At 42.4% G+C, this 72089-nt stretch overlaps 1 protein-coding gene across 2 annotated transcripts; it reads left to right on the forward strand.

Annotated features, from left to right (window-relative positions):
- Positions 1-10546: 10546 nt before the first annotated feature.
- Positions 10547-54106, forward strand: NEDD9 (neural precursor cell expressed, developmentally down-regulated 9). Of its 2 annotated transcripts, XM_008146113.3 has the most exons (7): positions 10547-10701; positions 27818-28264; positions 44461-44562; positions 45044-45145; positions 46259-47506; positions 48813-48902; positions 51566-54106. In XM_008146113.3, the coding sequence occupies exons 1-7, from the start codon at positions 10690-10692 to the stop codon at positions 52073-52075; spliced, it is 2511 nt and encodes an 836-aa protein (XP_008144335.2). In that variant the 5' UTR covers positions 10547-10689; the 3' UTR covers positions 52076-54106. The 2 variants fall into 2 exon arrangements, with proteins under 2 accessions (XP_008144335.2, XP_028008229.2); XM_028152428.2 differs by lacking the exons at positions 44461-44562; positions 45044-45145.
- The last annotated feature ends 17983 nt before the right edge of the window (positions 54107-72089 follow it).

The following is a 72089-nucleotide window of genomic DNA, read 5'->3' on the forward strand; positions in this document are numbered from 1 at the left end:
CCCTGCACAGATCACACCCGCACAGGTCACAGCCTGCACAGGCCACTATGAGAGCGACACGGGGAGGGAGCCCTTCACAGTTCTGACAGCAATTAGACAGGACTCAGTTTACATCAGTTGAACTCTGTAATAATAACAACAACAAACAAAGCTTGTTTTTTATTTATTTTTTATTTCATTTTTTTTAGCTAGATTTTGACAGTTTTCATTCCACCACTTCACTTTTACAAAAGACCTATATTAGTACCTGTTTTCACTAACCTAAGGAAATATGCAGAAGTTTTCACTTTTATGAATTCAGGGAAAAGGCTCAAGTAGCATTCAGGGTGTGTTCTGCGTGAGCTGTTACAGCGGCAGTGAGCACCCTGAGCCAGGAGAGTGGTGATGCCCAGCTCCTGCCTGGGAACTGCACTTAGAGCTCCACACTGTCTGGGAACACTGGGCTTTCTCTCCATTTATTTTGTGCACCTGTTAGCAATCACTTCTTCACTGTATGCCGTTTCAGTTTCATAGGACCACTCTGCTTTCGGATAGTGGGGGAAACCGGTATCCGACGGATTGGGAATGGAAAACATTGTACTTTATGGTGGAGAACTTGAGATCACTGGCCTGGATGGTGATCGATGGAATGGATGGCAGGACCGGAGGCAAAGAGGTTTGAGTGCGAGACCAAACTGTCCACCTTTTGATCCTCGCATTTGAAAGAGAGAACACTTGGTCTGATGTTGGGAGAAGGAGAGGTGGCAAAGGGAAGGCCCTGAAGGACTAGAGAGTGTATTGATGGTCCATGCTCACTCACCCACATAATAATGCAGGAAAGTCTGGAGTTCTTTCATAATCATTGGGCAGCAAAGCCTGACCTGGATTGGCCTGAGGTGGGTGATGCATAGTCTTTACTTACCCCACTTGAAATGTACCCTACTGGTGCATCCAACAGCCAAAATATGAATGAGTTTGCAAATGAGATGCTGGCCTGGGTCCCACAGGGAGTTGTGTAGTATGTAGTGTGGATGCTAAATCTGTTTCTAAATTCTGAAATATTCTGAATTCCACAACTCATCTGGCCTCCAGGTTTTTGAACAAGGAACTGTGTATCTGTATTTAGGATGAGGAAGATGTGAATGTACTTGTAGAGAGCAGGATGTGAAAGATTAAGGGTGCAAATGAGAGAAGGGAGAGTTGGGTAGCTGAATCTCAGCATGGGCTTGAGAGGGAAGAATGAAAAACACATGGCTGTTGGGTAAGGAGGAAAGAGTTTTTCTGGCTGACCAGAGCTTCAGAGGAGATGGCTTTTGGAGATATAGAGCGATTCGGAGATGGCAAAATCGAAAGCTGGGGAACACGTGGCCCCTGTCTTCTTAGAGCAGGAAGGGCATAAGCCTTGTTGCTTCTCTCAACTCTCCACCCACCCGAAGACCCAAAGCTCCAAAGGCTAGTTAGAGCATGAGTCATGAGAACCACAGGCGATGAAGTTCAAGAAAACCCTTGCAACACGCCCTTGTCTACATCCTCTAGTCTGAAATCACAGGGTGCCAGGACTTAAGCAAATTAAGGGAACTTATACTTAACATCTGTAAGCCTCGGTGGTGTGAGTGAGTGGGCCTGCGAGTTTGGTGCACACTCATTAGCAGGGCTCCCCTTCGGCTTCCTTTATAAAGGAGGGAACCACTCTTTATTTCTCCGTTTCAGTGGGCAGAACGGAATGCGCTCTCCGCACTCCACACAGAAAGTCCAGGGTGGATGCTGGTGTATGCACCACCGCCCACTCCCCGGCCCACGCTGGAGAAGCATTCCTCCAGCAGACAAAATAAAAGGTTGCTGATAGCTGGAGCACTTTGTTTGCTTTCTAAAATGTATCAAACTCTGTACAAGCTTGGATTTAACAGTGTGGGTTGTGCTGTGTCCCCACAACACATTCCTTTCATCCTGCCGCCCCCACCCCCCACCCCAGGCCCTGCATTACTCAGATTCCTTTGACTCGCTCATCAGCGCCAGCTGGCGGCCGCCTGGGCTGGCCAGACGGTCCAGATGCCCTGGGACCGAGCCTGCTGGACATTCGCTGGCCTCAGCTGATGAGAGCTGTGAGGGACAGGAGGCAGCCTTTCTCGGAGAACTGGGTCAGCTAGCCTCTTTCAGGGCCCCAGGGGGAATAACATGACCAAAAAACAAAGAAATGGTTTACCCAGTGCCTCCAGGAAAGGGGTATTTTGCTGTGCTCCCCTATTCTTTCCCATCCTACCTCCACCCAGGAGGGATACCAGATGCAGGATGTGGAAGGTGATTTTCAGGGGCCAGTGTGTCTGCAGGATGCTAAAGCTCAGGAGTAGATGGGAAGCAGAGCAGACAGCCCCATCCAGGAACTTTGGACACACAGTTCTCTGCTTATTCCACTTAGACTGTAGCAAAAAGCAGAGAGTGGGAAGGGGGCTGCAAAGTTCTAACCCATTAGGTCATGCTGTCATGTCACAGCATACATTTGATCATAATAGGTATGTGAGGAGGAGTCAGGAAGACATTTCAAATTTAAGACCATATAAAGGAAGAACAAAAGTTAGCAAGAAGGAAACGTGCTGTCTTTGCCCCTTCTTACTTAATACATATTATATAGCACTTTTATTGTGTTGGGCAGTGTCTTTAGAAAGAGTAGAAGGCCATCCTCCATCCAGTCACAGAATCCTGTTTATTTGGTCTTAGCCGATCACGTTGACCTTTGTAAAAATCCAGTCTAAAGTTTCTACCAGCAGAAGAGATTTCTATGTCGGTTTCATATAACGAATTGTTTACTTGGACAAACCAAAGCACGCAATAGCAGAGCAGATTTGGGAGCACTACTAGTATTTCATGGCTAGAGAAAACGGGAGAGAGCCTTTGCCAGGCAGTCTGCACAATTTTATTATTAAACTCCTTTTGTTCCACTGAACTTCATTCCTTGGCCCAGCTGCATACATATAAATAGTAGAAATCTCAACCGTTGCACATTTATGAAGATAAATAAGCCTAAACCCTTTATCATGAGCTTCTAATTTTTCACATAATTTCACCTCTAAATTAACTCCCTCAAATACTGAATACTAAATGCTAAAACGGAGCCTCACAATCGCTTGTCATATTTCACGAGAGTTGAGGTGAGTTTACTTAGCGTATAATTTGATCTGTTACACTGTTTAGTTCTTTAGGGGGAAAGGTAGTGATTAAGTATTCCAAAGTTATAATAACACTATTTTATAGGTACTAGTATATGTACAACATCAAAAAGTTCACCGTTTTTCTAAAATCAAGTTAAGGTATTGCCCACAATCACCCCATTTACAGAGATCTACATGAGTGACACAGTATTACACAGTATTACATGTATTATTTCATGGTTAATCAAGGACTGAGAGGGGCCTAAAACACTCAATATTAGCACCTCACCCTTGCTTTGACTAAAAGCCACCTGAAAGAGTTGGGATGGAAGGCATGAAGCAGTGGGAAGCGGGGTGGGGGAAAGGAGGGTGGTAGGTTTTTTAAAGGGCAGTAACAATGACACACTATTGCCTGAGTGAAAAGGGTCAGTGAGACCTTGTAAAGTCTTCACAGTGTGGGAACCCACTACATCATGCAGGAAAGAGAAAGTCGGAGGAATCATTTCTAATCTCTGTTGGTTAGAGCCACACCCAACCCCAGGTGGCTCGCCATTGAGTGAGAATAAGAAATAAATCAGGGAGGAACCAAATCAGAATTAATTTGGAAATCATGAGTCAACAAGCCTTTTTAGTAAACACCCCCTGCAGCAACACACATTTTTAAACAATTCCTTTAACAACTCTTTCAGAAAGCAGAGTTTCTTCCTAGAACCCTGTTTCTCTGTTGCTAAAAACGGGGGGGCGGGGAGTGGGGTTGGGTGGCCTTCCTGAAGTCTCTTGTGCCAAAATGTTAGTGGAAGGAAAAAGCAATGAAAACTCCATTCCACAGTACAAAGAAGCAAGCACCAGAGACTGTTCTCGGAGCTTCTTTCTAATAATAGACTTTCATTCAGACCAAGATCGTGACCAGCTCAACAGATAAAAGGGAACTATTGCCTGGAGTGAAAAGTGTTGTTCTCCCTGCCTCTGAAAGTCACTTATGTTTCTCACGTTGACATCAGTGAAGGCTGGGCACATGGACAAGAAATAGGGCTTTGAGAAGACATAAGACGAAATTCAGTTACCTACATAGGTGCAGAGGGGTGTACAACTGAAGAAAAGCCAGAATCCATTTCTACAAGTTGCTTAAATCTCATTGTGGAGAAGGAATTCTCCCAGTGAAATAGTACAAGGCAATAACTAAGCACTAAATGATAAGCTACACACGTAAAATTGTACACAGAATTATAGGATTCCTTTTAACGTGTAGATTCCAAAACCTCACACCGGACCTACTAAATCCAACTGAATGGGGAGAAGTCTGAGCATTCAAGGCTGTTTTTTAAGGGAAGGTCAGATTTGGGAAGCACTGTGGTCATAGGTGATGAGAGACACAGAAGGTGGTTGGGAGAACATCAACAATGGAGAGATTTTCCTAGGAAATAATTGATGAAGACGATGGAGTTCAAAGTGGGGCCAAGATGTGATATAGCTAAGCAGACCGATGAAAGGAGGGCAGTCTAGGCCAGAAGGACTCCACACAGATAGGCTTCAAAGTGCCAGTGAGTAAGGGGGTGTGTGACTGTATGCACCCTGTTAGCTCTAGTCACCACTCAAGAACAATACCTGTTCCTCAGTTAGACTTAGTCCCACTAGGGTGAAGACGCTACCTTACTGAACTGACTTGGACAGCAAAGGCACCCAGGGGAAGCCTTGGGCAGTACAGCACACCACGCTCTCGGAAGCCAGAAAGCCTGGGCTCACACGCCGGACCTGCCATTCACCTGCCTGTGACTTTGTGCCGGTTGTAGAGCCTCTCCAAGGCTCAGTTCTGTGACATGTAAATCTTACCTCAGAGGGTTGTTGTATTAAATGAATATTTAAAAACTGATGTTTGTGAATATCTAGCACAGGACCTGGCACCGGGGAGAGTTTCAATCAAGATTGAATGAGCCAGGGCCCAGGTGGGTTGAAGGAGAAAACTCTCAAGGGCTTATCTTTGTTTGAGGAGGTTTATGGAGCCTTGTAGCATTAAGTAGTTGCTGCCTCATTTTATTTTTTGAAAGAACTTTGGTCTATGTAGACTTTTTACAAACCAGTATCAAGCCCAGCCAGTGTGGCCTAGTGGTTGAGCAACGACCTAAGAACCAGGAGATCATGGTTCAATGCCAGGTCAAGGCACATGCCCGGGTTGTGGGCTCAATCCCAGTAGGGGGTATGCAGGAGGCAGCTGATCAATGATTCTCTCTCATCATTAATGTTTCTATCTCTATTTCTCCCTTCCTCTCTGAAATCAATAAAAATAAATTTATAAAAAATAAAATAAATAAAAACCAGTATCAAACTAGAAATGGTAAAACATAGCCCTAGAATGGGTATTTCTAGATTGTTTCTCTATGGTTACGGCAGTCTGAACAAAAGGATGGATGTATCTTTCACTATTATAGAGAGTGAGTTGACAAACTTTTTCTGTAGAGGGCCAGATAATACTTCTTTTTTGTTTTGGCTTTGCAGTCTACCACCTCTGATGCAACTCACACAAGTCTGCCATTGCAGCTCAAAAGACAAAGGTAAATGAATAGATGCCTGTGTTGCAATGGAGCTTTATAAACACTGAAATTGGAATTTCACATAATTTTCGCATCTCATGAAATAGTGTTCTTCTGTTGATTTCCCCCCCAACCATTTAAAAATGTAAAATCTATTCTTTGCTCACAGGTCATATAACAACAGGCATCTGCAAACCATAGTTTCTAATCGACCCCTGTCCAAGAGGCAGAGCTGGCACGTGCCTCCAGTTGGTTCTGAAAAGGTGCATCTTCGCTCCACTTCTAATACATGAAAACTGCACTGCTGCCTTAAACACGAGTTCCTTTCCTGGGCTCCAAGCAGAACCTCCAGATAACACACTTTTCTTTGAAGTTACATTTATCCTCTTATTTATTCATTCAGCAATAATTTAAGCACCTATAAGGTATACGCCTGCACAGTGTTAAACAAGACAGCACCTGGTCCCTTTGGGGTTCACCTTAAAACTGGAGAAGCAAACATCAACAAATCATTATGGCCTGGCTGGGGTGGCTCAGTTGATTGAGTGTCATCCTGTGCACCAAAGAGTGACTGGTTCGATTCCTTGTCAGGGCACATACCTAGGTTTTGGGTTCAGTCCCCTGTTGGGGCACATGTGGGAGGCAACTGATCAAAGTTTCTCTCTCACATCTCTCTCTCTCTCTCTCTCTCTCTCTCTCTCTCTCTCTCTCTCTCTCTCCCCTTCCTCTCTCTAAAATCAGTAAAAACCTATTTTAAAAAATCATTATGATACAATGTGATAATAGGCCAGCTTCCGAGTACAATGCTGGCATAGTGAAGGGAAGGAGGAATTGGTTCTGAAAGGCGGAGGCGGACAGGGTGGGGGGCGTGAACAAGGAGACACAAAAGAGTCAGTGTCGGGGCCAGCTTGACAGCAGAGGAGTGAAGGGAGGACATCCTCAGCAGAGGCACCGTCTATGCAGTCAGGCCGCCACACGCATGTATTGGATTCAGTGAGTTGTCCCCCATCCCTTCCCCATGCGGCTAGAGTGTGGGATGTGGGTAGGGAGATAGTGGGAGATGAGTCCAGAAAGGGAGGGTGGTGGGCTCAGATTACAATGCACAGTGCAGTGTGCAGATTTTGTGTTTTAAGGCACTGAAGTGTCCCCTAGAGGTTTTTAAACATAGTAGTAATGTGATCGGCTCTGTAACTCTAGAAATTAAACAGGTAGCAGTGTGGGAGCAGGGAGAGATTTCAGGCAGGAAAATTACAAGGAATGACTGTACTAAAGCAAAGGAGATACAGAGGACTGCCAGAAAGCACTGATTGTGGTCCTGATGCAAGTGGGGGGCTGGTGTAAGGTGCCCACCCTCAGAGCAACGACTTTATCCTCCGTATGAGGGCTGAACTAGATGGCTTCTGAGGTCGCTTCCTGCCCTCACATGCTCTGACTCTGCCCTTCACTCTTAGAGAGCAGCCACACAGGTAGACCGAAGAATCTCTTCCCTCTAGCATCCTCTTCATTTTTTGCTGTATCCATGCTAGCGGCAGCTGGAAAATCATTTGGACAGCATTCAATGCCATTGCCCTTGCTCCTGCCTACACATGAGCGTTTTGGGAGACAGAGTCCTTGGCAGACAAGCAGGCAGGTGGCAAGGCTGATGGGCGGAGAGAGTGCTGGTGAGCACAGGTAGGGGCTGAGCCCATTTTAGCCCCCGGGAGTACTGGGGTGATTCTATAAACCAATCAACAGTACTGATATAGCACGGTTTAAACAGTATTTTTGCCCCCAAAATCTCAGGTAATCAATGGAGGAAATGTTGTTTCTCTATCCATTGAGAGAATTTGTATTTCCTCAAAGGATTTTGAAGAAAAAATTCTAGATGACGTTAATGAAGTAAAAACTACCTGCATGATACGAACTGTATGAAGACCGGAACACAGTATTTTAACTAATAGCCTGCAGTCCTTAAGTGTTTAAACAAAGGATAAAACAGAGAGAAACAGATCACAGCATTCCCGCTCACAAGGCTCCAGTGACTCACAAGGCTCCAGTCACACTCAGGAGAAAATTCGAACTGCCACCACCTATCTCTCTGAGCTTGCCCTCTCCGGGCCTCCCCTGAGTGCCCCCCTCGGGGCACCTGGACTGCTTGCTGTTCTCAAGCATACCAAGCTCTTTCTTCCTCAAGCCCTAACCAAGGGTCATGCTCTCTGTAGAATGTTCTTTTCCCTGGTCTTTGAGTGGATCCCTCATGTTATTCAGATTTCTGATGTAATATTACCTCCTTAGAGAGACTTACCTGATCATTCTCTCTAAAGTAAAACACCTCTTCCCCCCAATCCTGGGCTGTTTTTCTCTAGCAATTTTTCCTCCTTAGTTTTCCTTCATCTATTTCCCCAAAATAGTATTGTGGATTCATTTCATTATTGTCTTCCACTCCCACTAGACTGTAAGCTCCCTGCGGGTAAGAACCTGTCTGGGCTGCCGAGTACTCTCCCCACAGAGAACAGTACCTGGCACATGGCAGGCGCTCAGTTGGTATTTGTTAAATGAGAAAGCTGCCCTGTGAAAGGATGGAATTCACCCCCTTTTTCTGAATGCCAACCACACGTGTCTATAAGTCTAGTGGTAAGCATATTCTAATTAATAAACTAATTAAATATTTATATTACTTATATACTATATTTAACAATGTGATGTAATGTATTAATAAAATAATGTGTAATATTAAAAATATTATTAATAATGGTAAGGATCATAAACAACCATTTATTTAGGTCTTGCTATGTGCCAAGTACTATCAACTTCTATCCACATTATCTCATTTAATCCTCATGATGACCCTAGCAGGTAGATATTGTTCGTTTCTCAATATATACTTCAGGACACCAAAATCAGAAGTTAAGAAATTTGTTAATGTCCTAACACAACTTTATCTGCCTCCAATACCCTTGTGCTTTTCTTTATATAATTAAAATTCCAGTGACCCAAACCACCTTGAAATGAATTGCAGGTAGATTTTTAAGTGTCTTACTGAACAGGACAGAAACAGGAAAGTGGGAGGACCACTTGGTATGAATTAAGCTTTCCAACTAGAGAATCAGATGACAAAAGGCCCTAACAGATGCTTTGGGAAACTATTTGAAAGCAGTAAAATGGGGTGAGACACTACTCAATGGTACTCATCAAACAAAACAGAAGGAGGGTTCAACTTTACTGGTTAGGAAGCCAAAGGAATGTTATCTAGATCTTCTGGAGGCCGAGACTCATCTTACAGATGGGAAGGCCTTTGTCTAATCCAGGCAGACTCGGAAAACAGTTTCCTGCAAAATAACGACTCTCCCATGAGTCTGTGGGACTGTTCGGAAGATCCTCGCAGTGCCGTATGCTGCACGCTTAATTTGTGTTCAGAAAGACCTTGAAAAGTCACTCGGGCTCATTTTCACTCAAAGCTAAATGAGGGAAATGGAAGCCTAGTGGATGCCAGAACCAGTATGTCAACCTCATTATGACTGCCTGGGGGTCATGTCCAGGGAGTAGGTACCACATTACATTTTGAACTGAACTGTGAGCCCTGGATCTGGAAACCACTTTTGTGGAGCAGCTATTCTCCTGTGCTTTTTGCTTAGATCATAAAAGTAGTGTTAATCCATCGAGAATTTCAGAGGAGTAAGTGGGACAAATCAAACAGATTCTGGTCCAACTTGGCCAGGAAAAAAAATAAGGACTGCGTTTTCCATCCCAGGCGTGTACTCTGGTTGGTGTCCGTCCCACTCAGGGACAGCTGTTGTCTGCACTCAGCACGTCTGAATCCTGAGGCCCCCTGGAGAGGAATTGTCCCTCACCTCTCTGTCCTTCAGAAAAGTTGCCAAAGGTGACCATTTCTGTCTTTTCCTGGGTAATGGCTTTCTCTAACAGAAATCATGAAGCTGAACCAAATGTTCTGTGCTTCACTGGAGAGAGACTGGTCTTCTTAACCAGGCTCATCACACAGCATTTTTTTTTGTTGTCGTTCCCCAGATAATAAGCGTTGGTGGGTTAATGGGCCATCTTCAGGGGAGAGGTCAGAAGGAAAAACTGCAGTGTTAGAGCTGGAGCTAGAAATGCCAACCATCAAAGAACACAGTACTCAATAGACAGTGATGATCTATAGGGCGTGCACTGGCCAGCCCCATCGGAGGGGTCACATCTAGCCTTTATCCTCAGCAAAGTCAGAGACGGTCGCTGAATGGGGCTGACACTTAATTCTGTGAGGCCCTCATGAGAAGCTGGCCAGGGAAATCCTGGTGCCTGGGCAGGGAGTTCCTTTCACTGAGGGAGAATTGTATTCTGGCTCCTTGCAGACTGACGTCGCAAGTACTTTGAACACTGAAAAGAACAAAAAAAGCAAACAGCCACACAAAAAAGGAAGGGAGGGAGGAGAGAAGGAGAGCTAGAGAGATATCAGCAGGGGTAGTTAGTAAAAAGGGGCCCGGAGACAGAAAACCTTTTGTTCCCCAGAGTTCGTTTCATGTAGAGATTGTGAGGTGAATAGCTTTCAGATGAAATGGGTTTATGAAGGAGTTGCTAGGTCACAGGAAGCACGACTTTCAGACTGCTTTGCGAATTCGATTTCTTTAAAACTTAGGTTAATCTTCAGAACTTATCTCCTTTTCCCGTTTATTTTTGGGGGCGTTGGAGTAAAGTTGGGAACGGTTCCCCCACTTTGTTTTATTTCCACCCTTTCTTTTAATGTAAGAAGAAATGATCACATTACAAGTTCTTTGTCAGGAATTTTCCTAAGTGAAGAAGTGGGCGGGGCATCTCATTACCTTGGCCCACTAGCCAATGGTGGGGCGGTATGCAAATGCCATCCGTGACCGGCCCGCCTCAGTCAAAACAGTGAGCTCAGAGGCTTTGGAGCTCAGCTCTGCGCTGCGACTGACACACCGGCCCCGGCCCGGGACGGCTCACTTTCGTTTCGCACTGCACTCGATGGGGGCGCGGACTCGCCTGTGCTTCATGCAGTCTAACTAGTGTGTAGGAAAACGGCTCAATTCACCGCTGCCGAGATGAAGTATAAGGTAAGAGAGTGCAGTGCCTTTTACATAGGTTTTGTGTGTGTGTGTGTGTGTGTGTGTGTGTGTGTGTGTGTGTGTGTGTGTTTCCTACTGTGACAACTCTGCAGAGACCTCTGTGTGCCCGAGAGAGTTTTGAGATGGGTCTCAGTCACTGAGGTTGGCATACAAGCCAGCAGGCAGGAGCCAGTCTCAGATCCACTCCCGGAGTTCACCGTACACCCGAGTCCATCTCCTCTGAAAATGCTGGAGAATTGCTCTTAGAGCCGGTCTGTCGCGGCCGCAGGAGAGCAGAGGGTGTCTGACTTGAAGCGGAGCACAGCGCGTATTAGCTCAAGCCTCCCAGCTCCCCCAGGCCTGGCCTCCACTGTCTGGGGGAGCCCGGGAGATGCAATGAGAGAGGAGTCAGCACCGCTGAGTCTCAGTCTCCTGAAGCAGTTTTCAGCCTGCGTTTTAAAGCGTTTGGTCTGGGAAGCAGTTTGCCATGTGTACTCTTGGTGGGAGAGATTACAAGCCCCAGGTACGACTATAACAGCTACTGATGAAGAATTTCGACATCCTCAAATGATGTTGGTTATAAGAACAAATGGGCGTTTGACGTTTCTGGAAAACACTTTTATTGGCAGTTGAAGGGACTGAGGGTCTGAAGGCTGAGGCCGGTTTGTGGTCCCTGAAGTCTGCAGAGTGCCGTAACACTTTGGCAGCATTTCCCCCCATGCATTTACACCATTGTTTGTGTGTTTATTCTTGGCCAAAGGATTACAACTTGCTCAGCATGTCCCATTTTAAGTCGCCCCCCCCCGCCCCCCCCCGCCCCCCCATTTAGGAGGCAAGCAGCTCCCAGGGACACTGAACCAAAGCAGATTGCAATGAATAGGGTGTGAATGTTCCTTGGAGTATAAATATTTCTATTCTAGAATAGATACAACTCCTAGTGCTTAAAAAAAAAAAAGTGCTATTATTAAAATGAGCTCTGGCCAGGTGGCTGTGCTTTGGGATTGACAATTTGTATTACCTGTCTGACCTTCAGGACCGTGCTAGCTGGGAGCTACTTTGCTTTCTCTCTGAATTATGTAGCTTCGGGCCCATCCTTTTTTAATGTGACGTTGTAAATACTTGGATCTGGCTAACAGCCACTAGCTAACCTCAGTGATAAATCTTTTGTTCAAAAGTTATAAGTCTTATCCAAAGCTCTAAATCTAAGTGGTGAAAGCCTTTGCTCATAAAATCTGAGTTACAGGTCTTGAAATTTGGAGACACAGGTATCGGTTACCACTCTACTATCAGCTTTCCATTATCTGCTTCAATAGGAAAGGTTAGAGGAATGGATAATCTTAATATTTGACTTCAAGATACAGCCAGAACCAAACCCTTCCATCTGACAGGAAAGTTCTCTTAATGCCCTTCACCCCGTACAGCCACAGTTTCCTTATTCAGAGCAATGATAGGACTTAGACGGTGCTTAGCCAGCAGCGATCTGCCCCTCCTCTCCCTGTTGCTGAGCTTTAGTTCATAAAAATTGGCTTGCAGGGGAAAAAGATAAAATATGTTCATACATTTATTACTGGAAGGTATAAATGACTGCAATTAACCATGAGCGCTGCAATCTAGAAAGTGACAAAGTCTAAAGTCACTTTTATTTCGTGACCTCCTCATATTTTGTTTTACTCTGACGGAACGGAAAGAAAACATCATAGCAACAGATGATGTAAGTTATGATTGGCATTCATGGAGAAATCCTGCCTCTCGGCGGGGTCTTACTAGTGTTGAATACCCTGCCAAGTGATGTAAATACATGATTTTTATTGGGTTGTGGACACTTTCACCAGATAAAAATACTGACTTCTCCAGCTGACCAAATGACAGATTGACACCTTGCAGTGACTACAAAATGAGCCAATAGCTGAAGCAATCTACTTTCCCTTTCTTACCAGCCTGTTTTCTCTCTAGTTAATAAGGGACAACTTGAAGGAGAGAATTTTGTAATTTTAAGTAGGAGATGACACAAAGGTGGAGGAGTGATAAATAACATTTCTTAAGACACCGTGACAATACAGCATTGTCATCTTTAATTCTCCCAATAACTCTATGAGGTGGGTATGATTATACTCATTTTCAAATGTGAAATTATGGTATAGAGAGGCTAAGTAATTTATCCAAGGCCACACAGCTAAAAAAAGTGGTGGAGCTGAGATTTGAACCAAGTCTATCTGGTCCCAGAACTTGTGACTTGAAATCACTATTCGAGAAAAAGAACCATCTGTGACTTCTCTAAAGTATCCTCTGTGACTGCTGTTTTCTTCTCCCAGGAAATGTAAGACTATTTCATTGAAACTATTCCAGCAGGTTGGAGTCTTTGTTGGTGGTGGTGGGTTTGTTTTTGTTTTGTTTTGTTTTTTTTTTTAGGCAGTATCTCCTCAAAGCAAAGTGAAATGCATGTTTCATAGTTACTTGTTTAATTTGATCCACTTAGGTAGTAAAAAGCCAGGTAATTATTAGAGTGTAAATTCCTGGATCCAGAAATTATCTTTTAAAAACTGTGTTGTGCTCTACACTGTAAGTTTAGCACAGACTTAAAAATGGTCACTGGGAGATTTGTAATCCAGCCACTATAAAATTGTGTTAAACTAGATTATCTGGTTTGGCTACTTCAGGGATCCGTCTTAACTGGACAACAACCAAACCTGCAGTCATTTTGCACTTACACACAGCTCCAGTCAGCCAGCTGTGTGTTTACAATAATCTTGAAACTGTGGAATGTAAGCTATTACTTTGGTAAACATTTTTGGTTAGCACCTACCTAGTCTACTTTTATTTCATTATATGCTTTTTATTTGTTCTTAGGAAGACCGCAGTCACTCTCATATGTACTCAGTATCCCATTTATCTTAAAGGATTCAGTCTGAGGTTCTGTGATGATAAATTATGGGGGGAGGTGTTAGTTACTAAGCGTTTTCCACAAGCCCCTCTGAATATAGAGCATGTTCTGAAGTGGGGGGAAGGGGCTGTGGTTTGCTCAGGGAAGGCTTTCCTCCTGAGGGTCTGGAGGTGGAGGTGAGTGTGGCTGCTGGCCGCCAGGAGGTGATTGAAGGGCCGGTGCTCAGCTGTGTTTGAGCAGAGGCTGGAGACCAGCCCGTTTTGTGCAGGCCCAGGCCTGGTCAGTGCTCTCAGCAGGCACTGCCTGTACGATCTCCAATGGCTGAGCAGCTTTTGTGGCTTTGCCAAATTTGTGAACACTATGTGCCTCCATTAAAATTCCAAATAATTTATCTAATCTACCATTCAACAAATTCATTCTTAAATGTTTGGACTGAAGTTAGAGAAAAAAATAACTGAGGGTCTTCGATTTAGTCAATATGGTTATTTATGATTCCCAGTTCTTTCCTTGCTTTGACCTTTTGGTTTTCATTTCTTTATTCTCTTCTAGATGATTCATTGTACCCAATTCAAATTAGAACTTCCGTCCCATACACACACTTTTAAATCTTATGTGAAATCTATAAATTTAAAAGCACTAAAAAGTGCTTTGAAAAAAATCCTCACTTAATTATTTGTCTTATTTATTTATTGAGCAAACCATTTTTGGAGCTAAATGACTTACCTACACAGAGATGAAAGTCTTTGTAGAGCTGAAGATGTTCTGATAACACCAAATGTAGCAAGTGGCACAGTGTGGAACATACCAAGATGCCTTTAGCATCCTTTCCTTGCTGGGATATACATGGGTTGTCTTCTCAGAATTCATCAGTGGCTTCCTGTCTGCACCCCTCCCCCCCAAGACTTCTAAAAACAACTTCCTCTTTACTTTTCAGTCCCCTTTGCAAATGCCCTCCCTTTTTTGCCCTCATTGGCTCTCATTTTTTCATTCAATCATTCCTTATGCTTTCCTAATAGCTGACTTCTGTAGGGCTTGCCTTCCCAGTACATGCAGACGTGACATTCTCAAAGTACATCCTCTTTTGACTCTGCTTTGGGAAATCTTGGTCTCCTGCTGCTCCCTGATCATTTGCCCCTGTCTCCTTTCCGTCTATGTGACTTGGTTGGTCTGTCACTTCCCACAGGTCAAGTCTCCTCATCCATCCTCCTCTCTATGAAGCAATCAAAAGCCCAAACCTTTGTCTCCTTGACTGTCCTATAATCCCCACAATGGGCTTTTTCACCTCTGCCCTACCTTGTTAGCACTACCTAACTTATTAAACCCTTTCCATCAAATCACTATCTAAATGATACCTGTAACTCACATAGGTTACCCACTGGAGCTGTCTGTCCAGCTTTTTCTTTTCTTTTTTTTTTTTTTGGTATCCTAACTGGGTATCAAACCAGTGACCTTTCAGTGCACAGGACAGCGCTCAACCAACTGAGCCACACTGGCCAGCGTCAGCTTTTCCTTTTTTGACAATCAGTGTTATTTTATTTTAGTTTCAGGTGTAGGGGACTATCCAGCTTTAAGTAAGCCCCATTGAACACAAATAAAGAAATAAAGGGTGACCTTTGTTCGTATGTAGAGGCAGGTTGATAAGTCGCTGAATAAAAAGTATGATCTAGGACCTGTTGCCTTGAGGCAGCAGGGCCTTGGTCTTGTATATTCTTGTAGTAAAGACAAGATAGAGTGTGGGCTTTGGAGGAAGACGTTACTTCTTGTGATTTAATGCTCTGTACCCTTGGGCAAGTTAAGCTCTCTGAGCCTCGGTTTTCTTATCTGAAAATAGAGATATTAGCTGCCTCATTCTATTGTTCTAAGGCCTAAACAAGAGAATATATGAATATAAAATACTTACTATGACTCCTGGCGTGTAGTATGTAGACAATGCCAGTCGACTCCAGCTCTCCTCATACAGTAGATGTTCAATAGATGTTGAAAGAATAGTGTGGACTCAAGACTTGGTGATAGGATTATGTCAAATCCCAGTTACTAGGTTAAGATGGTTGAGTATTGTTGAGTATTCCATTGGCTTGGATGTGTAGTGTAGAAACACAAATGCCACACATAGAAAATTATCAGCACACTTATGCACCCTCTTAGTAATATATTAATGACTTGGTATCTTCACTGCTATTAATAACATTTGATCTTCCTGTAATTACAGGACCTTGATCATAGTACATACTCAACAAATATTGAATTACATAAAATACTTATACAAATAGCCACTAAAAAATGTCTTAAGGCTGTATGGCATAGTGGAAAGAACATGGGCTTAATTGCAAATACCACTTTGGTTACTTTCTAACAATAGACAGGCAAGCTACTTCAGCCTCTGTTTCCTCATTTATAAAAATGGGATTTATCTAATACATGTCTTATCAGATAGTTGTAAGGAAATAAGATATGAAAATCTTTTTCAGCTTTTAGCACATAGTAGGCATTTTAAAATAGTAGCTATTATGGTGCATTATAAGATATATATACAAGCATTCTATAGATAAAAATTTAAGAGGAAACATCACAAGAATTGTTTTCCCAAAACAAAAATATTAGTGAGGAAAAGAAAAAATCATCACTTTAAAAAAAATCAAAGGTGAAATGCAAAGGTGGTGAGTTGCTGGCTACAGAAATTCATGGTAAACTATATCCCTTATCCTATCACAGTCAACTAGTGTGAGTTTATGGAAAGTAAGAGGTCTTGGTTATCTATTTTTAGATCCCTTTTAGGGTTAGAAAGAAACCTGAACAAATTGGTTTCAAATGCCAGTCGCTGGGACCATAGCATTGCTGTGCAGTAACATATAGACTTAATTATCAAGCCTCCTTGCCAAGATAAACAAACAGGGCCACTGGGAAGAAATACTACATTTCCAACTTAAAATGCCAGAGAAGAGCTGCTGGTTTCCTAGGCAATGGATGATTGCAAAAACAATGAGCTTGGAAAGGGGACCCCTCCCCCCAAAAAACTGTTTATACTTTGTCAACAACACCCCCTCCATCTTATTTACTTTGAACATTCCAGCCATCTCCCTGCGGTAATTCGTACTGGTTAATGAGGACTCTGCACGCCAGGGGAACGTGACAGCTCCCTGCAAGTCTGTCTTCCCCGGGAATCTTCATTTCTAGATAAATGGCCTTGCTGGTGACCTTTTCCACCCTCCACTAGAACGTAGTTTTAGAGGGCAATTGATGCAGGTAGATTGAGGCCTGGACTTTAAGGAAGACAACAGGCACTCTAGAAAAGGTGAGTAGTGATGGCGTCTGGCAGTGGTTTTTCCTGGTTAAGGTAGGGGGTAGGGCAGCTGATTATGCAGATATTAAAATCACCAGAGGAATGTTTTCAGTATATGCCTGGGCCCCACCATAGGCTGCTAAACGCCACTTTATTCTTTAAAAAGAGCTAGTCCCTTCCCCCCTCCCACCTCCCCAACCATTAATGGTGCTAAATAGTGTTGAAGTAGGTGGCTCATGATTCTTAATTCAAACGCTGGGGCCACTGATTTAGGGGTGTCTTATTTCTTTGTAAATCTTGGTGTATATGCTGCAAATGAGAACTCCTCCTGATAGTTCTAATATGTCAAGGTCATCGTTATGTTACCAAAAAGGTTCCTTATGTGGAATGTTGATGTTTATGCTTACCAGAAATAAAGATTGAGCAACCATGAATATGTAGAAGTGCAAGCATTGCACAAAAACATTTGATAGCTCCTTTAGAATTTAATTCCTTTCTTTACTCTTCATGTGTGTGGGGGGAGGATTATTTGTGAAACTTAATAGAAAGTTGCAGCAACCAAAAGGCATATAAGGTTAAGATTTGAACCAGATCTTTCTATTTATTAAAGCAATATGTATTTAGGCCAGATGATGTGTCATTCATTTTCCCCCAATTTCTTTTAGTTATGTGGAAACCCTATGCTATCGCTTTTGTGAATTAGCCTTAATCTCATTGATTTGTGGTAGTCAGTTTGAAACTTAGTGTTTCACCCCATCCCATCCCCCAAGAAATGTGGCTGAATCCTGTAGGCTTTTCTGTCCCCAGACTCTGCACTACACTGAAAGAATGAGCTTGGATACCCCAGGCCCCCAGCTCCCAACCCCCAATATTCATAAGAAGCACGCTGGGAAGGCGGTAAAGTGGACTTCCAGACACTCCAGGCTTCTTGGCATTCAGAGTCTTTAGTATCTAACAGTACGTTAGTAATCTGTCAATGAGTTTTTTGGGGTGTGTGTGTGTGTGTGTGTTACTAATCTTTTGTGGTGTGACTTAGAGTTTGGCAGGAAATGAATTGATGGACCAGCAGGATTTCAGTACTACCACAACATTATTGGCATAGAATCATTTTGAGGTCCTCTTTCCCTTGAGTGCTCCCCTGGGATAGAACTTCCATGTTATTTTTTGATTCTCCAACCTTTTCACTCAGAGCTAAGTGTGATGAACACACCCCTTGAATGGGGGTCAGGAGAGACAACAATAGGAATACAATTAGCCCAACAGCATTCTTTCTCTTAATAACCCCATTCACAGTGAAGCTGCGATTGTACACAGTCTCAGAGAGGCCCACATGCCTTTGGAATATATCTCATTTCCTTGTGAAGATCATCTTGTCATTTAGAGAACGTGTCGGTTGACTGAATCAAAGACTCTTATCAGTACCTACCTTTTTTTCTCTCAAATCCTAAATTCAACCAAGGCAGACCTGTTAGCAAGATATGTACTTGCACACCTATCTTTTATTTGTAGTTTAAAATATATGTAATTGCTGTGGGTATGTATCCATGTCTCAAAACCCTAAAAATGGGACATATGGTCTGACAATGGGAAGGATATTTGACACTGGGACTGTCTTGGGAAGTTGAGGAACACATGGTCACTCTAGACCATCAACATGAGCTGCTCCGGCCATTAGTCACTGTCAAGAGCGTTATCTCTTCTCCCTTATGTTAGCCTCTTGACAGCTTCTTTTATCTAAGAAGCTTTTTTAAAAAGTGGATGCAAGCACATTTTTTTACATTTACTTGTAAGTGACAAGGTGGTCCTTTTCTTGTTTCTTGCAGAAATAGGCATCGTTGGAAATGATGGAAAGCCTGCTTTGCAACGTGGGCTTGTGCAGAGAGCACCTGAGAGCATTAAGCAGCAGGGGATTGTATTTCAGTTGTTCTGGTTTCAAACCTGGCGAGGTAGCTCTGAGCCTCATAGCCTGCAGCGTCTGCCCGAGCCTCCTGCTCCCTTATTAAGATCTTAATTACAGACGCAGCTTACTTCATTGCTGGAGGGAAAGAATTTAGTTTCTCTGAACTGTGTCTGTTTTTTGGTGTGGCAGGTGTAATCATGATGAGATCATTGCTGGTTTATTTTCTTTTCCTGGAGGAATTTTTTTTTTTTTGAGGAGGAGGAATACAGTTCTTAAGACAATTTCATGAGCTCATAATAGTGCAGTAATAACTGTGCTGTGATTTTATAGAGACCCTTTCTTATGAAGAAATCAGAGCGTTTTGCATATATAATTTCATGTCTCCTCCTAATATTATTATAAAGAACATGTTCATTATCCCCATTTTGAAGATGGGGAAACAGAGGCACAAAAGGCAGTGTGATTTTGTTGTCATTAGTCTTCCAATATGAGGACCACGACTTGGCTCTGTTAATTCAGTTTAGTGTCCATTCCTCGGTCCAGGGTTTCTCGTCATCGGCACCAGGGACATTTGGGGCTGGGTAAGTCTTTGTTGTGGGGGACTGTCCTGTGTCTTGCAGGGTGTTTGCCAGTGTCCCTGGCCTCTGCCCACTAGCTACCACACACACACACACACACACACACACACACACACACACCAAAAATGTCTCCTAACATTGCCAAATGTCACCTGGGAAGACAAAATCCCTTCTAGTTAAGAATCACTGGCCTAATCTCCCCGACTTTCCTCTGCTTAAAAATAGTTGCCTTACTGGTTTGATGTGATAGAAGCACAAAAATACAATCGTAGAACTGTTTGCCATAATCTTATCATGACCAAGGCTGAGCTTTATGTAACAGGACCTAACCAAAAGGAAACTTCCCCTTATATGCTTAGCACCAATTTGTTGAGCAAATACCACAAAATATTAAGAAGCAAGAGGTTTCCCTCAGGTCACATGTAAAACCATCAGGCCACAGGAAGACAGAGTTCAGAGAATTAAGTTTGCCATAGAGACAGTCTGATATATATATATAATTGTCCACATAATGCATTTAGAACTGGACCTTAAAGAAAGCTATTTTATTCCCATAAACTGGTGTTTATCTACATGTGGGAGCTTATCTGTATACCTAGCCATTGAACAATGCGTTTGGAGATTTTTCCTATTCCATTTGCTCCTATCATCTTTCTCTCTCTTGTAGTTGAGAAGCTGCAGTATCTAAAATTCTTTCTTGAAACACCTCTGCAGTTGCAATGGTGACAGCATATGATTGCAACACCCTCCTAGCCACGTGTGCTGATCCATGTTTTAAAACTCTGAGGACCTCACAAGTGGGATACTAGCAATCAGGCCCCAAACCTAGGTCAAGGGATATCTGAAAGAGTTCCAGTGAGCGTGGGCATCCAAGTTGCATCAGTTGGGTTCTGGCTGGGAGACAGGCAACAGTTGCCAGGATGTGTATGTATTTGTACTGGTATTGTATTTAGATATTGCTACTGTATCATATTATCTTATATAATAAAAGGCCAGGACCATAAGCGTAATGACCAGAACGACGGCTTGACCAGTTGCCATGAGGTGCATTGACCACCGCTCGGTCCCTCTCCTGCCCCGCCCCCCATCCCTGATCGCAGCATGGCAAACGGAGGGGTAGAGGGTGGCAGTGGGCGAGCATCCTGGAGTGTTGTGGGGTGGCAGGGCAGCGAGCATTGCAGAGCATTGCGGGGTGGGTTGTGGGGCGTCGAGGGGCAGCAGACAGCCCTGATCGCAGGCTAGGCCTAGGGATCCTACTCGCACACAATTTTGTGCACTGAGCCGCTAGTATTTAGATATAAATTAAGACCTTGGGGGCTGCATACCTTGGTGCAAATACTTTATTAGGTGTTATAACTTGTATGTTTTGACTTTTGAGAAATGATGTGAGTTTTGAAAATATACTCTACTATAATGGAATGGAGTCTCCTATTCCTTTATACAATTCTCATTTTGCTCCCCTAAGTACCTGGAGGTTGGAGGGATTTGTCTAGACAGGCAGATAGATGTGATCTGGTGCCAACACTGTCATGTTGGCTGAAATCCAGATGGTTGTTTTATTGTTAATAAAACCTATCTTTTGGGTGAGTGGGTGTCAGGCCTTCATCATTATATGGCGCCTGTCAGATTTATCTAGGGACAGAACCCTGAAAAGAGTTTGTGCCTGCCCCATGTTTTTGATCCTTTGCCAATAAGCTATGCTTAAATCTATCAAAACCAGGCAATCTGGGACAAATGCTTATAAATTCCAAGGCTTACTAGCAACAGAACTAAATTCTAAGATGGAAAAGGTTCTCAAGAAGCACATCCTGGTCCAGTGGAAAAAATCCTAGGTTAAGAGGGGACCCAGATGCTATTTCTGGCAGCTAATCTAATAGAAGACCCTCTGGGTTATAAAACAAGAAGATTGGGTTAAAATTATCTCTAAGATCCCTTCTTAGTCTGAAATTCTACTCTAGTTGGTGCTGGTCAAGTTGCGGGTAACTTCTGGTTCTAATACTCACAGAAACCTCAGTATCTGTCCACCTTCTTTAAGACACTCAGGAGTTGCTCAGATCAATCTCAAAGACCACAGCAGAGTGGGAAATTGAGCTCTTAAAGATATACACATTATTTATGATCATTAGACTTGTAATAAAAATGCTAATTTATTTTTCTCAAATACTTTCATTAATCAAATTCATCCTTCATGACTGACCAAGAAATAATAGAAGGGGACTGTGATGTCACACATATACACTCACACATGCATACCAACCTACCAGTCCATTTGTCATTGTTTTTATATGAAAGAGAGAATTTGCTCTGGGCTTTTGTTGGTTTCCTGATAAACAAATCTCAGCATATAAATGTTTCTGTCCTCTATCAACCTTAAATCAAGGGAGAATAGATGACATTAGTTCCAGGGCGGGAAAGGAAAGGAACCCAGCATTGGAAGAAACACTTTTTAAATCTCACATCTCTGCTGTCTATATCACGTTACCAAATCTGGCCAGACAGATATTTCTGAGATCTAAATATCTAAATTTACAAAGAACATCAGATCTTCTCACAAACTCTTAAGAAGCAGTGTCACTTGGGCATATGAACCACCAAAGTGATGCTGGGTTCTGAATGATCCCTCATTGAATAGAAATAGGTCAACATGGAAGAGATGTTAGCTTCCCAAACGTGGGAGCCTTAGGGGCCACCACACAGGGCGCACTCCGTCCGTGCATGTGGGGGCTGCTGCATGTGCAAGTGTTTTGGAGAGGCAACTGTCTGATGTCACATTCTTAAAGTATCTCCCACTCAAAAATGCACAAAGAGAATGCTATGGATACAGTTCACAAGGTGGAAAAGCTAAGAAAACTTAAGGACTTGTGGCAGAGTAAATGACATGAAGAATCAGAGAGGGTCCAAGGTACTCAGATAAACTTTGTATCCATCATAGCGATTTTAGAAGCACTTTCCAGAAAATAAAAATCATTGCCTGAAATGTGGTCTAGGTGCCAGAACTGTCTTTGGTGGCAGTATTGGATGCTCCTCACGTGATCAGCAGCACAAGGGACTCATGGGGCCAAAGAGAATTCTGCTGCTGCCTTTCTGTGACTAGTTCAGATCACATGACGAAAGTGTGTCAAATTGCAGTTGATAAATATTGCTGAGAAACCACTTGGATGTGCTGTGTATCACATCTTCTAACTCCTCAACTTGAAAGCTTTGTGTCTACTAATTAACAATCTCAAGAAAATTGGTAATTCGACATCCCAGATCATCCAATGAAAGAACCCAGGTGTAAACCAAATATTCCAAGAAGCGAAATCCAGACACTTGTAGATATCCATATGTTCTGATCACGGCTGTTTTCTTCTTTTGGGAAATCCTACTTCCCGATACCCTAAAGGTGATGGTGGGCGGAAGTAGTTTGATGACCCTCAGCCTGAAGCTGACTTTTGTCAGCAGGCACAAAAGCACACAAACCTTTCTCTTTCCCTGTGTCCTCAAACTAACCTTGATGCTCATCCTTCAGCCACTTCCTTTAGAACTGATTTCCTTGACGATGGCCATTTCCTTCTGTACTGTGTCTGTTTCTCACGATCTGGCCTGCACAAAGTGTGTGTGTGTGTGTGTGTGTGTGTGTGTGTGTGTGTGTGTGTGTGTGTTGCATGCCACGCCAGATCCCAAGGCTAAAGTTTAGGGGGTTGGGTACAGGAAAGTCATGTTGAGAATGTGGAAGCCCTGAGGCTGTGGCAGGAGCTCCTGTATGATAAATATAGAATAAAGTAAAAATAATAAGAGGAAGTTGGGCCATTGATGATGCTATCAGTGCTAGTGGGGTGACACACCAGTCATTGTGTCTAATTTCTCTTCAAAGAACAGCATGAATGGTCATGGAAATTATTAGTCACACCTCTCTGTATTTGGAATAGCAGATAATTTCCCTGGCAGTGGGAGTAATAAGCTTTCTTGACATTTCGATAGCAGTGGGGGGAAAAAGGCAGGGAAGAGTCAGGGATGATGTGGGAGTTACCATGTGACCTACAGCTCTCTGTACCCGCTGTTCTGGCTAGTTGTATAGTATTTTCTTCCCACTCCTTAGGCATAGCTTGGGAACCAGGAACAGCAGAAACCAAATGTTCTGGCAAAGTATGAATGTGCTCAGTCACCTGCTGCCAGATGTGGGTTGCTACATTTAAGGGAGAAAGGCTCTTATAGAAAACATTGTATTTAATCTGGCTGGGATGGTCAGTTCCTCTTGGCCTTCCTGTTTGTTCAGTGGTTGTGGACACTAGATTCAGGCTCCCCATCTACTTCACTATCCTGTTTTAATAGGGAGGGGCAGGCAATTTCCTGCTTGCTGTCTCCCACATTCTCTGGCTGTGAAGCTTGGTGACTTGGACACACCACTTACCTCTCTGTCCTATTAGTTTACCTTCCCATGTCCATCTGAAACTTTTGACCAAATATCATGCTGATTTCTCTAGAAAAGAATTTTACCCTCTCTGTAGAGAACCAAGAAATCCGAGTCCAGAATCAATTTCAATTTAGACATCTAATGAGTGTATATTTTGTTTCAGACACTGGGCTATAAAGTCCTGAAAATGCCAAAGCAATAAGACAGTCTCCCTGGACTTTAAGGAGCTCCCAATCCATTCCAGAAAACTGGGAAGAGACACGATTAGATAGGTTTTGTCAAGATAACTTCCACATGGTTATGTGGAAGATAGATTTGAGGTGGGAAGACCACCTCAAATGCAAGAAAATCATTGGGAAGCAATTGCCTTACTCCCCCCAAAAGTTGCTGAGGTCCTGAACTAGGAGTGGCAGTGAGAGGGGGGAAGAGGGTTCAAGCTGACTGGGTGTCAGGTTGTGAAGACACTCAGAAAACCTCTGAGACCACTATCCTGGCAGCTTCATGCATAATGTTACCTGAGACAGGTAAAGCAGGAGAAAGGGATTTTTGCACTTGTTAATTTTGAAATAAAGAACCCATTTGACAATTGGAAATGTGGGATTGGCATGCAGGACAAATATCTGGGCTGGAACTCTGGGTCTGAGTGCTATCTGTGTTTAGATACCACCACAATGGATGTAATTGCCTATAGGGAGCAAGACAAGTGCCAAGGAGACATCTCTTTGGAACATAATCACTTAAGAAATGAGCCAGTTTTTTGTTTTTGTTTTGTTTTTGTTTTGTTTTTTTAGTCTGTGAATGAAAAGGAAGATGAGTGGTCATGAGAACAAGAGAAGAAAGAGAAGTAGAAAGTGGTAACATAGAAGCCAGAATAGTTTCAAGAAATATTGGGATGGGGATCCGTGTGAGAGGCTGCTACAGTTAGGGTTCCCTCAAATAGGATTTATGACCCTAAAGGCCAATTAGAATCCTGATTAGAGCCACAATTTCTGTAGCATATATATTTGACTTGATTAAATACTGTCCTAATTCTGGAGCTGGAGACAGAAAGCCTGAATTCTTGTCCCAGCTCCATGACCTTCTTGCCAGGTGACTTTGGCAAATCATTAACTTCTTGAGCCTTATTTTTCTCATTTATAAAGTGACAGAGTTTGACTATAATTGTTTAAAGCTCCTTTGGCTTTCAAGTTCTGTGCCCAACTGTTTGGTGCTTTGCCAAAGCTCAAGCTGCACTGCTAACTGCCGGTCTCTGGAGGCTAACCATCCAACTAGATAGAGAATTATATAGCTCTCTTATCTCTCCTTGGTTTGTTTCTGTGTTGACCTTGCCTGCCATGGAGATAAATATGGGGGCGAGTGGGGGTGAGAAAGAGTAGATCTGCCTTTCCTGGGTTTTTCTAAGATACTCAGATAACCCTCTCTGACTCTGTGGTCTTAAGGACTCATACCTTTGCACTGAAGGAGAGAGTTCCCCCACCTTCGCCTAGGTAGCAGAATTAACTCTTAATTCACCTATTTACTAGTATATGCTCTTTTGAATGAGATGACTTGTGTTCCAGCCGAAGTTAATTTTGCTGTTATCATCTTACTGAACTCCTGCCCTAGCACACCAAGTATTTTCAAAAGCCAAGCCCTTATCCATGTTCCCTCCCTTTTTGAGGGGTCGTACTCTGCTACAATCTAATAATACTTATTCAGAATTTGCCCAGTAATATCATTAGTATTTATAGTAGTATTTTGCCTTAGCAGATCTCCTGAATGCAACAAGAGGTTTCATTATTGCTGCTTGTAGGCAGATACTCAACAAGAGGTTGCAATGCCTAGAACTCATTATTAATTCAAAGCATCATTGTTTTAAGAGATGGTTCTCCTAAATGTAACTGTGAGCAAGGGAATCCCATGGCAGGGCCAACTCTCGAAGCCTCAACTTACTTACTTATTCATGCTGATTAAGTCCGTAGTCTTCTGCCTTTATACTGTTTTCTGTTTCTTTTCTTTCTTTGCTTTGAAGCCAATATAATTGCACAGCTATCCACCCTCAGTTCCCATAGAACTGGTCCCTCCTCTTTATCACTTCTGATTTCATCTTGGGGCCTCCTTACCAGCCATTCCCAGTTGTTGAATGGGTCCTGGAAAAAGGAACAGAGCCTCAGGGTCAGCTCTCTCCCTGTTCTATAATTTCAGTACATTCTGGGGAAGTAATTTTCCTCAAATCATTTTGGTACAAACAACCAGAATCCTGTCTTCTGTAATCTATGACTTTTCTTTTAAACTACAGAACATCCAAAAGATGGAAGAAGAGAAACAGAAGAGATATTAAGATTAGGACACATTCTTAAATGGCTCCTCAAAGCAGAATAGAATGATGCACGATCCTGTCTTTATTATATGAACTTTTAATTGTTGAAAGGAACCCAAAGCTTCCTAGAATATAAATACTAAGTAAAGTGTTCACCTGGAACACAAACCCCTTAGTTTCCCTTTGGCTTCCCTCACTGCTCACCTGGGTACATTGACTTCCTGGAGCTCAAAACTTTCAGGAACAGACTTTAACCTTATCCTTAAAGAGCATCACTAGGCTTCCTGGTACTGACCACTATGGCCTTATATCCTTCCCTTAGGTTAAGTAGTTGTACAGACTAAGAGGAGTTTGGTGAACAGAGTAAAAGTAGGACCCCATCCCAACCACCGACCAGAGGAGAGATCCCTTACAGAGCACGGCCGCTCCATAGTGGAGAACCAGCACACAGAGCAAGGCCTGCGGCTCTGGGGCACAGTACGGGGGGAGATGATTAATGTGTGTCAGTTATAAAGGAATGCAAAGCATGAAGCTCAAAGATCAAGTCCACATTTCTAGAGAAGAAAACAGGGCACAGAAGTCCAAACAACAACCTCAAATTCCACTGTTGTGTAAAGTCCCAAACATGTTCCATCCCTTCGGCAGCCCTTCCTCCCACAAATGGTCATCATCGCAGCAATTTCTTGTGCATCCAGACATTTTAGTGGAGCTCTAGAGGGATCACTTTTAGTTTTCTGAGTGCTTGTAGTGAATTTACAACGCTCCCCGACTCCTCTGTGTGCTGGGAAGGAGCAGGCATGTGGTGATGGCTGCCATCATGCTGCGAAGCATTACTAACGCCAAGAAATGAAATCTTTGGAGCCTTTGAAAGGCTTCCAAGAATGTCAGCACGTACCGCCTGCCCACTCTCTGCTGAATGCCTACTTTGGCCGTCTGCTTAGTACTGAATGTACCAGACAGGCCTTCATACAAAGAGAGAAAGTGTTTTGGACCCCTGAAAGGGAAAGGCACAGCCTTTCTGATGTGAATGGCAAGACTCAAGGAAATAGTGGCCGGGTGAGGAGGGGCCTTCAGCAAAGGTAGGAATAAAAGACCAAAAGAGAAAGAAATGGTATCTACCTTCGTGAGAGACCTTCTTTGTAGCTCCCCGCCATCTAATCTGGAGATGCAAATACTGTCACACTGCGCCAGGCTTGATGGATCGTGGAAAAATGCTTGCTTGGAGATTCTCCCGTATCCAAGGACCTTGTGATCAACGGAGAATAAGAATTTGTAAGCCCTGCCAAGGCATGTATAAGTGTACTTTTGTTTCCATTTTAACTCCGAATATAAATGCCACTCATACTGTTTGTTTTTAGGGATGTTCTTCAACTCTTTCTGAAAAAAATTGAGAAATGTCGGTTGTCGTACATCTGAATATCTTAGACTATTTTATATCCTAAGCTGGCTTTAGGAGAGGAAGAAAAATGTTTTGTATAGGCAACCATTCTCTGACTCCTTAACAGTGCTGCTTATAATTCCTTGGCACGGCATCGGCTGCGAGAGGAAAGAACTCTTGTGGTGTTCTGAGCCTTTCCAAGGAGGCAGTCTGATGTCATTGGTGGCAGACGCAGAATGTATGTATCTGTCTTTTGTCTGCACCATCTGTTTTTCTCCTTACAGGCGATCGTTTAGATTTATTCTTCTCTTCTTTCCAGGAGGTGTGCCTCTCCATAGGAGCATGGACTTTAGGTGTTGAAGGGACTAAGCTAATATTTCTAACATGATTTCCCTCTGTTCTTTCCTCCCCAGAATCTTATGGCAAAAGCCTTATATGACAATGTCCCAGAGTGTGCTGAGGAACTGGCCTTCCGCAAGGGAGACATCCTGACTGTCATAGAGCAGAACACAGGAGGACTGGAAGGATGGTGGCTCTGCTCCTTACACGGTCGGCAAGGGATTGTCCCAGGCAACCGGGTGAAGCTTCTCATTGGGCCCATACAGGAGACCTCCTCCAGTCAGGACCAGCCTACTGCTGGACTGATGCACCAGACCTTTGGCCAACAGAAGCTCTATCAAGTGCCAAACCCACAGGGTGCTCCTCGAGACATCATCTACCAAGTACCACCTTCCTACCAAAATCAGGGAATTTATCAAGTACCCACTGGCCATGGTACCCAGGAACAAGATGTGTATCAAGTACCACCATCAGTGCAAAGAGGCATTGGAGGGGCTAATGGTCCCCACTTGAGTAAAAAGGTGAGTGAGCAACTGACTGGATTTTTATTCCAATTTATTTTTTCCATTGCACTTAGAGCAATAGAAATGTTCCCAAAATAAGAACTTGACCCTTCCAAGAGGTAAGTATACCTAAATACCCTAGCTCAGCATTATTTTTGCATCATTTTTTTTTCATTCATTGGTCAGCAAAACTTTCTTGAATTCCTACTATGTGCCAACTATTGTTGATCCAAAGGCATCTTGGATTCCTGTGCCATTCCAGGGCATACTGGATCATTAAGTTGTTTCCATCTTTCTGATAGATCTGCTTTTAGACCTAGGTTCTGCTCTCAAATAGTTTCCAGTCTTTCTGTTTCTTCCCTAAGGGTACAAGGCACCAAAATTTGTATAAGCACAGTGAGGCAGCAAGGACCCTCCTTTCACCAAAAGCTGAGTCACGACCCCATTGGCCTGGCACACAAAGAGCCCACTAGAAGTAGGGGAAGCAAGGAAGCTGGGAGTGGGTTATGCCAACCAACTTGTTCTGCAGAGTTACTGGCTTATAGTTTGATTCATTTAAAACACAGAGATACTTGTATTTAGAAAGGAGTCATCCTCTTATCTTCCAAGTAATTCCTATAATAATGCCTGAGCCAATGGGTGAAAAGAGTGGAGCTAGGATATGTAGAAAGGCATCATGTTAAAAAGAAAAGAAAGGGAAGGAATTAACTCTCCAGCACTTTATATAATTCCAATGCCATAACAATTTGAGATAAATAGAAAATAGTTAACGGAATGACTTTTAAGCATCTAGTATAGTTTTTGTTCTTATGATGCAGTGACTTATTAAAAAGTGAGCCAAACCTTCACAATGCTTACATTGTAGTGTGTGACATAAGCAGACGCTGCACTGTCAGTGCTGGGAAGAAAATGATGTCAGTGAGCTTATGGGGGTAACAGCCAACACCAAGATGCTGCTGCTGCTTACGGGTTAGAGGGAGGGCTTTTCTCTTTTGTTTACTGGCGAATTCCAAAGGTCTGCAGGGGTCCAGTGAGGTTGGCATTAAGAATGGGCAGATTCAATGGAATAAGAAAAGACCTGTGAATTACAAGAGGAAAGATGCAGCTCTCTATGCCAAAAAGATCTTGTTGACTCTTAGAACACTACCGGCTCAGGTGTCCTGCCTCAAGAAAATCTAATTCAAAGTCTGAATTTACAAATCCATATAAATTAGAGAATATCTGTTTGCATGATAATGGAATCCTCTGTTGAAAACAATAGGGGGGATTTACTGTTGGATTTCTTAAATAACAAAGCCACAAATGAATCCTAGTCACCTTCTACACGTGAAGTCTGTCTTACAAAACACTTCTCAAGAACACGTGCTGCCTAAGCCCGGTGGGTGGTGGGTGTACATTAGGAGGAATTCCTCACGAAGTGGTGAACAGCTTTCTGACTGGCGTTGCCCGAGACAGTGATTCCTGTCTGCAGAGGATAGACTGGCCATGACCTTTCAAAGTCATTACCCCTTGGACGTCAGATTCAGAGGGAAAGCCAAACCAGGCTCTGTCTCCAGAGGAGAACAAGAACAGTTGAAAGGTGTAACTATAAATAAATAACTTCTCTCATTCTTAGCGCTGGTTGTTTGCACCTTAAAAATAGCTCTCCCTTCATCCGAGCCTGTGCGAGGCAGACAGGGGAGACCAGAACAGGAAATGCTTGGCTGAGAGGTGGTGGGGTCTAAACTTTCATCACAGTTGACTTTGGCAGGAAGGTGACATGTTTTCTTTTTTAGACTCGACCTTTTTCGTTCCAAGTCTGAAAAGTCTAAAACCTCAGACTTCTTCCCATTTTATTTGCTGTTACTACACAGCAGATTCGCTCCCTTACTCTCCAAACCCAGACCTGAGAATATGCATTTTAGTCAACTCCGTGGCTCGTTCGGGGGAAGTAGTCCAGGACTGCACTCCGAGAAGGACTGTGAAGGGGTGGACCATGTAGGGTATTGGGCATGTTCCAATCCGATTGTGAATTGGGACTTTCCATAGTTAAAGATTCCCTTGATGTTGCAAACAGACTGTGGGCTTCAGAAATGTTATTCACCACAGTTTTTTCTACTAATGAATCACTGAGGGAGGGAAAAAAAAAAAAAGGGAATTCTGCCTTCTATCATTTCAACTTTGCTCTCTGGGAAACTTCAGCCTCTACCCCCTTCTTACATCCCATCCACATGAAAAGACATTCATCACTCATTAAATCAGCAGTTAGGGAAAGATAATCATATAATATGATCCCCACCCTTTCGTGAAACAAGAAGACGCATAAGTATTGTGAAAAAGCATGGGCTTTGGAGTTAGGCCACTCCTGGTTCTGTTTCTTCATAGCTATTATTCCTTGGCAGGTCTCTGAACTTCTTTAGGTCTTGCTCTCTTCCTCTGTACAATGGGAATAATCATAGGGTTGCTGTGAGACTTAAATGAAGCAATGCATAGAAAGGACCTGGCACAGTGCTTAGCATAGCAAGGCCTTAAAAATATTAGTTCCCCTTGCCTTGTCCTTTCCTTTCACAGTTTATTTTGAACTGCATCAGCCCCGTTTGTGTTTCTCACTCTACACCAAATATGCAAATACTTTAAAAAATATTTTTTTATTGATTTCAGAGAGGAGGGAGAGTGAGAGAGAGATAGAAACATCAAATGATGAGAATCATTGATCAGCTGCCTCCTGTATGCCCCCTACTGGGGAATGAACTTGCAACCTGGACATGTGCTCTAACCAGGAATCAAACCATTACTTCTTGGTTTGATGCTCAACCATTGAGCAGCATTGGCTGGGCTATGCAAATACTTTATTGCTAACACCGACTGCTCCCTTTCAGTGTGGGCCTCTCTTTTAGCTTCTGTAAGAATTTGCACAGAGCGGAAAAGAGCTCCCAAAGTTTTCTGGAAACCATACACACTGACACCTTTACTTAATTTCATTGGTCATTTCACTCTGGGTTCTGTGTGCAAGACCGTTTTATCCATTGGGCATTGTGGGCAGAACGCCCAGGGGCCTACAAGAATGTTTGAGGGCTGAATGAAAAATTTGGCTCCAAAATATGAAAGGTGAAAACTGCAAAATAGAAATTAATAAGTACTTAGACAAATGTAAATGTTTATTAATTTCCATTTTGCAGACAGATGTGTAGGAAACAATATCGAGTCAATCTCATTGTTACATTTAGGGCTCATAACTAATTGATTATATTTAAAAACAAATTGTAGGTTTGATTTTTCTCACTTTGCAAAGATTTCTAAATATGCCTTGTGATTTCCAAGAACTCAGAGGCAATTCTAAATTAAATGAGTTATTCATAGTCCAATAATTTGAAAAGCTGAGTTTTTAAAAGCAAGAATTCTACTTAATATGGGAGTGCGGTTTGGAGTGGAGCCCCCAAACATACGAAGCCCAAGGTCTACGAAGGTCTAACATAGCTTCATTTCTCTCCTTCAAAGATCAGTAAAACTGCCCTCGAGTTCATCCCTTTCATGCTTGATCTTCACAGGGAATTACACGCGTTTCTCTGATTATGTTTGGACATGTTGCTTTTATTCTAACTGGTAGCATTAGCTTTGCTTTGAGTCCTTCTGAAGATGAGTATGGGCTAAATTATAAACTCATTGAGGCAGGCAGGGGCCATGGCTGCCTCTTTACTGCTATAGGCCAAGCTCCCAGCAAAATATCAGCACACAGATAACACCCAATGAGCAAGGCCAAAGCAAGAAATGAAGCATTTAATTTGAATTGACCTTTAGATAAACTGAAAAGTGGTTCTGATGTTATCACCCATTCACCATGACACACTGTTCAAATCCCATGGTTCAGCTCATTACATTCTGTTATGACGTATGTCAGATTATACATGGTAGTTTTCCCCCAGAAGGGTCTTGGAGAATGTCACCATCTGTTTTCTGTAATAATAACTATCTATACACAACAAATGAGCATCCAAAGCATGATTGATGTACAGTTCAGCTTGTCTGAGGACCTCACTTTTATGCATTTTGCCCAGTTTAGACAATAATATTAGTTAACTCTTCTATAGTAACCTAAAAAGGAAAAGGACATTTTTCTACTGAGGGGCAGAGCTTCCTTTGGGTATGCTGTTATTTCCCTAGAATGCCTTTTCTCTATTCTATCTGTAAACTCCTTCATACTTTAAAACCCATTTTAATGTTCATCTCCTCTGTGAAGCTTTCTCTCTGTACCCCAGCAGTGTCTACCTCCTCTCTGGCCCCAAAATATGTTATACATTTCTCTTAATCTCAAGCTCATGGGCTCATTAAAACTGTAGTAGTCTGCCATTATCATGTGTATAATGGGCTAGACTGGGACAAGTACTGCTTCAGGGGTGGCACTCAGAAAACTCAAGTGATATTAAAATTTATCTAGACCCCATTACATTTCTGACCTTCCAAAATGGGACACAGCCATATGTTGGCAGGAAATGATTCAAAGATTTTAGGCAGGTCTTCGCAGCCCATTCCTGAAAGGTAATATAAGAACCAGAAATAGATTAACTACAATGTTTGTACCTTCTTAGACACTGAGTCATCATAAATTACACACACAGAGACACACACGTACACACACGTACACACCCATAGCCATTGATTGGTTAAAAACAGAGACCTTCCCTTATTGGGATTGGAAGCATTGTGAAATCTGGTTGCCCAGAGCAACACTCAGTTACTAGCCAACTAACTGCTATATATTAGCTGTATGATTTGTCCACCAACAAGTAAAAATAGATTTAGAGGAAATGAAAGCTCCCAGAGAAAATAAACTCTGACTTCACCTCACTTTCTTTTGTTCCTTCCTACACACACACACATACACACACACACACACACACACACACACACACATCACACACCCACACACACTCACACACACACACATACACACCCTGAAAAATAGCAGGGTTTGACAGAACAGAAGGTACCTCTAGTTTCTTCACTTATAAATTCAGTCAAGTATGACCATGTTCCAGTGTTCCAGAATCGTACATTTCTGTATAAAAATCATCCTAGTTTAAATGAATTTATTTCTTCAACACGTGGCTTTTGGGGCTATGCAGAGAAGTGAACTTTCATCTAATATCTCTACCCTCAAGAATCAAGATAAATTTTAAATCATACACAAAATTTGAAGTCCTTGAGCAATTCAAGGGCAGGACTTGATGAGCTCACTTTGAAAATGAGAAGTATCTCTTCCCAGTAGAGTCACCCACGCCAGTAGAATGAGCAAACTGTAATATCTCCTAAAAATGAACAAAGGTCCTTTTTGTTTGATCAACGCCAAGGCCTTCAAACTCAGTTGCAATTTGTTATAAAGCTCAGAGATAATGCATATTTCTAAGAGTGCATTAGTAACTTCTTATAAACCCACACCAAAGCAGACAGAGGTAATCTTCCTTCCTTTGTCAATGATTTCATGCTAAGTGACTGTGCTTATCAGAGTGAATAGGTCAGATATTGTGTGTAGTATGATGTCAGGCTAAGTGGTTAAACTCTATTTGTGAGGGAGAAGAAAAGAATACATTTATTTATTTGATTGGATGGTGAAATGCAAACTTAGTACTGGTTGCACTCATCTTTGAAAGCGGACTTGTTTGAGTACATTGTGCAAAATGCAGAGAGGGATACCATCAGAAACACACTGGGTTCTAAATAGCTGTGCCACGAACCCGGTTGTTAAGGTTCACTTCTAGAGGGATGTGTCTTTCTTAAAAGTTATAACCCCAGTAATATTTGAAGAGTACAAAGGAGTCCTCTCTTTCAAGGGACCCCAGAGTCAATCAGTTTTTGAAGCAAAGGCTCCTTTAGCAATTTAACATCTGATTTATTTGGATAATTTTTATAATACTTGTTTCATACAGCCTGGTGCTTAAACCAGTTATTTATCAGAATAATTACTTGTCTTCAAACTTACCACCAATCAACTGTGCAGCATTTAGAATGTTATTAAGTTACTCATTTTTTCAAGATAGTTTTGGATCTAAAGTGGGCATGACTCAGTGGTGCCTTTGAGTTTTGGCTCCATGTTAGGGACATTATATCCATAATCTCATCTAATCCTCTCAATAGCCTCATAAGGTGTTCCTTACAACCTTCACTTTACAGGCGGGGAGCTGATGTCTGAGGAGTAAGTTAACTTGCTAAAGGACATAATTCTAGTAAGCGGCAGGATTGATATTTGAGCCTGCGTCTGTCTGACTCTGAAACTAATGATTTTTACATCCCAGCTAATGGCTGATGTTGCCAAGTCCTAAAATAAGATGGCATATTTAGACACTTCATTAGCAAATCCAGCTCACCAGAATTCTGGGTGCTAACTAGCATCCTGTTGGCCAGGAAGAATTCAAGTCACTCCAGAAGGTTCCCACCTCAGATGCTTAGAGTCACCTCAATGCTAAAGGAATCTGAGTAAGAGATGAAGAAATGCCCACCTCCCCGCTGCAGTGGTCAGTTTCGTGGCAGGCTGATCCAGAAGTCCTGAGCAGCCATGAAGCTGATGTAAAGTCTGTGGTACATGGCTGAGACTATTGCTATGTTGGCTTTCTCTGCCGCTGAAAATACAGCCTTTTCAAATAACTTCAGATTGCTTCAAATGGAAACTTCATTTAACAGGCATAGTTAAATCTCCCAGAATGGGCTTGCCAGTAAAAGGGGCACCCCAAAAAATAAGATACCCAGATCTTAAGTTTTTTCTCATATAAGGAAGTAACTTTCTTTGAGAGTGTTTGTGAAATTAGAAGAGTAGTAAATTTTTAACATGTCTTATGAGTGTAGGCAACAGGACATTCTGTGGGCCCAGCTAACCAAGGTTCTCATTCACTCCTCTGTCATTAATGAGCTGAATAACCTCTCTGAACCTTAGCTCCCTCAACTGTGAAATGGGGAATAAGGCTGGATTGTCTTTAATGGTCTTTGCTAAAATTTTATGATCCAAATATCCTTATCTGATTCTTTCACAGAGTTGCTTGAAAAGTTGAATGAAATGACCTGGACTCAAGATTTTTAAACAAAAGACACTCAGGTGTTGATGTAAATTTCAGTTGACCCCAAAGTGTTGGCAAATCCTCCTTACTCTTCCTTTAGGATTCAATCCACCTTCCTAGAAACCACAGTCTCCTTTAGAAGATAGAACCGTGTCAGTAGGGAGCAGGGAGCAGGCAGGAACAGAGAGAGGGAGCGCTGGGGTATGCTAAGCCAGGGAGAAAGAGTTGGCAGACCAGCTTCCATGCCTGGTCTGGGAATTAAGAACTCTTCTCTCTTCTTTGTTACGAAGAGCTAAGAAAGTACTTCATACTGGAACTCGTTATTTTCTGCCCATTTTCCTCTTTAATCCTCTTGGCTTGGCGGAAGCGCTTGGTGGGTCTGATGTTTCTTGAAGCAACAACCCTGGGTCAGCCCCCTTCAGAACTGGCACTAAACTCTGCCACGTGGTCAGTTTGCTCCATCAGCCAGCCTGTCTTTCCTCCCAGTTAAGCCGTGGGGGGTCTCCTATTTAAGGAAGGAACGATACCCATGGGCATTTGGGTCCAGACATTTTCATTCCTTGATTTCTTTCCATAATTATATCCCCTTTAGGGCATCTGTGGGCATCTCTCTAAAATCCACTTCAAAAATCTAGATTTAGTGTTTAGTGTCCTGTTGGATTTATTTGGACATCAAAAGAACCAAAATGCTTGTGCCTTTTCTAGTTTTCATTCAAAGAACATTCTGGTTCATGGGATATTTAAACAACAGCTTTGCTATATCCAACTGTCACGGGCTGTATTAGGCTTTGTCCAGAGCAAGACCTAACTACTTAGGAACCCAGACGTCATTTCCCATCATGTTCTTTCACATTAAAGAGCTTCTAACTGCTCTTTGGCGCTTGGTCACTCCATAACTAAATATTGCTTTAGCACTCACTACACAAAGAGCTTCCTGAGAGCAGCAGGGGAGGCGTGCTAGGGCCTTAACAATCAGGGCACTGTTTCCATTGAGTGGTTCGCCGCCCAAATGCTGTGTCAAATGAAAGTGACCCAAGAGCCCCGTTCCACTTTTGAGCTTTCAGTTGTTACTTTTTCCTCATTTGAAAAAGAGACGGACCGTAATTTAGATGTGTCTAGCAAAAGGCATAGTTCTAGCATAAAATCAAACGTCAACATGTCTTTAAAGGAAAGTAAATTGCTTCTCCAAAGCAGAGAGAAAAATCTTGATGAGTACAAGGTAAGCAACAGGAAGGGTTAACCATGGCCATGGCCCGTGAAGGTGGCCAGACCCAGTTTTCATTCTATTGTTGCTATGCAAGTAAATAAATGAGCTCACTGCTACACCCAGGCCGGGCAGAGAGAATTTACAAAGAATTAATAAACCCAGTGTAGGAAACATGTGGCTTTTTCTCTGGTCATAGAAAAAGCAACTAGTAATCTTGGATTTTAAACAGACAAACTTCTATAACTTTGCAGTTTCTGAATATTGGATCCAAGTTCTAATGGGCGGGCAGTGATAATAGGGATGTTTCTTTTCCTGTGATTTTCTTTAAAGGGAAAGGGTCACATCATTTCTGGGCTTGAAGACAAAGAGGTGATTATATTGTGGTGGTTCTGTTAATGCTTTTTAAGGGCATTTCAGAGAAATGAGTCCTTTCCAACAGGCAGTTTTAGAAGTCTAAATACTCTTATTAACGCATGAAACTCAGAGATAAAAATAAATAAATAAAGTATAAAATTCTAAGTAAAACAGGGAATGTGGGGGGATTAGAGATAGACAGGAAGCAATCTAATTTTACTTTCCACATATGCCAAGAAAAATGCAAATAGATGTCTGCTAACCAGTGAAGCCCACTTTTGAATTCTGACAATTTTAAGTACTGTTAATGGTGAGGTTATAAATATGTACTGTAATCAGTATGGCACAGTGGCACTTTTTAACTTGTCATCAATTATTCATTATATTTCCTGAGCACCACCTGGGTTGCCTAGCTCTTGAGTAGGCCTGGGGGCCAAACACCAGGAGCTGGTCACACATATTCATGCTCCGCTAGATTCATGGGAACGCTTCCTTGGTCAATTATCAAGGCTTGATCTCTCTCTCTCTCTCTCTCTCTCTCTCTCTCTCTCTATATATATATATATATATATATATATATATATATATATATTCTGTCTTTATTCTTCCTTGGGGTTGCTGGTAGCATGGTAGGAGGGAAGAAGTCAAAACGGGAACAAATATTGGAGGAGAGAGATGAGAAGTTGTGATAAGTAGGTTGGTGGTATGGCCGGCATCAGGAAAACGCACAGCAGACATGGCGGCACCAGAAACCCTAAGAATGAGCTTTTGCAGCATTTTGGGGGGCAAGGAGGATCTGACTTCATGAATAGCACACCTGCTCCCTCCCCACTTCCCTCAGCGCTCCACTGAATTGTCAGCATGCAGTTGAGAAGCTGAAGATCTCCTAAGCTCAGGGCCTCTGCTGCTGAGACGCCCCAATCCCAGGCCCCACCAGCTCTTCCTTAAGGAGGCAGGGTGCTGCCCAAGGAAAGAAGCCCCTAAGCAGACTTGCTGAGGCCTTGGTACAAGTGATCCCATGTGAGCACAGGTGATCTCATGGAAGTACCTTGCTTTTAGATATTCAGGTAGGTGTGTGCCCTACTTCTTGGTGAGATTCTCTTGACAAAGCCAGCTTGTGATCTTCCACTGAATAGGCCTTACCTGAAGAGAAATTCAATAAAGTGCCCTGGGGTTTGGACCTTGCCATCTTTCTCTTGGATAAACGTCTTTATCTCTAAGCCTTATAAAGCATGTTTTCTCCTGGGGTTTTCCACTGGAGTGTCTTAGGCTGTTATGGTGATAAATGTGACAATGGCAACACTGATATGACCAAGTAAAACAGTAACCCAAGTAAAGCTACTGATGGTTATCAAGGGCCAAAGTCTCTTGTCATTTACTGCTTTGATTTAAAATTCCCATTGTCTTGAAGACCTCACTAGGAACACTTCATGCATTTGTGAGGATTAATTTCTTTCTATCTGACTTAAATTTAAGAACAATTAAATTTTTTTCTCCCATGGTTTAATCATGAAACATTTTGAAGCAAATGGCCTTCAAATCTATCACTAAGGCACAAACAACATCCTCATCATATTAGGAAGAAAGCAAGAATAGGCTGTTGTTTGTCTTGTTTCTCAGTCTTGTCTCCTGCATTCCTGGCTATCTTTGACTGTGTGTTGGACATTGTATTTTTTAGATATTTACAGAAATCATTTAAAGAAATCTTATAAAGATATTCTCTACTTTGAGAATGGATTTTATTTCCTTTTTTCAGCCTCATGGGCATACAAAATTCAAATTTCAGACATTGAGATATTCTTGCCAACCCTCATGATTAAAACCTAGTCTCAGCCTATGCAAGGGCGAGTTCAGTTAATCTTTACCTTGGCATGCAGCCCTTAAGGTCCCAACCCAAAGTGGGGCATGGTTATCAGGGTCTCTACCGTGGTAAGCCACTACCTAACATTCATATCCCCCATCACCCAGCTATAAAAAACACAAGGTAGCATCGGCGACAACAGTTTCAGATCAGCAAATGTCCTCAAGGAAAATGCAACCTCAAAATTTGGGCTTACCTCTATGAATTCCTTCTCTACTTCCAAATTTGGACCCGGTAATTCTTTACTATCTTTTAACTCTTTGATGCTATTAGGAAGATTTTTAATATCTTTTTCTCATTTTCTTAAGCTGTCTCCAGTAGACTGTTTGACCTAAATTACCTAGTTCACAATTTTAAGTCCATAGGTAAAATAGGTCAACCTAGATAACAATTATATTAAAAAGAGCTAAGGCTTAAGGGTTTACTCTATGCTGAGTACTTTATGGACTTGATCTCATTTAATGCTCATAATATTCTATAAGTATTTTATTATCATTTTACTAATGAGGAAACAGCTTAGAAAGAACAGATACCTTGGTCATGTTCTCATAGCTAGTAAGTGGTAGAAACAGGGTTTAGATCCAGCTGTGTCTGAGTCCAGCTGATGTTCTCAATCACTCCCCTCATCAGACCTCATCCTTTTGATGAGCTAAAGGCCCAGTGTGGCCATGGCCCCTGCTACACAGCTTCCCATGACACAGGCCTGTCGCATATTCTCACAACCAGAGAAAGCTTGACTCCTGTTCCTTTCTATTGCATTTTCCTTCTGATGTTAAGGTAAAAAGCAGAGTTTGTTTTTATTTCTTTTTTGCACAGCTCCCCCATATGTTTCTGGCTTGTGGCTGAAAGGAACACAGGTGTTTGTGTCACATGCAGGCTCTAGATTTGGGAAAAAGAAACCATCTAGTGGCCCAAGTTGGCCTCTAATAGTGGTTTGCACCAAATGCAGTGCAGGTGATCATTTTCCCATGGGTTCTGATTTCTCAGCTTTATCTAACAGTCACTCTACTCCATCACTTGCCCGAAGCTACCAGGCATGGCTGATAAGACACAGTTCTACCCCTTTGTCCCTTGGATCCCACTCAACCTAAAGCTTAACTTATCTGGAAACCAGTCTTATCCTATACAGGCAGACCTTGTTTAGTATAATCTCTAGATTCATATCATCTTGCTAAGAAAAGCCTTGAGTTTTTCCTTAGTTTGTTAATACATTCAGTCAGTACATTATTTAAGATCTGCTATATTCAAGACACAGTGCAGGGCCCTGCTGTTTATATACAAATGAAGAAGAGGCCCTGGCTGGTTAGAGCGTCGTCCTGATATATCAAGGTTGTGGCTCAATCCCTAGTCAGGGCACATATAAGAATCAGCCAATGAATACATAACTAAGTGGAACAACAAATCAATGTTTCTCTCTCTCCCATTTTCCTCTCTCTCTCTCTCTCTCTCTCTCTCTCTCTCTCTCTCTAAAAAATGAATAAATTAAATAAGAATGGCCTGGCTGGTGTTGCTCAGTGGTTGCTTGGGCACAGTGCCCTGCACCTGGGTGTTGCTGGTTCTGTTCTCAGTCAGTACACATGCCCGAGTTGCGGGCTTGATCCTTGGTAGGGCCCATGTAAGAGGTAGCCAGTCTATGTTCCACTCTCACCTAGATGTTTCTCTCTCCCTCTCCCTTCCACTCTCTCTAAAAATCAATTTTAAAAAAACATTTTTTTTAAAAAAATGAAGAAGAATGACCTCTGTCTCCACAATGCTGAGATGAGGCACTGAAACAGTCCAACCACAAGTGATAAGTACCATCAGATATGGATGGATGACACCCTCCGGGAGGGCCAGAGGGAGGTACTTAGTGTATCTGTCTGGGAAAGGCTTCATGGGAGAGACACACCCTACCTGGCCTTGAAAATTGCATGAAATTTGAATCCGAGAATAGGAAGAAGAGCATCTTGGACAAAAACACAGCATGAGTAAAGGCACAGAGGTGTGAAGGCAGGATGTGTATTAAAAGCAGTGAAGAGCTGTCCACCCTGCCCTCAGTGGTTCTCAAGGCACTGAAGGAGAAGGGCAGAAACACACCAATGAAGGCAAAGACTGGCAGCCAGGGGGACAGAGGTATGCTTAGTTTGGCCAAGGTGCTGTTTAAAATACTTGAGCCAATTTCTAAAATCAGATTTCACCTAAAAATCCAGATTTCTGGTTTCTTCTGGAACTTGAAAGATCTGGGAACACAAGCGGTATTTTTTCAGGATGGCAGTTGACTGGAACTGAAGAATAGCTGCCTCTTTGCAGTAGGTGTCACGTCTGTCTCCCCTACACAGAACCTCAGCTTGCTTCTCCCTTCACCCTGTCTGCTCAGCCCCGCAGGTGTCTAAGCAGCAGGCCAGGTGCAAGCTCAGCTGAACCAAATGTGGAGACATGAATGACAAGACCCCAAGGGCCTCTATTCCAGCTCACTGATTCCCAAATGGGTTAGTTTTCAGGGTTCCCTAGATCTGGCTGCTACCCCAAAGATAGACTCCTCTTTAAATTTTCAGCATGCACAGCTCTCAAAATTAGGAGATGTGGAAGTATTTAAAGCATCTCTAAAAACAACAGCTCATGCTGCCCAGGATCTGAGGCCCAAAATTGTATAAATCAAACACGTCAAAGTGTGGGGCCTGCCTGTTTGCTTGTTTTCAGGCAAGCCAATTAGTGAGAAAGCTGACGCAACCCCGTCTCTGCATTGTTAGTCCTGCCCTGCCAGGGAGGTTGGAGATTTATTAAACGGACACTCCCTGTTCTGAATGTCTATGGTCAGCCCTTCTTCTCTGCCTCATAGCTCTCCTCAGTGTCCACCCTCAGGCTCCCTCGTTAGCTGACAGGAATGGTACTGACATCTGAGGGAGGTCAGATTCCTCATCGGGACAGGAAACCCACCCTTGGGAAATGCCAGTCCTCTTCCAGGGTGATCAGGAAAGCAGTTGCAGCAGCGTCGGTCAGAGAGCCCAGGAATCCCACAACTTAGCCCCTTGGTGGCACCACTAATGAACCAGGAGGTCAGTTTGGTCATTTCTAAGTCTAAGCTCTTGTAACTATAAATAAATACATAGAAGGAAAGGAATGCAGAAAAGAAAAACGAACGGGGCCGGGGAATGGGTAAGGGAATGAAAACATAACTGGATTTCATTGAAAAAATTAGCTTAAAATGCCCTTTGTGTGGCAGTTCCACCAGTACCTTGCTGGCAACGGCTCAGGAGAATTCTTCCAAAACCTGCGTCCCTTTTGCTAGACCTTGGTGTTCCCCGTAGGCTGGGGTTCAGTAACTCGGGGACAGTAGAAAGGTTTTTGTGTACTCCGTCAAGCAGGAAGCAAAGGCCTGATGGACCACAAAACTGGATACTTCGTAAGGTACAGAACAGTCAGCACTTTCCCCGGAGGAGAGAACACACAATTAATTGGCAGGAAAGCAACCCAAGCGATGGGCAGGGGAGGAGAGCGTCCAAAAGTCCGTTTCCAGCTCCACGTTCTTTCAGGCGTCGGAGTGCATGGCTGTGCTCCCTGGATGCGTCTGACCAGATGCAAACGCTGGTCCCATGTAAAAGCCATTTGTGGACCAATGTGAATTAGACGGTAACGTCGGGAATGCTGGAAACGGGGAGGTTGTATTTTGTTGGCTTTATCCCCCTGTGGTTTGCACCATCTGTTTCTTTTAATGCATAAACAAGGAAAATGACTGGTTTGGAATACAAAGTTTTTCAAAAAAAAAAAACAGATGACCACAGGCATCCTCTAAATGAGAAAGAGAGAGCAAGTTGGGGTTCCGTGACATTTGTCAGGAAGTGAGACGTTAAATACTGGGAAGCATTAATGCTTTGCCAGGGAAGCTCCACAAAGGCAAGGAAAAGCCTTGTCCATGCCCCGCCTTCCTGGGGTCATGCCCTGTGTTTACACTTCACCAAGGGTTATTTTCAGATCCCAACACCGCCCACCCCGCCTCCCTTCTTAAACTAAAGATGAAGCAGCTCAGCAGAACCAGCCTTGGTTTTCTATTAGCAGTATTGCTAACTTGGCAACCTTGGATAGAATCTACTATTAGAAACTTTTAGAATGAACAAAGGCTGCGTTGTGAGCGTGTGCTACTATAAAGCCAAAATAGAGAGCTATAAATAGAGGAGCTGATGAGAAAGACAAAGAGAAGATACTTGATTTCTCTCCTCGACAATAGTGACATATATATATATATATATATATGAGGGCATTAGGAACAGTGTGTTTTTTCTTGAGCAAAGGGCATCCTGCTTTAAAAGGAAGGTTTGCTCTGCGCAACGCAGTGGCTACTTGATAGAATGGTTCTGTATGCTCTGTGCCAGCAAACCTTAAAGCAACAGATCCTTCTTTTAAACTGAAGGCAGTGGAGAGATTTGATGGAATGGTGACAGCATTCTAATCTCTCTTACCTTCGTTGCAAGAAGCAATCAGCCTCAAGCATCAGGGATTTAAAACCAAACCGAACTGGGGCGTTTTAGAGCCGCTGGGGAGAAGAGTGCATTTGGTGCATTTGGCTGAGTTCCACCCTTTCCAGCACAAGACAGACATGAGCATTTTTCACCTCGTTTGTAGGCAGCCTGACGCCAGAGTTTTCATATTAGAGAAAGGATAAAAGATGACGATCTCTTAGGGAACAATCAACTCCTCCTAATTTGCAAGATCTGTTCTCAAAAATTCCACGGGCAATACCGGAGGTGGGCGCCGTTAGTCATTCAGGGGCAGGGGTTAGGCAGAAATAAGACCCTGGCAATTTAGAAGCCTTTGGAGGATTAAATACATTTCAAAGTGAGTTTAAGTTCAAATAGTTTCTCTATCCGTGCTTAGGACACAGTGAAGTATGTAGATATGAAAACACAAGCCTGTTGGGTGCAATTGGTGTGATTGACATTGGCTCCAGGTGCCGGGTTTGTGATGCGTGGATTTGACTTCTGCCGGCCCTTGGACGTGGACACTGTCTGTGGTGTTTGCTTCCCTGGTGGAAATGGGGAAATTAGATTAGAGACCCGTGCTCTGTTCCTAGGACTCCCTGACTCAGTGTTTAATTTGTTTCCCACATTAGATTGAAAGCTACTGGAGGCTTCCAAAGGCAGCACTGTGTGAGCATGGGTTTCATGAAAGTGCTCTAGTGGCCTGTGGAATTTTAGTCATAATCATAACAATGGCAGATGAAGAGGCGTCCTGGGGAAGGCATGAGAGGAATTTTAAGTGGCTGAACTCAATTTGCATTATTCATTTTACAAATAGTTTCAGAGCCTTAATTTTTTTTTTTTCACCGTGCCCTGTTTTTGAGGCTCCAAAGCAATAACCTAGGCCCTAGATTCTAGGGTATTCGTAACTTAAAAGTGATTCTCCCTTTAAGCACATTTTGGGAATTGAGTCTTTATCTGACCAGCTTTGAGATGATTTTGTTACCATGGGGAAGGGGGATAGAGATATTTCAAAGACTTGTTCTTCATGGGGATTCAAGAGGAATTAAAGTTTACTGGCCTCATGTCCCCTTGTCTCCTTCCTTTTCTCTCTTTTCTGTTTCTTTGGGGCCCGCCTTCCTTCCTTCCTTCCTTCCTTTCCTTCCTTCCTTCCTTCCTTCCTTCCTTCCTTCCTTCCTTCCTTCCTTCCTTCCTTCCTTCCTTCCTTTTATGGGAGCAATGAGGGAAGAGTGTCCGATGAGGAGCCTATGAGATTCACTTAGGACTTGAGCTTGGAATTTTACACTTACACTTCTGTGTCTTCTTGCCCACAGGTGATAACCCCCGTGAGGACAGGCCATGGCTATGTGTACGAGTACCCATCTAGATACCAAAAGGACATCTACGATATCCCTCCTTCCCATTCTACTCAAGGGGTACGTACCAGGCCCATGGTCCCCATGGGATAGGAGCACTGCAGGTGGCGTTCCTTCAGCACTACATGGGAAAGGAAAATTACAAATTATGTACATTTCATATGAAGCTTGATTTGTCTATTCAAGAGCCCTTGTAGCCAACATTATTAAATTATATTTTCTGGATTTGCTTTATCAGGAAATCCTAGGCTTTTATCTGACAAAGCTTTTGTTGCTTATCATTTTATTTCAGGAAGTATATAATATCAACTACAGTTTAAAGTACAGACAGTGTAGATACTCCACTTATGATCATTTTTACATTCAATCTAAGTAAAAAAAAATAAGAAATTAAAAAATGTTTTCACCAACTCCATGTTACATAGAATGCTGTAAAAGAGGAAGGATGTACATAAGCTGGTAAATAAATCCATAGTTCAAAGCTTAACGCATAAAAAATGACAAGTATAAGACATCCGTAAACTCAGGTATTTATTTTCAGGTATATGATATCCCTCCGTCATCGGTGAAAGGTCAGGTGTTTTCCGTTCCAGTGGGAGAGATGAAACCTCAAGGGGTCTATGACATCCCTCCTACTAAAGGGGTAAGTGACTCCTACAGAGCAGCAACAAAGTGTGTGTGTTTATTTACTGGAATGAAGCAGGAAGGACAAACCAAAAGAAAAACTAGTCTCTGTGAGAGAGTGAAGGGATGAGAGGGAAGGAGAAAGTGAAGAAGCAAAGGCAATAATTAAAGATAACCCTATGGATTCCACATTTAGAGTCCCCCCCCCCCCACTAAAAATGGGGTAGTCAATAAGGAGAGTCAATAAGAAAGTAAAATCATTCATTCAGTTTGGCAAGCAACTAATATATCTCATATGTATATAAGGTGTCACAGCGCACTCTGTCCATGTATATATGTTAATGAAATTGATTCACTCTGCCACCCTCAGGAGGAGGCCTACACGGGAAGTACAGTTATCCTTATTGTACAGATGAGGGACGTGTGTCTCAGAACACCCAAGTGACTCATGAAGTATCACACAGCTGGTAGACCCAGGGAGAGGCCTGAGGTCTTCTGACACCTAGTGCAGTGTGTTCATGCGCACTCTGCCTCTCGGCCTGACCCCTCCAAGGCTGGGACCCAGAGAGAGCAGCTCAGCCAGCGGAGCACACATAACAGGCAGCACTGGGGCCAGGGGAAGGACAAAGGAAGTGGGAGCAGAGTGGGGCCTTGGAAATACATCTCATTAGTGGGTGGGGGTGGAAGAAGAGGAGGCAGTAAACAGGACTGAGAATCCAGGCCTTCTTCTGTTGTTGTTGTTAATCTTCACTCAAGGATATTTTTTCCATTCATTTTTAGAGAGACTGGGAGGGAGGGTTTGCGGGGAGGGAGAGGGGGAGAGAAAGAGGGAGAGAGAGAGAGAGAGCGAGAGAGAGAGAGAGAGAGAGAGAGAGAAACATTGATGTGAGAGAGACACACTGATTGGTTGTCTCCTGCACATGCCCCAACCAGGGCCCAGGATCAAACCTGCAATCCAGGTACTTGCCCTTGACCAGGAATCAAACCTGGACCCTTTGGTGCATGGGCTGACACTCTAACCACTGAGAAACACTGGCCAGGGCCAGGCCTTCATTTTAATGTGCAGTTGTTTCCCCATGTTCACATGAGCCAACTCAACAAATACTAGCTTCGGTTTCTACTTACTTTTCAGGTATATGCCATTCCACCCTCTGCTTGCCGAGATGAAGCAGGGCTCAGGGAAAAAGAGTATGATTTCCCCCCTCCAATGAGACAAGCTGGAAGGCCAGATGTCAGACCTGAGGGCGTATATGACATCCCCCCAACCAGTACCAAACTGGTGGGGAATGATCTTCACATGAAATATAACTGTGATGCTACGGGAGCTGCTGAACTGGTAGGACAAAGGCACCCAAGCATTTCCCTGAAACACCCACCCTCACAGCTGGGACCGTCAGGGGGCACTCAGAATGATGCGTATGATGTCCCTCGAGGGGTACAGTTTCTGGAACCACCAGCAGAAACCAGTGAGAAAGCAAACCCTGAAGAAAGAGATGGTGTTTACGATGTCCCTCTGCACAACCCAGCGGACGCCAAAAGCTCTCAGGATGTGGTAGATGGAATCAACCGATTGTCTTTCTCCAGTACAGGCAGCACCAGGAGTAACATGTCCACGTCTTCCACCACCTCAAAGGAATCTTCACTGTCAGCCTCCCCATCTCAGGACAAAAGGCTCTTACTGGACCCAGACACAGCCATTGAGAGACTCCATCGGCTCCAGCAGACCCTGGAGATGGGCGTCTCCAGCCTAATGGCACTGGTCACGACCACGGACTGGAGGGGCTATGGATACATGGAACGACACATCAATGAGATACGCACTGCAGTGGACAAGGTGGAGTTGTCCTTGAGGGACTACCTGCATTTCGCCAAGGGCGCTGTAGCAAATGCTTCCTGCCTCCCGGAACTCATCCTCTACAACAAAATGAAGCGGGAGCTGCAAAGGGTGGAAGACTCCCACCAGATTCTGAGCCAAACCAGCCATGACTTAAATGAATGCAGCTGGTCCCTGAATATCCTGGTGGTCAACAAGCCCCAAAACAAGTGTGATGATCTGGACCGCTTTGTGATGGTGGCAAAATCGGTGCCTGACGATGCCAAGCAGCTCACCACAACAATCAACACCAATGCAGAAGCCCTCTTTAGACCAGGCCCCGGCAGCTCCCATGTGAAGAATGGGCCTGAGAGCATCATGAACTCCACTGAGTACCCCCATGCTGGATCCCAGATGCAGCTGCTGCATCCTGGAGACCACAAGGCCCAGACCCTCAACAAGGCATTGCCCCCACACCTGAGCAAGGATCAGCCTGTAGCTGACTGTAGCAGCAGTGATGGCTCTGAAAGGAGTTGGATGGATGATTATGACTATGTCCACCTACAGGTAAAGCAACCAGACTCCTAAACCACCTATAGTCACATTCAGGGAGCCCAGAAGGAAGGCCTGTGAAGCTGGCAGGCTGGACTACCAGAGGAGAGAACATGATTAATGTTAATCCAAACGGTTCACTAATTAGAGGCAATGTACATAGGGCAGCACACTGGCCTGATAGTCTAGAGTCCTTGGCTTGAGACCTTCCTCTGACACTAATTGTATGACCATCTTATGTAACCTCCCTGGGTCTTATTGTCCTCATTTGAAGCACAAGATTGTATTTGATCCTACTGATGGAAGAGACTCCCTAGGTAGGAGAGTGGGCCCTTGGAGAATCATACCAGCACCACTTCTATTTGCCTTTTATGATATAGTTCAACGTGATATTTTATTTTTTAAAAGGTGGGGCAGGGAGTTTAACTGTTAAGAAAAAAAAATAATTGAAAGCCTCTGCACTAGAGAATTTCTAAGGTTCCATCATATCTACTGTGTGTGTGTGTGTGTGTGTGTGTGTGTGTGTGTGTGTGTGTGATTACTTACAGAAAACTTAATCTCATCTCAGACTTACCTTGATTTGCCAGTTGATCTAGAACTTAACCTGTATATGGGAAATTAGGCAGTCACAGTCTGCCTCCTACAGGTGGAAATTCCACCAAGTTGACCTGGGGTCTTGATAACTTGCCCTTTCACTTTGGGGAATTAAAACATTCTACCAAGATCCATTATTGAGAATTTAGCTTACTATCTTACTCTGCCATTCTTTTCATTTGACTAAGAGCCAAAGATTATCCTGAGAACTATGGTGTTTAGCTACAATTCCCTTGAGTGCAGGATACTGGGGAAGGAAACACTGAGCCACACCTAGTGCTAAGGAAAGGGCTGGTTGTCCAATTCTGCATATTGAGAAATATTATAGAGTTGTAGATGATTCAAAGAAATTAGAAGTGCAACGTGACCACATTTAAACCTGGGTTAGGAGGTTAATGGGTTCAAGTATAATCTATTAGAAAAGAAACCTAAGAAATAGTACTGGATAAGGAGATTTGAAGGGGATCATGAATAGCTCTCTGAAAATGGTAAAGTGGAACAGAGAAGGCGGCACCCTACATGTAGCCCTAACTTAACACAGTTACTGTGGAGGTCTGGCCGAGAAGCACATCATCCCTGTCTAGGATTCATGGAGTCTAATTGGGCTTGTGGGGAATTACCAAGGCAGTGGAAAATGAAACAGTACCTACGCATTTGTCAATGAAATTGTTAGCATAAGTGAATCATAGTGGTGATGTAATGTTTTCTTTATGTTGAAAAATAATAGGGTAAAGAGGAGTTTGAAAGGCAACAGAAAGAGCTGCTGGAAAAAGAAAATATCATCAAACAGAACAAGATGCAGCTGGAACATCATCAGGTAAGTTCAATCAGGACAAAAACCACTTGGTATTGAAAAGATTTCCTGCTTAATAAGAAAGGTATAACTTCAAAAGATCAGGATTTTGATCCTTCCAGCACACTTTGGTATAAATAAGCCCCAAGGCATATAATAGGGTATAAGAACAAAGAGAAGGTTTATGCTCTTAGTAATCCAGCTGGTATACCTGGATTACATCCAAACAACAATTTTTCCAGGCTAAGCCTGTACATCTATCTTATTAGGATTGTTTGGGTTAAGGCTGTTGATCTCAATGAACAAGACCCACTCAAGCTAGCCCAAGCAAAAAGGTTCTCTAGTCAGGGAAATTCTGGAACAGAAAATGAAGATATATACCCAAGTCCAATGAGAACTGGGACTGTAAATTCTTTCTCCTTCTTGTACTTCCTTTGCTTCTCTTTAAATTTGCTTCCTTCTTCCCTATTTTCTTATAGTTTCCCCTTCTTATCTACTCATTTGGCTCCCCTGTAACTTTACAGAACCCATAAATGGCCACTCACAACCCTTTCTATAGATGGCTTTTCATCTTACCTGATAGTCAACTCCTGCTGTGGTTCATCAAATTCCTAAAAAAGAATCTGATTAGTCTATCTCTGTCTATCAATCTGTCTGTCTGTCTGTCTATCTATTTCCCTACCTACCTATCTCTGCCCTACAACACAAGCCTCTGGGTTGGCTGCTCTTGGTCAAATCAAAGGGTAGGAGGGCAGGATCCAACGTTTTCAAAATATACCCAAGTCCATTTACTCTAAGGACTTTGGGCAAGACAGAGTCATTCGAAAGTAGAGCTTGAGTGGGGCAGATAATTGTGGGTATTGCTAGTGCAAGGGCATAAAAATAAAGAGGAACCAATTGAGGGTTTATAAGCCCTTTTTTAGATTAAATAGAATGGCATGTAGAGATGTGAAATGGCAGTTGCATTCAGGAAACCAGAGTTCTATTCCTTCCTTTCTGACTAACCAGCCGTGTGCCCTTAGACAAGTCATTTAACCCCTCTGAACTTCAGTTACTTCTCTCTAAAATGAGAAATCCCTCAGCCCTCTATCTAACGAGATGATGTATTTATAGACATATTTTCAAAAGCATCAATTCAGTATCCTGAAGCAGCACCCTATCTCTGTTTCTGTTCGCTTTGGCATTAGGCCAAGTAAGACTGCAGGGCTTTAGGTAACTTATTGAAACCATAGTAATTTCTAAGAAGAAAACAGATTCTGTAGAAAAGTAAAGCTCACTTTGCATTTCTTGGGGAAGGAGCTGGGCGAGGTTATCCCTGCTCTACCTCAGGGTGAAAGATTGACTGAGTCCTAAGCTCAGGTTACAGATAGTCCTTACCTGCAAAAGCCAGTCTCTCTTGAGAGTCGGTGGGAGAGCTGGAAGTTATTATTGCAACTTAAGTAATACACCATCTGGGGGTTGTAATAAGAGAAGGAAGAAAGCTAACACTTGTTGAGTCTGACTCTGTGGCTGTCGTTTTCTTTCAACAGCTCTGTGGAACTGTTACGATGCACAATTAGCATTCAGGTTTTCTTAGAGATGTTCTTTTCCATAGTACATATATAGTTATGTGCATTAGTCTTTCCTGTAGCACTGGATAATCTATATATATAAAAGGCTAAGCGACTGGCTGACCAGCCCCCTGGCCTGTAGGTATGATGCACACTGACCACCAGGGGGAAGATGCTCAATGCAGGAGCTGCCAAGTGACAGCAACTTTGCAGAGTGCCCTCTCGCACTCTGGGACCCCTCGGGGATGTCAGGCTGCCAGTTTCGGCCCAATCCCTGCAGACCAGGCCGAGGGACCCCACCTGCCAGAGGGACCCCACTCACTCCGCAGATGCCCTTCGAGCTCCAGCACCGCCCCAGGTGCGGCTGGCCAGGGAGGGACCACAAGAGGTTGGCTCCAGGGTGTGTCTGGTCCATCTCGCCCTGTCCCACCCCACTGACCACCTTCTAATTAATTTCCTTTCAATGTGCACGAATCCATGCATCAGGCCTCTAGTGGCATATATAAATCTGGACAGAAAGAGTAGGAATGGGTCATGGAGTGTCATTTATCTTAGCAGTGGGTCCTGGGTTGTCATATGTACCGAGAAATGGGTCATGGGTTGTCATATGTACCGAGAAATGGGTCATGGGTTGTCATTTGTACCAAGAAATGGGTCAGGGATTGTCATTTGTCTAAGCATCTTGAAGGACAGAGTCAAGGCTTTCCTGTCAGCAATTTCCTTGATAAAGAGATCCCTACATTTGCTTTCCCTGCACCACTCAACATTTATAAACATTTACATAGAGGCTGTACTATACCAAACATCATCCTAAGCACGTGGTAAATATTAACTCATTTAACTTTCATAAAGGTATAGGTAACAGAGCTGGGTTTAAACCCTGTACGGCCTTCAGTCTAAGGGCAGAGGAGGCCAATCATCCAATCACAGAAAGTCAGAGCTGGTGGATTTCTTAGGGATCGCCTTTCTCAACTTCTACATTTTACACTTTAGGAAAGCGAGGCGACTGGACCGAGGCTTCACATCTAATAAGCACCTGGGCTTAAAACCTCTGTCTTTTAACACCAAGCCCCGATTCATTCCCATTACAGCACCCTGCCTTACCCTCAATGAAATCTGCTGTTGTCTTCCTTGCAGCTAAGTCAGTTCCAGTTGCTGGAACAAGAAATTACCAAGCCCGTGGAAAACGACATGTCAAAGTGGAAGCCCTCGCAGAGCCTCCCCACCATCAACAGCAGCGTGGGCGCTCAGGATAGGCAGTTGCTTTGCTTCTACTACGACCAGTGCGAGACCCATTACATTTCCCTTCTCAATGCCATCGACGCGCTCTTCAGCTGCGTCAGCTCCGCCCAGCCGCCGCGGATCTTCGTGGCACACAGCAAGTTTGTCATTCTGAGCGCGCACAAACTGGTGTTCATTGGAGACACGCTGACGAGGCAGGTTGCTGCCCAGGACATTCGCAACAAAGTGATGAACTCCAGCAACCAGCTCTGCGAACAGCTGAAGACTATAGTTGTAGCGACCAAGAAGGCCGCCCTCCACTACCCCAGCACCCCGGCCTTGCAGGAAATGGTGCACCACGTGACGGACTTGTCCAGGAACACGCTGCAGTTCAAGCGCTCCCTGCTGGAGATGGCAACGTTCTGAGAAGAAAGGAGGACAGGGGCGCTGAGCGGGTTACCAAGGAAAACTGGAAGTATTATCTGGTTTTTGTAAATGATATCTATTTTTGTATATATTTTATATGGAAATGAAATATTTTAACATTTTATGGGTTAGACAACGTTCAGGACTTCAGGGAGCTAGAGAGGGAACTTTGTGTGTGTGTGTGTGTGTGGTTCTTGTGTACACGTGGAAGCATCCAGAACATAAACTGTACAGAAACTTGTCCACGCGCGTGTGTGTGCCTGTGTATTCATGTTCGTTTGTAGATGTTTGTCCGATACATTCCATTCAAAAACATGAATTAAGACGCACCTTAGTAAGCACCTCCTAATGCTGCATTTATTTTATTTTTTTTTTTAGAAAACATACCAGCTGGTTGTAATGTACCTACATATACTAGCAATTTATTTTGAGCCTATCACTTCCACGTCTGGGAAGGATAGTTTATTTGCAAATGCTCAACCTCCCAAATAACAAGGCATGATAGAACTTATCCTTCTTTTGAAGCCCCTTCCAAAATGGACTATCTTGGACACAGTACAAACGGTCTCACCTCTGGTTGAAAAAGTTTCAGAAAGTGATCTAAGTTCCTATATTCTGGGAGCTGGAGAGGGAAGAGACCCGTGTGGTAAGAAGCCAAGTCCCAGTTAGGATTGGGTTGTTTCAACACTGTGAGGACACCACGATAAAAGGAGAGAGTGTGTTTCCTGGGACTATTTAATGGTCTGTGTTTTTGAGTGATTTTGCCATGAGATTTTCCAGATGATGTTTTCAGATTTGCAAAAACCGTATTATTTGCAGCAGGAGTTTATAAAGACACATCAGGCTCTAATCATCCACAAAAAGGATGATTTCGTCTGCAGGTGTAAGTAGAAGGCTTTCTGACTCTCAGCATTCACTTAGGTGCTACTACCCCTCCATTACCTGAGAGAAGCCGGCCAGTTCCTTGGTCACCAGAATTTTAGAGCCACTAGGCCACATCCGACTCTAAGAGAATTTATTGCTTGATCTTGCACCCTCCGTAAACCATGCATAGGCAGACTTGATGCTTAGAGTAGCTATCCTGAGCCCATTTAATCTTTACAACTCTGTCTGGACAACAATCCTGCATACACGGCCCACCACTCAGCACAGCATCCATTCCATAGTCTGTCCCCTTTTGCCTGCTGGTGTTGGCACAGCACAGACCACAAGCCACCTGATTCATCATAAGGCAAATAAAATACTTCCTGCCTGGTGAGAAAAATGCATTCACATATTACCAAGTCAAGAAGCATGCTATCACCCTGGCTAGTGTGGCTCCGTTTGGTTGAGTATCATCCCATGCACTGAGAGGTCACCGGTTCAATTTCTGATCAGGGCACATGCCTGTATTGCCTGCTGGATCCCCAGTGGCGGAGGGGTGGGGGAGGGGGGAGGTGCAGAAGGCAGCCGATCAATGGTTCTCATTGATGTTTCTCTCTCTTCCCCTCTCTCTAAAATCAATAAAAATATAAAATAAGAAAGAAGCACACTATGTATGGTCTTTCAATCCAGTTCTTATTTAATGGTTTTATTCCAGCCTATTTGAAAACATTTTTATTTACAATATATGCTTTAACAGAATTAAGCTTGCTTGTTTTAAACAATCAAGTCATTAGAACAAGACAAGATTTAAAGAGCAGAATGTGTGATCTCAGTATCAGTGAAACATCATAGAAGGTGCTTTTCAAAACAACCGCTATTATACTTCTCAAAGTTCTGCTCTGCCAAAGTAGAATTAAAAGTTGTATTGTTATATGATAAGTAAATGTGTAGGGAGGAAGGGGATTGCTGAAAATCGACAACACTTGAAAAGTATAAAAGTGTGTCCTTGTAGATTTCATTGTAAATGTGTATTTCTTAGGAGATGACAGATTTGTTCTAAGTGGTGACATTTCATGTTTGTAAAACCAAAATGTTCAATCTGTATTACTCTCTTTGTTATTGTGTATGTAGAAGCTATTTTAAATCATTAAATTTTTTAGATCTGTGTTTTCATAGCCACTGGGTTTTCTTTTTCATATTTCCTTATCAAAAATTAAATACAGGCTTATCTTGGCACTCCTAATACAGAGTCATTTTATTGATACCATAGATTGGATTTTTTAGGAAAATCAAGTTGTGTATATTTTTATCTTGTGTCACTTCGGAGTGTATTTGCATTTGAAGAAAAATCTGGGATCTGTTAACATTACCAAACCCAAATATCTGGAACAAGGCTTCTCTTCACCAGAAAGCCTGTACTTTTAAGTGATGGAAAGGATGATTTCTGCTATAATATGAATGCTGCCATTCATGTGGTTTTAGAATCAAAGGAAATTGTTCCATTCATTCTGGAATAGACATAAAGAAATTTTAAATAAACTGTATTTGATTAAAAAAGATTTATAACCACATAAATTATTTTTAATGTTTAGACTGCTCTTTCACTCAGGTATCCTACTGAGATTTATAGGTGAAGTATTTAAATATACCTTGTATCACTTGCCCACATCTATAAACATTAATTGGTTTTGAAAAAAAATGATACTTGAACAACTAGATCTTTCCATGAAAAAAATGAATACTTACCTTACACCCCACACAAAAATTAACTCAAATAGATCATAGACCTAAATGTAAAACGTAAGGCACTGGCCAAGTAGCTCAGTTGGTTAGAGCATCATCTTGATCACCAAGGTTGTGGGTTCAATCCCCTGTCAGGGCACATACAAGAATCAGCCAATGAATGCATAAATGAGTGGAACAACAAAGCAATGTGTGTTTTTTCTCTCTCTCTCTCTCTCTCTCTCTCTCTCTCTCTCTCAAATCAATAAATAAAAATAAATTTAAAACTTAACACTCTAATACTTCTAGAAGTAAACAAAGGAGCTCAGGGAAGCTGTTGGGAATGATGAAAAGCCTATTATTTTTGTTGTGTGTTTTTTTTAACTGTTCCATTAAGTGAATTTTTAAAAAACAATTCTTTATTGTTGAAAGTATTACATATGTCTCCTTTTTCCCCCCATAGATGCCCTCCAGCCCACCCCCCCCCCCCCCCCAGGACCTCACCACCCCATTGTCTGTGTCCATGGGCCATGCATATATGCATACGAAGTCTTTGGTTGATTACCTCCCACCCTCCCATCCTCCTCCACCTTCTTTCTGAAATTCTGCACTCTGTTCCATGCTTCTATGTTTCTGGATCCACTATGTTCATCAGTTTATTTTGTTACTTAGATTCCACATATGAGTGAGATAATGTGATACTTGTCTCTCTGACTGACTTACATCACTTATTATGATACTCTCAGGTCCCTCCATGCTGTCTCAAAGAGTAAGATATTCTTTTTTACTGCTGCATAGTATTCCATGGTATAAATGTACCACAGCTTTTTTATCCACTCAACTACTGATGGGCACTTGGGCTGTTTTCAGATCTTAGCTATTGTAAATTGTGCTGCTATGAACATAGAGGTACATGCATTCTTTCTGATTGGTGCTTCAGGTTTCTTGGGATATATTCCTAGAAGTGAGATCACTGAGTCAAATGGTAGTTCCATATTTAATTTTTTGAGAAAACTCCATATTGTTTTCCATAATGGCTGCACCAGTCTGCATTCCCACCAGCAGTGTATTCCCTTTTCTTCACATCCTCACCAGCACTTGTCATTTGTTGATTTGTTGATGGTAGCCATTCTGACAGGTGTGAGGTGATACATCATTGTCATTTTAATTTGCATCTCTCTGATGATCAGTGACTTTGAGAGTTTTTTCATGTGTCTCTTAGCCATCTGTATGTCCTCTTTAGAAAGTGTTTATTTAGGTCCATTGCCCATTTTTTAATTGATTTTTTGTCTTCTTTCTGTTAAGTTGTATGAGTTCCTTATATATTTTGAATATTAGCCCTTTATCAGATGTGTCATTGCCAAATATGTTCTCCCATACAGTGGGCTCCCTTTTCATTTTGTTGATGGTTTCTTTTGCTATGCAAAAGCTTTTTATTTTGATGTAGTACCATTTGTTTATTTTCTCCTTAGTTTTCTTTGCCCTAGGTCCTAGGAGATGTATCCGTAAACATATTGCTATGAGAGATGTCTGAGAAAGAGCAGGCCTAAGGGGGCAAGATGAGTAAAGACAATAAAAGGGTAAAAGGAAGAGAAGGAGAAAGGAAGGGAGAAAAGAGATAGCAAGAGGGAAGGGCAGAGGTGGGGAGAGCAGAGAAGAACACAGAGAGAAGAGGCAGCGGGAAGACACATAACAAGAGTAATCAGAAGAGTCAGTGAAACACTTAATGACGTCAAGCGATGTAGATTTTAAAGCAATATTTTCTATTCTTTGGTAATCTAGTTTCTCAAGAAATATTGAGAAACAAATTGTTAGTTGATATGTTGTGTTGTCATTTTGGAAAGTACCACTATGGTGTATGGCTCACTTGGAGCGACATAATACTCATGAGCATATTAAAAGCTCTAAGGAGCCTTTCATTGAAGAACTCTGTTGTGTCCACTGTTTCCCAAAACTTTTTTTACTCTAAGATCTGGTCTAGGATGTTCAGATAGTTTGTCTTCGTCTCCCTCCCACCACAGAAGGATGAGGCCTGCTAAAGAGGCTCATGTCACAGAATTGTGGTTGGTCACACCCTATTTATCAAAGTCAACACCTCTACCTTTAATAGCTCTTTAGAACCAACAGGCTAAGGGCAGCACCTGTTTTGACCTTTAGCTCCCATCCTCCTCCTGAATCTATACAAGGCACCTACACAATCCATGTCTCATCATCTGAATGTTCTAAAGTAAAAATAAGGAAAGCAAACCCATGATTAATTTGGATGAATTTCCCTAAATAATCAACTCCTTTGGACTAATATTTCTTCTTTTTTCTTTAATGCTTTGGGAAGGTCAATCTTATATGAGGAGTTTTTGTTGTTGTTGTTGTTTGTTTGTTTTAAACATCTAATTTTTGAAATATAGTTTTATTTATTTCAGAGAGGAAGGGAGAGATGGAAACATCAATAATGAGAGCGTATCATTGACCCCCTGCTTCCTGCATGCCGCCTACTAGGGATCGAGCCTGCAACCCAGGCATGTGCCCTGACTGGGAATCCAACCGTGACCTCCTGGTTCACAGATTGATGCTCAACCACTGAGCACACCAGCTGGGCTATTTGAGGAGTTATAAAATAAAAGTACTTTTGGGTGTTGGGAAGGGGCTGAAGGGTTTGAGCAAAAAAAACAAGAGAGAGCGAACTAGAGAACTCATGGACATGGACAACAGTGTGGTAATGGCAGCGGGGGCAAGGGGAGGAGAAGGTGAAAGAGCATAGAGCGGATAAACAGTGATGGAAAAAATAAAAAAATAAACTTTAAATAAAAGTATGATTCAGATGGGAACCAAGAAAGAAAAATAAAATACATATAGATGGGAAGAAAAAATATAGAGACAGACTGGCCTATCATGGAGGAGGTGGAAAGGTTTCTTAAAAAAGTGGCAATAATGATAAAAGAGGCAAGATATACATTGTTCTGAAAATAGCACTCTGCCCTGTGGAAGGTGCTAATTGGGGCCCTATGAGTCCTGAAAGCTCAGTTAGGAAACTCTTTGATCAGTTCTAGGAGAAAGGGCCTGGACTAGAAAGGTGAAGAAGAGAGAGAAGTGTTTAGATCCTAGGAAAGTGGGAGGGGAAATCAACAGGACTGATGAAGAAGCGAGGTTGAGGGTGTCAGGCTTGGGCACCTGGACGCATGTGGCTCTATTCTGAGCTCAGAAGCACCAAAGGTCTCAGCATCTCCATGGAACCAGCTGTGAAGTCCATATTTCAGTCCTCCCTGGCACTGAACTTCAGGCTGGGCCAGGAATAAGCAGGAGCAAGCAACACTGGCCAAGAAACCCAAACTGTATCAGGAGAAGGCTACGTGAGCCCCACCACACACACACCCCCGCCATCCTCCCAGGTCCTGAACGTGTGAGCACATGCTTATTCTGTGGTTGAAAAAAGAAAGTAAAGAAGAAAATAGAAAAACAGCCTTGAAAGGATTTTAATGAATAGAGGCCAATATACAAGGGAGAAACCTCAAAAAGGGCAACAAAAAAAAAGGTAGCGTGCTGACTTTTATCTCAGCATTTACTATTACCAGTCTGTAAAACAAATTCTTCTGTAGTTCTTGTGGGGGGCTGGGGTGAGACAGCACATACCTCACAACATGATTTAAGTCATCTCCCAACAACTATAATTAAGAACACTGAGTTAACAGAAAGGGCATCTTATTTTGTCTCCTCATGGACAATTTTCCAGGGAGACTAGAGTCAGCAAGGAATAATGTTAAATGAAAACATACCCCTAATTTTCTCTGGTCTGCCTGGCAGTTAGGATACCATTAGACACCAGACACCATCTCTCCCTCCCCCAGCACTTACCATCCAAAAGTGGTTTATGAGTCTCCTTTATGACCCTGGGAGCACAGGGCTTTTCGGAATTGCCAGGGCCCTTTGTGACTTAAATTCCTAGTAAAGTTGAAGTCTCTATGAACAATGGTTGTGAATGGACATTTAAACATTGGTAAGAGCAGCAACCACTCCAGAGACTTGCAGTGTTGAAATAGCAAGACAAAAGACTGTTGTGGGTGCATTTTCATGAGGATATACAATTGCAAATGGACAATTAATTAATATTGTCCTTGCCCTTGGGCAGTTATTTCCACCTATCTGTCTAGACTTCCAATCAACACTAGAAAGGGCCTAAGATTTGACAAAAGGAGGTTTTAGTTGAATAATGGCCCCTCAATCCTGTTTGCAAAAGGAAAATCAACACGGCAGAAAACAAAAGGTCTGCAAGGAACTTTGGGAAGAGGGCTTGTAGGGTCCTGTCCTGCAAAGGGAAACTTTCTAGAAAAAGTAATCATGCTCATGGCTCACAAAGGAGAGGGGACTTGTGTGTGTTTACACTTCCCAGGTGGCTGTCCTTGTTGGAAGAGGCCTCCAAGCGCCCTGTTTCCCTGCCAGTGCAAATGGCCAGCACCCGTTCACTCCAGTTAGCAATGTCTTTATCTGGACACCACCCAGGTGGTTTCAAAGCTTTTCCTTACCTCACACCTGTCAGAATGGCTACCATCAACAAATCAACAAACGACAAGTGCTGGCGAGGATGTGGAGAAAAGGGAACCCTCATGCACTGCTGGTGGGACTGCAGACTGGTGCAGCCATTATGGAGAACAGTATGGAGTTTCCTCAAAAAATTAAATATGAAACTGACCCAGTGATCCCATTTCTAGGAATATATCCTAAGAGACCTGAAACACCAATCAGAAAGAATGCATGCACCCCTGTGTTCATAGCAGCACAATTTATAATGGCTAAGATCTGGAAACAGCTCAAGTGCCCATCAGTAGATGAGGGGATAAAAAAGCTGTGGTACATTTACATCATGGAATACTATGCAGCAGTAAAAAAGAAGGATATCTTACCCTTAAAGACAGCATGGAGGGACCTGGAGAGTATTATACTAAGTGAAATAAGCCAGTCAGAGAAAGACAAGTATCACATGATCTCACTCATATGTGAAATCTAAGTAACACAATAAACTAGTGAACAAAATAGATCCCGAGACACAGAAGCATGGAACAGACTGTGGAATCTCAGAGGGAAGGCAGGGGAGGGTGGGTGTGTGGGAAGAGATCAACCAAAGAATTTATATGCATATACACATAACCCATGGACACAGACAATAGGGTGGTGAATGTGAGGGCAGGGTGGGCTATAAGAGGTCAATGGGCGGGGAGGGAGGGTTAGGGACATATATGTAATACTTTCAACAATAAAGATTTAAGAAAAAAAGAAAGTGCTTTGCTCATGGAAGCAGAGTTCACTTGGGAGCCTGCAGGATAGCCCCCAAAGTACCCCCTTGTGGTCTGGGAGGGAAACAAAAGGCCCAGGAGGACAATTTGGTTTTTAGAATGGATTCCTCCACCAACCTGACTAAAATGGAGACTTAAATGTAGACCTTGCTTAATGTTACGAATATATTTATAATAATAAGAGGGTAATATGCTAATTAGACCGGACAGCTGAACGACCTTCCAGACAAAGCCGGGGCTGCGAGGGCCCAGCCCCTTGCATGAATTTTGTGCATCGGGCCTCTAGGTTTTTAAATAACTCTCAAGTGCTCTACGAACATGTAGCAGTACCATTATTTCTTTGTCTGCATATCTCCCTATTCTTTTGTGTATTTCAGATCTGGAGCATATTGAGTTCATCTTCTCCATCTCATAGCCTGGCTTACACAGGGGCACAATTTATGTTTGTTTTCTGGCTAACTGACCAGTCAACAAATAAATGAAACCACACCCAAATGCCTCCACCCATCCCACATTGTAAGAGCCCTTTTAAAGATAACAAATGAAAACTGAAATCCCTCCAAAGGGCAGGATTTAGACTGCCCCATGAGCCACTGTTGTATTTTTCACTTTATACAAGTAATTTTCCATCATTTACTTTATAGTGTCCTTTTTTGTTGTTATTGGATGACTGTGATTTCTCTGCCTGCAAGTTCCTGAGGTTGGATTTCATGTTTCAGAGCTCCCTGTAGACACCGCTCCAGCACACTGCCTTGCAACATTGGTGTAACTAAACCAAATCCTCTGTCCCTGGATTAAGAATCCATGGTTTTGGCCCTAGCCAGTTTGGCTCACTGGATAGAGCATCAGCGGATTAAAGGGTCCCGGGTTTGATTCCAGTCAAGTGCACATGCCCAGGTTTCGGGCTTGATTTCCAATAGGGGATTTTTCTCTCATCATTGATGTTTTTATCTCTCTCCTTCTGCCTTCCTCCCTGAAATCAATAAAAATATATATTAAAAATATAAAAAATTAAAAAAAAGAATCCATGGTTTTGGTTAACTGTGATGTTACATCAACCCATGTGCTCTCTGCACATGACTCAACCCTTTTGTAACTTCCCTATCTTGACACTCAAATTGTTAGCACATTACATTTACAAACCTTTCAACCATGGTGCCTACAAGTAAAACAACAATTACCAAGAAAATTGACAAAAGGCTTAATGGAAGAAAAGCTTTATTACCAATAAGCAAATTATAGGCAGACCTATTTAAACATCAAGAAATGCTTTGTTTCTCCCAGATAATGGATAAGATTTTTGCCATAGACATGAGATTTTTGTAGCTAACTGATCATGTTTTCCCTTTTACTACCAAAAAAATCAGAGACAAATTTGATACCCAATGTCAGTAACTATTTACTAGTAGTACCTAATGGCTTGAATATCTGGCTTCCCACTTTTCTCTTTATCTAATCTTTTCTACCTACATTATTCTCTGTCCTCCCCTTTTTAGACTTGCGTGTTCGTGTGAACTATTTAGAGCAGGTAAGAGCTCAGATTTTCGTGGGTGTGTAAAGAAGCATGGGCTCTGCTTCTCCTTCTGCCCAGGCAAGACATTCCCTATAGAATGGGCTGGGCCAATCTTTTTGGGCTCATTGCTATTCTCTCCTGTAGTGCAGGCCCACTGCCAGGGTGCTGGGGTGGGACAAGATCTTCTATTGGCTACTCCTCACACCCTAAATCAAACTTTTCTTGCAACTTTTCCCAGGCTTGGGTGTGGAAGAGTCCACATTTCCATTTCTGCTACTGTCAGTCTCCCTTCAGAGAACTAACACCCTTTGCTGAAATCAGGGCTCAGACAAGTTTTGACATATTTGACCCTCAAAGATAGTGTTAAGGGTTAGTATCTCATTCCTTTTTCTTTCAGGAGGCACCTCAGCCACTTTATTATTTCATAGATGCAAGCTTGACTTATCAGTGCCTAGAAACATCCAAGCCCCAAATGCTCTTCCTGAGAGCAATGTCTGAGCCCTAACAAACAGCCTTTCACATCAGTAAGCTCCATAACTCAAAGATGTGCAGACTCTCCAGCTGCAGGCGGGGGGGGGTGGGGGGGAAGCATGGAAGGAGGGAACTTCCTTGCACCCTCACAGACATACACTTCTCCCTGTGACTGGTGCTTCCAAATGGCAGGCAAACATCCTTCAGTCTTCCCATAGACTGCCCATTAGTTGTCAGGGAAAAAGAGTAATTATATGGTGGCAAAATCAACACCACCAGTGAGGTGCAGGGGGCATCACGTGCCTCCAGAAGTGAGACCCTGACATGGTGACAGCATCCAGCATCACCTATATAATGCTGAATTTCCTTACCTGATCATGAGGAAACATCAGACAAATGCAAAGTGAAGACTGCTTCATAAGTATCCTATATAATAAAAGCCTAGGTGGCATCATGCTTGACATCATCACAAGATGATGACCACAAGATGGCCACCCTCATGTTATCACAAGATGGCAGCCACAAGATGGCCGGCAGGAGAGGGCTAGCAGGGGAGGGCAGTTAGGAGCGACCAGGCCAGCAGGGGAGGGCAGTTGGGGATGACCAGGCCAGCAGGAGAGGGCAGTTGGGGGTGATCAAGCTCACAGGGGAGTAGTTAGGCATCAATCAGGCCAGCAGTACCGGATTGTGAGACAGATGTCTGACTGCTGGTTTAGGCCCGATCCCTGTGGGATGGGGCCTAAACCAGCAGTCGGACATCCTCCAAGGGGTCCCAGATTGGAGAGGGTGCAGGCTAGGCTGAGGGACACCATCACCCCACCCACCATACACAAATTTTGTGCACCAGGCCTCTAGTATATATATATATATTTTTTACAGAAAGGAAAAGAGAAGGATAGATAGTTAGAAAAATCAATAAAAGAAAAAGAGCAATCAGCTGCCTCCTGCATGCCACTAATGGGGATCAAGCCCACAACCAAGGGAATCAAACCTGGGACCCTTCAGTCTGCAGTCTGAGGCTCTATCCACTGAGCCAAACTGGTTAGGGCTGCTTCTTCTATTTTTAAAGGTTGGGGGGACATCTTCTGTAAGTGTCAATGTTTTACAAGACAAAAAAAGGCTATGGAATGTTTCCAGATTAAAGGAAGCAAGAGAAAACAAATCGAAATATCAAATCAATGCTGAATTTCATGAGTACTCTGATTCTGCACTGAAGTATTCTAGGGGAAAAGGCCACAGTGTAGACATGTGTGTTTCAGAAAAAGAATTTTGTACATTGTTAACAAGTGCATTTCAGCAAAATGCTATTCTCATTCTTACAACTTTTCTGTAAGTTTGGAATTACTTCCAAATAAAAAGTCTTTAAAAGAATACTTCAATCTTACCTATAAGGGGTTGGCCGCTTAGCTGTGTGGTCGTGAGCTATTTCACTCTCTGAAAGTCTTTATTTCCTCGTCAGTAAAATGGGTATATTAATAATAGCTGTGCCATTGGCTTGTTATAAGGCTTCAAATTACAAATTAGAACTTGTCAAGCATTTAGAACAGGTTGTAGCCCACAGTCAGCATCATACTGAAAGGAGTTTTATAGATAAAATAGGCAGGTCTAGGGAGTTTTTGGATTAAGAGGGTCCATCAGGGAGGACTGCCTAGGTGAGGGCTTAGAGCTGCCAAAAGGCATACATTCACAGAGGGGGGAAAAAGAGGTGCCACAAGATAAGGGGAGAAAAAGACATCCACTCACAGAAGATAGGGAAAAGCCACATGATATGGGGAGAAAGGAAACAAACTTTCACAGAGGAAAGAGAAATGCTGACAAATGGGAGAAAGAGGAAAGCAGATTTTCACAGGAGATAGAGAATCCTACCACTGAAGAAGGAGAGAAAGAGGGGGGCACTACGTGGGGTTTGAACTTGGAAGCGATATAGTGACCAATCAGAAGGAAATATGAAGACACAAAGAACTGCAGCCTTTATAAACCTTAGAAAAAGGGAGCTTAATGGACTATCCCCCTTGGGACCCTCTCCCTACATGAGAGTCTGTATTTGCTTCCAATAAATTTCCACCCTTTTCATCTACCACCTTTTGTCCGTGGCTTCATTCTTCAAATCCATCTGGACAAGGACCCAGGAAAGAAATCACCCTTGCATCCTGCTCAGGAAAACCACCGACTCAATACAACTGTTTGATAAATAATTTCTATAGTTCAGAAATTAAAAACAAGATGAACTCACAAAACAAATCTAAAATTTCCCCTTTGAGATCCATTGACTAATTTAATATGTCAATGTTTTCATAGATTTAGCATGAACTGTGTATTAATTGTTGGATGGACAATCAAACAAGTAGGGTTCATCAAGTAGAGTTAACAATGGGGAGAAGCTTAAGCCCCTTGTGTAACTTTACTTTTGTAAAAGCAGTGAAATATATTACAAATCAAATGCAGAATTGAAATAAACACAGAAAAAATAAGTACTCATTACTCTTCTGAACACATCTTTGAATATTACATTGAGTTTCCAAGACATAAAGGGGTGATGATATCCTAGATGGTCCAGCCTTGTACTAGGACACAAAGTAATTTAAAAATCATACTTCTCACAGTTTATGACTTCTTTCAAACTTCATAGGAGAAAGTCTTATACCAAAGATTCAATGAAGGGAAAGTAAAATTTTCCTATTTGGGGCTTCTATAATTTCTCCTGGAAGAAAGCAGAGTTGGGGCACTGAGAACTTTTGCCAGGAAAGCCCTCATCTCAGCGGGGCCTGAGCCAACACTGTCTCCAACCATCCCACGGCTGCAGGGCTCCTGAGGAAGACACCTGGTTGGTCCTGGAGGTTCCAGAAAAAATGACCACCTATAGCATTCCAGGTGGGTGTCAGTGCCTTCAACCTAGCAAGTCAAGGTGACTGCAGCATGGAGGTAGTGATGAATATTCATTGTGGGTGACCCCAGAGCTGTGCAGCTCAACAATCTGTGCTAAACTTTGTCCTGATCAAACCAGTCCACCAGGGAGTTGTGCATCTAGAATGCACTGGGTTGGCCTCTCAGATCTCACAGAATTACTGTTACTCTCTGACTTGATACTGCAACCTCACCCTGAGGGACATGCTATAAGAAATAGCTATTCTGCTGTTGCAGTGATGGATTTTTATAGTTAATTTAAACAAGAAATTTATTTAGATAACAAGACACTTGACAAGAAAGGAAAGCTACGTAGGATTCATTTCCTTTAGAGAAATTTATTCTGACTTAAAAACAGATCGCCTCCATGTACAAAAAATAAATAAAATTATAAAATTGTCCTTGATTTTACAGCAATAAATAAAATATGTTGAAATTATCCAATCAAATAACACATGCATGTTGTCATTATTGTTTGTCAAGCAATGAGAACAAAATAACAATGACAGCCCTGGCCAGTGTGGCTCAGTTGGTTGAGGTCACAGATTCGATTCCAGTCAGGGGGTGTGCAGGAGGCAGCTGATCGATGTTTCTCTCTCACATCAATGTTTCTCTCTCTCCCCCTCTGCCTTCGTCTCTCTCTAAAATCAATAAAATCATATTTTAAAAACATAACTTAATGATGTATAAAAATAAAAGTCAAATGAGTACACAAACAGTCTTTTTACAGAAACAGTCTTTTCCCATTTCCTTTTGAAGTCAATCAAATATATCAATGACCATTTAGTAAAAAAATAATAATAGTACAATAGGCCTGGTTGCATATGCCAGTTACTTTATGTACAGCCAAGGGAGGGGAGCGGGGGAAGGACAGGGTGGAGAAAACTTTCTGTGTAAGATGGAGGGTTGTGTAATCAACTCGTGCTTTTCTAACTGAGGATGGCTTTTGTCTGTGAGCTGGACGTGAAGCAGCACATTTGTGTTCTCATCCTTCATTTCCAAATGTGCATGTAGGTGCATCTGTTTCTTTGATTATCTGCCCATCAAATTGGAATTTGATCTGCCTCAGTGACAAACTCTGTCATGCCCATGAGGTTTTTATTCATTCAGGAGTCCTGGATTTCTTTTAATCTTCAATGGAACAACCTGCCCTGCCTCCTTCAAATGAATCTGTTCATTGTCCCCTGGGTTTTGCGTCAGCCATGGCGTGCGCTGGAGAGCCCTCGGTTGTTGAGTCACAAAAGAAGCGCCAGGTCTGCACCCAACACAAGCTGTACAGGAGGGCAGAGGAGATGGCAGTGGAGGAGAAGGGAGAATGTACTGAGGCTTTTGAGAAGTAATCTGGGGTACACAAGTATCCCTTCATAAAGACCCCCTGAGAAATTTCTCTTGAGTCTCAGACCTAGAAAAGCTAAGCGTTCCTAAACAGCTATTTTGGTTGTTGGAGGCCCCAGGGCTTGGTTCTAGGCCTCCTTCTCTTCTCCAAAGAGATCTTTCACAGCACTATCCACCTAATGAGCTAAAGTGGTCGCTCTCCTCAGCAGAGCAAATACTCCCACACCGGCCTCCCTGCTTACACACTGGCCCATGTACAATGTAATTACCACATAGCAGCCAGGATAACCTTTTAAAAACATAAATCACATTCTGGTACCCGCCCACTCAGTGTCCTCCAGTCCACTTTGCCCTTTGACTGGAACCTTGACTTTTAAAGTCCTTCGTAGTCAATCCTGACCCCTGACCTCAGCTCAGACCATGCTCACCCTCCCCTCCCACTTTCCAACCACAGGAGCCTCTTTCCTGTTGTCAAATAAACCAGTCATTCCTGTGCACCGTCCCCTGAGCCTCCCCTCTCAGATGGTCAAGCTCAGGCTTTGTCTGTCACCCAGAGCTCAGCAGTTTTAACATCTCAATCCAGTGTCACCTCTCACCTTCTAGCACATTCACTTCCCTTAATCGTCTCAGAACCCTTATTGCTAGCTCTTATACTTCTTGCCTTTATCTCTCTGTCTACTTCCACCTAAAACATGATCCCACAGGAGTAGAAATCCTCCCTGTCTTGCCCAGTGTTGTATTCTCAGAGCCAAATAGTGCCTGGAATACAACATACGCCACGAATTTATAGACTTTGGAATCACGAGTGTTTTCTCACAGCTACGATCCCAGTACTTTCAGAGTCAAAGGCAAGGCTCATTTCTACTTGCAACAGATCTTGTGACATGCATTTTAGGGAAACATATGTTCTTATGGTTTTCTCCTTATTTCCCCCTTGCACCGATTTGCTCATCTTAAAAAGTAGTTACAAAGGGCTACATGCTCTGCTAAGCTATTCTCAATGCTTAATAAAATGTGGTGGCATAAATAAATCACATAGGTGACTTGGCTAAATATTGCATGATAGAGTTCTATTGGTAACAAGAGGAATCAGTGCCCTGTGTCATTCACCTACCACTAGCTGGTAAAAGCAAAACCTGATGTCCACCCCCCTCCCGCCCCACTTTCTGAGTCAGTGCTGGGAAGGCCATAGGAAAAGGCAAATCCACTGCAGGAGGCCGGTGTAAATCCTCACATCATGGCCAAGGTCAGTTCTCAGGTGTCAGGCGAGCAGACACTGGGCTGAGCCGACCCCAGGACCAGCCAAGGTGAACAAGGTGAGAAGAAAGTGTGGAAGGACCTGCTCAGCAGGATCAGATGGGACATTTTTTTCTAAATTATAAATCAAGCTAAGCACCTCCATTGCTTATAGTATGTCTTTTTTTTTTTTAATTGTGGTTTAAAAAACACATAACATTTACCATCCTATTTTTAGTGATCTGATCAGCACTGTAACATCTCTTCACGTTGTTGTATAATAGACCCCAGAACTCCTTTATCTTCCCATACTGAAGTTAAACAATTCTCTCTTTTCCCCCCTCCCAGCCCCTGGCAATTGCCATTCCACTTTCTGTTTTTAGTCATTTGACCAATTTTTTTTTTTTCCAGAGAGGAAGGGAGAGGGAGAAAGAGATAGAAACATCAATGATGAAAGAGAATCATTCATTGGCTGCCTCCTGCACAGACCCCCAAGCCCACAACCCAGACATGGGCCCCCACCAGGAATCGAACCGTGACCTCCTGGTTCATAGGTCAATACTCAACCACTGAGCCAAACCGGCTGGGGCATTTGACCACTTCAGATATCTCATATGAGTGGAATCATGCAGTATTTGTCTTTTTTTGGCCAGCTTATTTCACTTTGTATAACGTTCTCGTGGTTCATCCATGTTATAGCCTGTGACAAGATGTTCTTCCTTTTTAAGGCTGAATAATATTCCATTGCAGGTATATACCACTTCTTGTTTATCCATTCATCTGGTGATGAACAGTTGGGTTACTCCCACCTCTGGCTATTGTCGGATGGGACACTTCTGCACCTATGTGTACTTGCTCTGGTCTAAGGGACACCTGACCAAGCCCAGGCATCAGTCAGCATGTGCCTCTCTCACCTGCTCGGGACAAACATCCTATAACCATGCAGACTGTGCCAGTCATGGTCCCCACCTGCAGCTGAACCACACACTGCTTCCCAGGCCTCTGCTCAGCTCTCTCACTCATTTTCCATGTGGCTGTCTCAGGCCTTCTCCACTTTCCTCACATCTTCCCGCATGCATTACCACTTGGCTCAGAGTTAGCAGACAACTTCTGTAGATGTGATCTATCTCAGTGAATACGAACATCTACCCAGTTAGTGAAGTTAGATATTCCTACAGGCTATATATTCTACCAGTGACCAAGAGTAATAAAAGTCTGCCTCTAATATGACAGAATCTGACCTCTTTATTTTTCCCATGGCTATTTCCTTAATGCCAGTTGCCATCATTGTCAGCTAGAATACTGCAAGGGCCTCCTAATTGGTCGCCCTCTGTGCACCCTGCCCTTGCCCACCCATTCTCCATCCTGAATTTGGCTGACCTTCCTCTAGCTCCAATGTGCTACCCTTCAGGGGTACTCTAATGCTTTCAATGGTATAGCATACAAGGCCCTCCTTGGCCAGAGCTTCACCCCTGCCTCCCATTCTACCCACACCTGCTTTAGCGATGCATGAAGCTCCTCTTCACACATGGGCCATTTCACACCTAACCTTGCTCACCGTATTTCTCCTGCTTGGCATACCATTACCATGTTTCTTCACTGAACTAATTCTTCATCATTCGGGAATCACCTCGCACCTCTGCCCATTCCTAAGCATAGGCTCTTTCCTCCTGTGCATCCTCCTCAAGACTGGAGTTCAAACTCTTCATTCAGTTTTGGAAAGAATTACTTCTTTCCCCAGACTCCCACAGTACATTCTGAGTTCCTTGAACATGTTCTGGGACATAAGGTCATATTCTCCATCCCCTCATTGCCTTTTTTTTTCTATGCTAAGAAGATATTTCACACTGTAATAGTACATAGGAACTTCTCGAAAGTCCCAATGTTAAGCTTGAGTAACACACAAACAAATGCACTTGGAGGAATGTTTAAATTGTGAATTATAGGTACAAAAGAAACTATAAACAATTTAAACTAGTGAAGAACTGCCCCCCTGTGTGCCTCTCTTTTATGTAAGTATTCATTCATGCATGAGGACTGAGTCACAGAACAATAAAGAATGGAAGTTCAGTTCTGTGGCAGGAACCAAACACACTAAGGTCATAGACAGACATCCATTCTGCGTCCTGTTTTCAGTAGTTCATGAAAAATTAGCCTTTCTGTCTGAGGCTTTCTTTGTGTAAGTTCAAATTTCATTTTGAAAATTCTGAACAAGTTCTCTTTAATTAAAATAAATCACTTTTCCCCATTATAAAAATTTTAAATGTTTCTAAACAAAGTTGGTTGAACTTGTAGAACAGTTGGTCCAAAAGGAATGAGAGCTGTCAAATAATATTAATAATAAAAATTTTGTTTAAGTGGGTTGAGGTTTTTAAAGGAAAGATGTTTTAGGAAATGGGAATTTGGATAATCCTAGGCTCAAGTAGGAATAACAGAATAAAAACATGGTAGTTCACATTTCTTAATGTTTTCCTAGAAAAATGTCTTTTTAATTTACAAAACTAACTACAACCTTCTTTTCTTGCAGGTCTAACTTCATATTTTCATTTTAACTCTCTCAGATTATCTCCTTGAATAGGATAACATAATTAATATAATGCCATAGTTGAAATTTGGAAATGTTTTTAGTTCTCATGAGAAAGTATCTATTCTCATTCATATTTAAATAAAAACAACATCCAAAAAAAGCAATTGAAAAATAAAGAACTAATTAAATAAACTAATATTCACTCAAAAACAAGGGGAAAAATTAAAATGAACTGAAACGAATAGATAAAAAGGATTATAGCAATAAAAGCAAGAAGTAATGAATTAGAAAACAAACAAAAGTAGAATTAATAAGTAAAATCAAGATTTTTGCTTTTAAAACCCCAATAAAAAGAGACAAATCCCTGGCAATTGTGTGCAGAGGGCAAAAAAGCATGAATCTGTAACATTAGAAATGAAAGGAGATATAGTCATAGCAACATAGAGGAAAGACTACTATATACAATTATGTTAATGTGTTTGAAAATCTGGGTGAATAGGACAGTTCTTAGAAATTTTAAATCATCAGGGAAAAATCAGGAAGAGACATAAACCTGAATGCAAAATAATTCCTAAGGGGAAAATATTGAAAAAGTTTCTAAGAACTACCCCAAAATAAGAAAATAGATTCCTATGGAGGTTAAAGAAAGTTCTATCAAAGTCTTGAGAAAGGTATAAATAATCCTTTCATGAGCTAAACAATTACAGAATACAGAAAAGGATCACATAATCTTGATACCAAAACAAGAAAGAAAAAAAAAACAACAACACAGTAGTCCAAAACAGATGCAAAGATTCTAAACATCAGAGATATTAAATTAAATATATAATTTAGATAAAATGTAAATTAAATATGTGGACATGTAAATTAAAAGAATAATACACCTCAGTGCATTAAAAGAATAATGAGTTAGTTCAGTCCAGGTAGGTAAGGCTCGTGTAACAGTAGTGAATCTGTCAGTGTAAATCATCACAAAAATAAACTGAGATAAACAAATCCATATGACTATCTTAAAAATATTTAAAAAATATTCAATATAATTCCACATCCATTTCTAACATACAAAAACTCTTTATATACTAAAATAGAAAGATGCTTCTATAATCTAAAACCAAAAGCAAACAGCATACAGATTAATGAAACAATAATGTCATTTCCACAAAGGTCTAAAACAAAAGAATGACTTGTCTAACCAGTGTAATACAGTAATAAAGGTATTTTTAAAATCACTTTAAACAAAAAAAGCTTAAGGGGAATTTATTGTGAAAATTAAGGAAACCAAAGAATAGAAAACATAGTTGAACCTCACAAGAGACTGGACTTGGACCAAAAAAAAATTCCAGAATACAAGGTAGCTAGCTATTGTCTTTAAGTCTCTACCTCTGTCTCCCGGGAAGCAGCATGATCCCAAATTTGATTCATTCTGTTTTCTCAGAATATCTACTAACTCACTTTTTTTCATATATGGTCCACTATGCTTCTCTAATGGCAGCCTCAGCCCCTAAGGCTATATGACCTTCCAGCCATTATCTTTTAAAATATTGCTATGGCTCTCACCAATTTGGCTCAGTGTATAGAGCATTGGTCCACGGACTGAAGATTCGTGGGTTCAGTTCCAGTCAAGGACACATACCTTGGCTGCAGGCTCAATCCCTTGTGCTGGTCAGGGCTCATACAAGAGGCAACCAATCTACATGTCTCTCTCACATAGATATTTCTTCCTCTTTGTCCCCCTCCCTTCTACTCTCTCTAAAAATCAATGGAAAAAATATCCTCAGGTGAGGATTAACAAAAAATAAGTAAATAAATAAATAAATAAATAAATAAATAAATATAATATTGCTATGACCCATTTTCTCTCTCCCCTCATTCTTGGGCATCAATTAAATGGATGTCAGATCATTCCACTTGATCATATTTGTCTCTTACACTTTGGTAGATACTTCTCATCTTCTTGTCTCATCGTGCTTAATTCTTCTGACCTATTGTTCAGTTTGCTAATTCTCTCTTCAGCTGTATCTAAACTGCTATATTAAACTCTTAATTTTAGTGTTGTTGTTTTTTTATTATTTTTCAGTTCTATAATTCCAAGGTGGTTTTCTTGTTAATATCTAAACTATAGTTATTTTTTCAGTTCATTACTGAAATTCTTTCATG

Source organism: Eptesicus fuscus, chromosome 9, assembly GCF_027574615.1.
Source record: "Eptesicus fuscus isolate TK198812 chromosome 9, DD_ASM_mEF_20220401, whole genome shotgun sequence".
NCBI lineage: Eukaryota > Metazoa > Chordata > Mammalia > Chiroptera > Vespertilionidae > Eptesicus > Eptesicus fuscus.

Coding starts and splice junctions, on each gene's coding strand:
- NEDD9 (XM_008146113.3), top strand. Junction 44,563..45,043: donor CTTCCCATTCTACTCAAGGG/GTACGTACCAGG, acceptor ATTTATTTTCAG/GTATATGATATCCCTCCGTC. Junction 45,146..46,258: donor ACATCCCTCCTACTAAAGGG/GTAAGTGACTCC, acceptor CTTACTTTTCAG/GTATATGCCATTCCACCCTC.